General features: G+C 34.1%; 12 protein-coding genes across 15 annotated transcripts in view; 3 read left to right on the top strand and 9 right to left on the bottom strand.

The window, feature by feature from the left end:
* The first annotated feature begins 3,716 nt into the window (after nucleotides 1-3,716).
* LOC125581288 (transducin beta-like protein 3) lies at nucleotides 3,717-8,758 on the top strand. Its single transcript, XM_048746417.1, has 14 exons — nucleotides 3,717-4,152; nucleotides 4,906-5,088; nucleotides 5,175-5,336; nucleotides 5,446-5,663; nucleotides 5,765-6,047; nucleotides 6,147-6,281; nucleotides 6,471-6,589; nucleotides 6,669-6,825; nucleotides 7,002-7,248; nucleotides 7,326-7,402; nucleotides 7,524-7,643; nucleotides 7,750-7,880; nucleotides 7,967-8,141; nucleotides 8,216-8,758. Exons 1-14 carry the CDS (start codon nucleotides 3,856-3,858, stop codon nucleotides 8,525-8,527), a joined length of 2,616 nt encoding a protein of 871 aa, XP_048602374.1. The 5' UTR covers nucleotides 3,717-3,855; the 3' UTR covers nucleotides 8,528-8,758.
* A 3,381-nt stretch (nucleotides 8,759-12,139) lies between these two features.
* On the top strand, nucleotides 12,140-14,816 carry LOC106406916 (amino acid transporter AVT1H-like). Its single transcript, XM_048746416.1, has 3 exons — nucleotides 12,140-12,858; nucleotides 13,097-13,701; nucleotides 14,199-14,816. The coding sequence occupies exons 1-3, from the start codon at nucleotides 12,702-12,704 to the stop codon at nucleotides 14,736-14,738; spliced, it is 1,302 nt and encodes a 433-aa protein (XP_048602373.1). The 5' UTR covers nucleotides 12,140-12,701; the 3' UTR covers nucleotides 14,739-14,816.
* A 1,224-nt stretch (nucleotides 14,817-16,040) lies between these two features.
* LOC106416697 (glycosyl hydrolase 5 family protein-like) lies at nucleotides 16,041-18,315 on the bottom strand. Its single transcript, XM_048746415.1, has 4 exons — nucleotides 17,675-18,315; nucleotides 17,300-17,547; nucleotides 16,634-17,157; nucleotides 16,041-16,542 (listed from the first exon to the last, which is right to left on the bottom strand). Exons 1-4 carry the CDS (start codon nucleotides 18,071-18,073, stop codon nucleotides 16,142-16,144), a joined length of 1,572 nt encoding a protein of 523 aa, XP_048602372.1. The 5' UTR covers nucleotides 18,074-18,315; the 3' UTR covers nucleotides 16,041-16,141.
* A 1,342-nt stretch (nucleotides 18,316-19,657) lies between these two features.
* LOC106357292 (glutathione S-transferase DHAR3, chloroplastic) lies at nucleotides 19,658-21,699 on the bottom strand. 3 transcript variants are annotated; one of them, XM_013796975.3, is made up of 6 exons: nucleotides 21,459-21,699; nucleotides 20,717-20,807; nucleotides 20,475-20,618; nucleotides 20,191-20,308; nucleotides 19,942-20,082; nucleotides 19,658-19,867 (listed from the first exon to the last, which is right to left on the bottom strand). In XM_013796975.3, the coding sequence occupies exons 1-6, from the start codon at nucleotides 21,649-21,651 to the stop codon at nucleotides 19,802-19,804; spliced, it is 753 nt and encodes a 250-aa protein (XP_013652429.1). In that variant the 5' UTR covers nucleotides 21,652-21,699; the 3' UTR covers nucleotides 19,658-19,801. The 3 variants fall into 3 exon arrangements, with proteins under 3 accessions (XP_013652429.1, XP_013652428.1, XP_013652427.1); XM_013796974.3 differs by having other exon boundaries at nucleotides 19,658-19,856; nucleotides 21,465-21,697; XM_013796973.3 differs by having other exon boundaries at nucleotides 19,658-19,856; nucleotides 21,459-21,696.
* A 330-nt stretch (nucleotides 21,700-22,029) lies between these two features.
* LOC106357293 (glycosyl hydrolase 5 family protein-like) lies at nucleotides 22,030-24,898 on the bottom strand. Its single transcript, XM_048746414.1, has 5 exons — nucleotides 24,548-24,898; nucleotides 23,581-23,888; nucleotides 23,193-23,440; nucleotides 22,527-23,050; nucleotides 22,030-22,430 (listed from the first exon to the last, which is right to left on the bottom strand). Exons 1-5 carry the CDS (start codon nucleotides 24,636-24,638, stop codon nucleotides 22,030-22,032), a joined length of 1,572 nt encoding a protein of 523 aa, XP_048602371.1. The 5' UTR covers nucleotides 24,639-24,898.
* Nucleotides 24,899-25,306: 408 nt separating this feature from the next.
* On the bottom strand, nucleotides 25,307-26,113 carry LOC106355981 (probably inactive leucine-rich repeat receptor-like protein kinase At5g48380). The gene has a single exon (XM_013795834.2). The coding sequence runs from the start codon at nucleotides 26,111-26,113 to the stop codon at nucleotides 25,307-25,309; it is 807 nt and encodes a 268-aa protein (XP_013651288.2).
* A 7,123-nt stretch (nucleotides 26,114-33,236) lies between these two features.
* On the bottom strand, nucleotides 33,237-36,322 carry LOC106354446 (serine carboxypeptidase-like 11). The gene is made up of 13 exons (XM_013794376.3): nucleotides 36,092-36,322; nucleotides 35,856-36,001; nucleotides 35,651-35,733; nucleotides 35,444-35,566; nucleotides 34,983-35,085; nucleotides 34,865-34,902; nucleotides 34,673-34,774; nucleotides 34,471-34,557; nucleotides 34,274-34,393; nucleotides 34,058-34,129; nucleotides 33,853-33,971; nucleotides 33,583-33,742; nucleotides 33,237-33,479 (listed from the first exon to the last, which is right to left on the bottom strand). Exons 1-13 carry the CDS (start codon nucleotides 36,211-36,213, stop codon nucleotides 33,399-33,401), a joined length of 1,356 nt encoding a protein of 451 aa, XP_013649830.2. The 5' UTR covers nucleotides 36,214-36,322; the 3' UTR covers nucleotides 33,237-33,398.
* A 475-nt stretch (nucleotides 36,323-36,797) lies between these two features.
* On the bottom strand, nucleotides 36,798-41,239 carry LOC106423638 (DNA repair protein RAD4-like). 2 transcript variants are annotated; one of them, XM_048746412.1, is made up of 12 exons: nucleotides 41,007-41,239; nucleotides 40,756-40,919; nucleotides 40,443-40,688; nucleotides 40,278-40,370; nucleotides 40,113-40,205; nucleotides 39,915-40,016; nucleotides 39,588-39,637; nucleotides 38,552-39,395; nucleotides 38,291-38,485; nucleotides 38,060-38,212; nucleotides 37,431-37,640; nucleotides 36,798-37,348 (listed from the first exon to the last, which is right to left on the bottom strand). In XM_048746412.1, exons 2-12 carry the CDS (start codon nucleotides 40,891-40,893, stop codon nucleotides 36,932-36,934), a joined length of 2,541 nt encoding a protein of 846 aa, XP_048602369.1. In that variant the 5' UTR covers nucleotides 40,894-40,919; nucleotides 41,007-41,239; the 3' UTR covers nucleotides 36,798-36,931. The 2 variants fall into 2 exon arrangements, with proteins under 2 accessions (XP_048602369.1, XP_048602370.1); XM_048746413.1 differs by having other exon boundaries at nucleotides 40,756-41,239.
* Nucleotides 41,240-41,467: 228 nt separating this feature from the next.
* On the bottom strand, nucleotides 41,468-44,967 carry LOC125581287 (protein TIC 40, chloroplastic-like). The gene is made up of 14 exons (XM_048746411.1): nucleotides 44,700-44,967; nucleotides 44,332-44,455; nucleotides 44,013-44,070; nucleotides 43,890-43,907; nucleotides 43,215-43,539; nucleotides 43,027-43,133; nucleotides 42,844-42,907; nucleotides 42,671-42,755; nucleotides 42,525-42,565; nucleotides 42,339-42,384; nucleotides 42,151-42,245; nucleotides 41,974-42,077; nucleotides 41,834-41,881; nucleotides 41,468-41,745 (listed from the first exon to the last, which is right to left on the bottom strand). The coding sequence occupies exons 1-14, from the start codon at nucleotides 44,881-44,883 to the stop codon at nucleotides 41,692-41,694; spliced, it is 1,353 nt and encodes a 450-aa protein (XP_048602368.1). The 5' UTR covers nucleotides 44,884-44,967; the 3' UTR covers nucleotides 41,468-41,691.
* A 7,613-nt stretch (nucleotides 44,968-52,580) lies between these two features.
* LOC106354448 (transcription factor MYB20-like) lies at nucleotides 52,581-54,866 on the bottom strand. The gene is made up of 3 exons (XM_013794379.3): nucleotides 54,630-54,866; nucleotides 53,803-53,932; nucleotides 52,581-53,449 (listed from the first exon to the last, which is right to left on the bottom strand). The coding sequence occupies exons 1-3, from the start codon at nucleotides 54,760-54,762 to the stop codon at nucleotides 52,798-52,800; spliced, it is 915 nt and encodes a 304-aa protein (XP_013649833.2). The 5' UTR covers nucleotides 54,763-54,866; the 3' UTR covers nucleotides 52,581-52,797.
* Nucleotides 54,867-55,809: 943 nt separating this feature from the next.
* On the top strand, nucleotides 55,810-58,498 carry LOC106423693 (ABC transporter F family member 1-like). The gene is made up of 5 exons (XM_013864463.3): nucleotides 55,810-56,015; nucleotides 56,100-56,329; nucleotides 56,403-56,687; nucleotides 56,753-56,987; nucleotides 57,183-58,498. Exons 2-5 carry the CDS (start codon nucleotides 56,117-56,119, stop codon nucleotides 58,238-58,240), a joined length of 1,791 nt encoding a protein of 596 aa, XP_013719917.2. The 5' UTR covers nucleotides 55,810-56,015; nucleotides 56,100-56,116; the 3' UTR covers nucleotides 58,241-58,498.
* Nucleotides 58,499-62,617: 4,119 nt separating this feature from the next.
* The window catches only part of LOC106423630 (probable inactive receptor kinase At5g16590), a 2,597-nt gene continuing 1,565 nt past the window's right edge, over nucleotides 62,618-63,649 (bottom strand). Inside the window, exons 3-4 of the mRNA XM_048746410.1 lie at nucleotides 63,131-63,448; nucleotides 62,618-63,056 (exon numbers count right to left, since the gene is read on the bottom strand). Of these exons, the coding sequence (XP_048602367.1) occupies nucleotides 62,782-63,056; nucleotides 63,131-63,448 (593 nt within the window). The 3' untranslated portion in view covers nucleotides 62,618-62,781. The remainder of the gene's footprint in view (nucleotides 63,057-63,130; nucleotides 63,449-63,649) is intronic.

Raw genomic sequence — 63,649 nt, 5'->3', positions numbered from 1 at the left:
ATTATGGAGATAAGCCGTCTTTTTTTAAGTGAAAAATAGTAATCTTACATATGTTTAATGTAGTTTTTCCATTTTTTTATGCTGTATGTTTACATATTTTTTACAATTTTCAAAAATAAGTAATATTAAAATGTAAAACTATATTTTATGCCACGTGTCAGATTTTGGGAGAAATTTTTTCCGCTGATGTGGACGCCCTATGGAACCTCAAAAGCTCCCTTTTATTAGTAGAGATTATACTAAAATATCATCTTATCAAAATGTGTCTCATGAATGCATAATCAAAACGTAACTGATAAATTTAAATACCAAAATTATATTATTCCTTGGTGCCACCAACTTTGCAACATTTCACACTATCATTTTTTTTTATCAAAGGCTTCTGTGTGAATACAACTTCAACTTTTAAATAAATCCAATTATTATTTCTCATTCTGTGTGATATACTTCTCTAATTATTTTTCTTCTTATCATCCAATGTTATTGTTGTTATTCAATAACGTTATATACATCATATTATATTATGCTCAAAGATGGATATATAATATTTAGATATCAATTATTAAAATGAAAACATATATCATACTACAACATTTTATACCATGTCATCTAACATTATATAATTCTAAATATTTTACAAAATCAAATTTGATAAAAACACTTTAGCAAATCATTTGTTTAACCAAAATTATATATATTTACGTTAAATTAAGTTTTATAAAAAATATCTATAATAAAAATTGTTATTCGATATAAGTTTAAAAACTATTAAAAAATCCTGCAAATATATATTATTTAAATTAGCTTAAAATCTGCCAAATAAGTCTTAAGTCTTGCTAAATGAACAACATAAATAAATGAGAGGGGGCATAGGCATTCAGGTTTTCAGATCAGATTAAAGTCGGGTTTTTTCAGGTTGGGTCCTTTGAATCCTAAATATTTGAACTCAACTAGATATCTGAAAATTTTTTACCTGAGTTCGGGTCAGTTCCTTCCAAGGCTAGGTTGGTTCAGATACATAATGCATGTAATTTTTGGATATGAGGTCCGATTTGGTTCAGGTATTTAGGGCCCAAAAGACTCAAAGTACCAAAAATCCCAAAAAATACCCAAAACCCGAAAATGTCAAAAATACCCAAAACAAATACCCTATAATAGTCAAATACCCGAATTTTTTTATCCAAAAACCCGAGAAACCAAAAAATACCCATAGTGTAATCTAGATACCCAAAAAAATATATTTTTAAAAATTTGAAAATTTACCTTAAACCCGAAATTATAACCGAAAACCAGAATCTGAAACTTAAGAGAATATCGTAATATCGAAAATATTTTTGAAATACCCAAAATACCTAATATGCACAAAACATTTTGGGTACTTTATACAATCGGGTCTCTAGTAGGATGTGGACTTAAACCAATACCGCATATCCAATAAATACCCAACATGTACTTTTTTCTATGGATCCGAATCAAACATGTGTTTTCTGATCGATTTTTGGATCCAGATAAATGTCCAGACTTAGGAGAGAGTTGCGTATTAATGTACATACAAAATCTTAAATATTCTAATAATAAATTACATAATTTAAAACAAACTCTCTATTTTGATATAATACAATTTTGTAACAATACTCTTTAAAATTAATTCATATCAAACTTTGTTTACAATTCACAAAAAAATCGTGTTTTCGAAACGCATATCAAAATCTACTATATATTAATTTATAAGCATTACTTCATTTCCATGCTTTGTGTTGTTTTTTTATCCACTAACGAGCATTATTATAGTTTGACTTAGAAACCTTTTATGCGTTGCAATTTCTTTGACTTAAACCTTTAATTTGTTAATACAATAAATTTCTTGCAATTTAGTTGACTTAATCTTCTTAGATAACTCAATCCCAATCGATCGGCTCAACAATATACACATAACAAAAACAATTACGGTCAATGTTCAATATATATTTGAAACATCTACGTTTTTATTTGATTGATCGCTTGATTATATATTTACATATGGTCGCATAACTTTACCGAGAATAACCGTGGGATGGAGAAAACTGATGATATGGTCGTATAATTTAATGTATTCTCCATTTGGGGTTTGAGCCGACCAATTATATATTTATATCTAACCAAAACTTTTGTCTCGTATTCCATTAATTATTTTTGGAGATTAAAGAAGGCGAACCCCTCATAATACATTAATATGAAACCTTATTGTGTGTTTGATAAAACATGTAGCAGATAGAAGTGAAAATTTTGCGTGGGAACTAAAAGAGAGTAGCAGGCGTGGGGCAAGTATTCAAACAACGTTCCATACGAGCTGAGTCAAGGCCCCATTTGTTGCTACAATCTCTGTAGCACGTATCGCTTTTACCTTGTTCTGGCGCCATTACTGCTTCATCCCTTTATTATGTATCAAATATTATTATTTAATACAGTTTTAATCAATAAAAAAAGTTATAAAAGAAGAGATATGAAGTACGTACAATGGAAAAGACGGTGGTGTTAAATGGCACTCTATTTCACACTTCAATTGACATGTGTAATCATCTATGCGGCACTTCTCTAAACAGTTTTTGAAACACACACGATGGTCTTCTTTTTTTTCACTAGTAGTAACCATTCAATACAGTTTTAATATTCAATATGGTTTTAATCAAGAAAAAAAAAGTTTTAAAAAGAGAGAGATAATGTACGTACCCTAAAAGAGCCGGGAGAGCCGGTGGTGTTAAATGACACTCTATTTCACACTTTAACTGACATGTGTAATCATCTATGCGGCACTTCTCTAGGCAGTTTTTGAAACACACACGCTGGTCTTCATTTTTTTCACTAGTAATAATCATTCAATACAATTTTAATATTCAATATCATTTTAATCAAGAAAAAAAGTTTTAAAAAGAGAGATATAATGTATGTACCTTAGAAGAGCCGGTGGTGTTAAATGGCACTCTATTTCACACTTCAACTGACATGTGTAATCATCTATACGGCACTTCTCTAGGCAGTTTTTGAAACACACCCGGTGGTCTTTTGTATCCATTCCATTACCACACTCGATTGTTACCAAAATCATCATCACAACCATTGCAATACGCAAAGTTTGAGCCATTTCTGTCAGAGTTTTTTTTTGTTCTACTGTTATAAAACTGAGAGAGTACGATTTGATGTTTATTATGTTGTTTGATTTGACTTGTGTGGGTATATATATGGGATGGATGAAATATTATGTATTGAATGATTCCTTATTTCTTACCTTTTAGTTGTTTCATCCCATTAATTGAGTAGAGGATTTCATGAGATATCAAATCTCCAATCAATCAATCAAAGATAATCACACTTAACAGAATGATCTTGTCTTAAAAAATGGAAATTGTATCCTTAGTAAATCTTGATTCTCATTAATTGTGATTCTCATTCTCTTAAATGTGTTGTGATTTGCAATCCCGTTAACCTATTCTTTCTTCTTATGCTAGATAATCTTACTGCAAGCAAATTCTCAGTAAAAGAACAATTACAGTAAGAAATTGGGTCCTAAGAAATTCCACAAATTTTTAGATGGACGATTATGAACTTATGATGCTTCCCTTTTTTCGTGGGCCATTTTACTGTTAATGGGCTTATTAGCTTTTTTAGTTTTCGGCAACAATGGGCTTGTTAGCTCTTTGTAGCGAAAGTATTCACGTCGCACAAAAAAAAAGATTAACCAAAACGCAAACGCAGACGCGAAAATGCTAACGACCTATTGAAAAAAAAAGACGAGATATAAAAGCGGGAGGCTTAAACCCTAATTCTTTCTCCGACGTTTCTCTTCACCGGACGGGAAAGAGCGAGTGAGAGATAGAGATGGCTCCTCAGTCGTTGAAGAAGAACTATCGTTGCTCTCGATCTCTAAAGCAGTTCTACAGCGGCGGTCCTTTCGTCGTTTCCTCTGACGGTTCTTTCATCGTCTGCGCATGTGGCGACGCGATTAACATCGTCGACGCGTCGGACTCGTCGGTGAAATCGACAATCGAAGGCGAGTCGGACTCGCTCACTGCTCTGGCTCTTAGCCCTGACGATAAGCTACTCTTCTCCGGTGGACATAGTAGACAGATTCGAGTTTGGGATTTGGAGACGTTGAAATGCATTCGCACTTGGAAGGTAAAAATTGAAGATTAAAAATTATCTAGAAAGGAATGTGCTTTTGGCAAATTTGATTTCTAAATGTTAATACTATGCATGGGCATTTCGGGTATGGGTTCGGTTATTTTGGGTTTTGGATAGTTCGGATAGGAGATAAGGGATAGAGGATACATTTACTACCTATTTTCGGTTCAGTTTGGTTCGGATAGCTTCTGGTTCGGTTCAGTTCGGATAATAAAACTAAGAACCAAAAAATGCCCGGAAAATATTCGGTTCTCGTTTATTCCGGTTTGGGTAATTCAGATAAAATATCAGTTATTTAAGATAAAATATCAAATAATTAGGATGAATTAGATAAGAATTTCAGATATTTCAGATTACTTTAGATATTTCGGATAAAACTATTCGGATAGTTTTGGATACTTTCGGATAGTTCGTATACTTTATAATAATTTAGTTATCCTCAACTATTTTTGGATACTTTTAAGTTAAAAGTTTTAACAGATCTTTAAATTAAAAATATATACATAGTTATATTATATGTATATATAACTAATATTTTTATAAATTCGGGTACTCGTTCGGTTCTTGGTTCAGTTCCGGTTCGGTTATTTCGGATATAGACATATAGAACCGTTCGGGTATTTGAGGGTTTTGGTCCGGTTTCGATTATTTCGGTCCCGGTTCGATTCTTCTGTTCCGGGTTTTTTTTCCCGGGCTTAGTTAATAATGTGTTTGTTTATTTGATGTTTTTGTTGCTAATTTGGGCAGGGACATGAGGGGCCTGTGATGGGCATGGCTTGCCACGCGTCTGGTGGATTGCTAGCTACAGCTGGAGCTGATAGGAAAGTCCTTGTTTGGGATGTTGATGGTGGTTTCTGCACTCATTACTTCAAAGGTCATAAAGGAGTTGTTTCGAGTGTCTTGTTCCATCCTGATGCTAACAAAAACATCGTATGTACCAATTCTGTCTATGGTTTAATTGATCTGGAAGTAAAATTTCTGTTATAAAGGGATATTTTTTTAACGTTTGGGTGTAGCTTATATCGGGAAGTGATGATGCAACCGTTCGTGTCTGGGATCTTATGGCAAAGAACACTGAGAAGAAGTGTCTTGCCATTTTGGATAAGCACTTTTCAGCTGTGAGTTCGATTGCTCTATCAGAGGATGGGTTGACTTTACTCACTGCTGGAAGAGATAAAGTAAGTTCCCAGCAAGCTCTCTCTCTCTACCTTAATTTAGTTGCACACTTCAGGACTAGGATTGTTTTCTGTCGGTGATCTATTAAATGGTAGGATTGGTTAATCACAGGTTGTGAATGTGTGGGACCTTCATGATTATAGCTGCAAGACTACAGTTGCAACGTATGAGGTACTAGAAGCGGTGACAATAGTTTCTTCTGGGTCGCCTTTCGCTTCTTTTATAGCGTCTCTTGATCAGAAGAGTAAGAAGAAGAAAACTTCTTCTCAAGAAACGCATTTTATTACTCTTGGGGAACGTGGTGTAGTGCGCATTTGGAAGTCTGAAGGGTAAGCCATTATATCCTTCGCTGATTAGTTTTTTTTTTTCGTGTGAAATCATTCTAGCGTAAGAAAAATGGATTGAAATCTTTAGCTATTTACTTTGGCAGTTCAGTTTGCCTCTACGAGCAGAAGTCGTCGGATATTACTGTCAGCTCGGATGATGAGGAATCTAAAAGAGGGTTCACTGCAGCTGCCATGCTGCCTTCTGATCGTGGACTGCTTTGTGTGACTGCTGATCAGCAGTTTTTTATCTACTCCGTTGTGGAAAATGTAGAAGAACCAGAGTTAGTGCTAAGGAAGAGGCTTGTTGGATATAATGAGGAAATTTCTGATATGAAGTTCCTAGGTGATGAAGAACAGTTTCTCGCAGTAGCTACAAATCTCGAGGAGGTAATTGAGCATTTTGTAGACTAAGTCATTATCCTGCGAGTATGATCAAGTCTAAGATTTTATACTTTAATGGACTGAGATTTGCAAATCTATATGTAGGTTCGTGTTTATGATGTTGCAACAATGTCATGTTCCTACGTATTAGCTGGCCATAAAGAAGTTGTTCTGTCCCTTGACACATGCGTATCTAGTTCTGGGAATGTTCTAGTCGTGACTGGAAGCAAAGACAAAACTGTAAATCCATCTACTTACCTTGTTGTTCTGGGTAGATTTGTTTGTCTCCGATTTTACAGAGTTGCTAGCTTATGTCAATGTTTTTGATCATGCACATCATTCTCCCAAACATATCCTACGAAACCACTTTTTCGATTAGAGTGATCTGCGGAGTAGATTAACTTATATTTTGTTACTTTACAATTACAGGTAAGGCTATGGAATGCAACAAGCCAATCTTGCATTGGAGTTGGTACAGGTCATAATGGCGATATCTTAGCGGTTGCTTTTGCGAAGAAGTCTTTCAGTTTCTTTGTCAGCGGCAGTGGGTACGTGCTACATAAATAATTTCGTATTCTTTGCATTTTAGTATAAGTTAATCTCATGTCTTGCATTCTACTGGATTAGTGATCGTACACTGAAGGTCTGGAGCCTTGATGGTATCTCAGAGGACTCGGAAGAGCCCATTAATCTGAAAACTAGAAGTGTTGTCGCTGCTCATGATAAAGACATCAATTCCGTGGCTGTTGCTCGTAATGATAGCTTGGTCTGCACTGGCTCTGAGGTAACTAGATATGATGAGCGAACCTAATCTGATTAATTGTAATTATCTCACTCGGTATAACATTTTACAAATACAAACACTTGTATTTATCTCTCTCTCCTATTGAAGAAAATGCACTGGGCTCTGAGAAGACATGCTCGAGGCTCTTATTTGACGTATTTGTGTCTGTCGTACAGGATCGGACAGCTAGCATATGGAGGCTACCAGACTTGGTGCATGTCGTTACACTTAAAGGACATAAGAGGCGGATATTTTCTGTTGAGTTCTCACCTGTTGATCAGTGCGTAATGACAGCATCCGGTGATAAAACAGTAAAAATTTGGGCTATATCTGATGGTTCATGCCTCAAAACATTCGAAGGTCACACCTCAAGTGTCCTTAGGGCCTCATTCATAACTGATGGCACCCAATTTGTCTCATGTGGTAAGTTTCACTAGCTTGGTGTCATACTTTTTTTCTTCCTTTTTAGTCTTAATCTTCTAACAATGTACTTATTATAGGTGCCGATGGTTTATTGAAACTTTGGAATGTGAACACTAGCGAATGCATTGCCACATATGACCAGCACGAGGACAAGGTACCCTTAGCGATACTTGGTGTCTTGATGTCTCCATATATTTGTCTGACATGTTCATAGCAATAACATGCGCACAGACCACTTGCTATTCTATTCTATTCAGACAAATTACATTTTGCAGGTATGGGCTTTAGCTGTTGGAAAGAAAACAGAAATGGTTGCAACTGGTGGAGGCGATGCTGTTATTAATATATGGCATGATTCCACCGCTTCTGATAAAGAAGACGAATTTCGGAAAGAGGTCTGTTAATTGCACTTCTTAACTAGAAAAATATGGTTACCATGGAGCTTTCATGTGTCCTTGATCTTTAGTCTAACCATCATCTTGAACCTCTTCTGTTATACAGGAAAAAACAATCTTGAGAGGTCAGGAGCTGGAAAACGCAGTGTTAGATGCTGAATACACTAAAGCCATAAGATTAGCTTTTGAGCTTCGTAGGCCTCACAAAGTTTACGAACTCTTCGCTGGCCTCTGCAAGTAAAGCCATCCAGAAACACATAGCGTTTACTCTTTCTCGATATTAAGTCTCTTCCTTCGTCTTAACTGCATTTTGGTGTAAACAGGAAAAGAGAATCAGACGACCAGATTGTGAAAGCTCTTCAAGGACTTGAAAAAGAAGAGTTCCGTTTACTTTTTGAATATCTCAGAGAATGGAACACAAAACCAAACCGATGCCACATTGCTCAGTTTGTTCTTTACCAAACCTTCAACATACTTCCTCCCACAGAAATAGTTCAGGTTTGGGTTACATGACAAAACTCAGTGATCAATATCGGGTTCGTTTGCTTGATCTTGGGGTTTTCTTTGGACAGGTTAAAGGAATTGGAGAACTCCTGGAAGGTCTAATCCCATATTCTCAGAGACATTTCAATAGGATGGACAGGTTTGTAAGAAGCAGTTTCTTGTTAGACTACACACTCGGTGAGATGTCTGTGATTGATCCAAAGACCGACACAGAGTATCCTAAAGACAAGAAAATTGAAGAAGAGACTCGTGAAATGGAACAGGAGCCAGAAGCAGACCAAAAGACGCCTTCCAGGAAACGAAAGTCTCAGAAATCAAAAGATAGATCGAGCAAGAAGAGACTCGTTGCCGAAGCTCAGGGAAATGTAATCGCAGTTTGAGTCTTGATACACTGCTTCAGTAGCATGCTGCAATAACATGGTTATAGTATTGTTGATGAAATTTAAGGTGCGGTGGAATCCTAATTTTTGGCAGTTCTCGTTTTTTGTGTAATTGGTTCGTTGTAAGTGCTGTTGTTTCTCTCAACTTACAAGCACTGGATTTAAAAGAGTGCTAAGTTTTTTCCTCAAAAAGTTGCTCCATCAGTTTTCAGTAAACTTGTTTTTCAATAACTTATCCCCAAAATTAACAAACACAGAACAAAAACATCGTTGTTCCAGCCGGTTTAACAATTGGGTTGTAAGTTGTAACCCATGATCCATCTAGTCTAATAAATAAATGTTTTAATGGTTATTTTTTTTTTGTCAACTACCATATGTTTAAACCAAGTTTTGATCGATATTTCCAACTTTCTGGAGTACGCAAATTGTTTAATTGGATGTTCCTTGACAATTTTCTTGCCGGGTTTTGTGATATCGGAAGCTATGCCACAACCGAGACTGAAAGCTTAGCCGGGGGATGACACGCATGACCACGAAATTGGCATATACAAAATCAGCAAAGAAATGGTTCACTAAAAGTAATGTTTTAAGGCCAGTTACAAAAAAAAAAGGGTAATGTTTCATCGTTTTTTATTGTTTTGTTTCAGGTACGACAATGATTTTTTTTGCAGGTTCACTTACAGAAATTTTGTTACGACTTTTCCATCATTTAATGGACTTTTTGCGATGTTTTCACAATGTTGTAAACGGCTAACCACCAATATCACTGTGATCCAAACAGTTCATCGGATCATTCAATCGATAGGAATAATGGATGGTATGTAGAAATCAAGAAATCATCCTCTATCCAAAGAATGGGAAAGCCTTCCTATGATAGTTACGGAGCATAGTTTGCAACTAGATAAGTTAAAATAGGTTTAGCACAGAACATTGCTTTAGCTAAATTAAGTGCTAAAATCACATTTCATTGTACAAAATATTTTTTTATTTGAATAAATTTAATATTTTCTATCGATAAAAAAATTATACATAAAACTATGACTAATGACGTCTGATTTATATAAGAAAACACTACGCCTTTGATTCTAGTCTTCTTTGCTAATGAATGTACAAACATTTATGCTCTTGAGAATCTGGATGAAGCTCACATTCTTAAAATAATTCAGGGGAGGCGAATGCATTATCTCTACTCGATTCCATTTATAATGGTTGATATATAAATCAATTATTTATAAACCCAAAACAAACATGTAAAACGTTTTAAGAAGAAAAGCTACGTTCATTGAGGTGATTACACAAAAGTAAGACAAGATGTATTCGTTGTAGGTGCACCCAAAAAAAAATGTATTCATTGTAATAATTTTTTGGGTCAAAATATTCGTTGTAGTATTATAAGGTGCTTGGATAAAGACAATGTGAACTAGCACTTCTCTTTCTAATATTGTAAAACATTCAAATCAGCATAAGTTCTCATATCAAAATTTTGATCTTCTAAACGTAGCCAATGCCAACTTCCCTTGTTCGGTCTGGAATATCAGCTAGTTCGAAGAGATCTTGTATCAATTAAAACTCAAATCATGTTACAATCTAAATGACAAACACAAATCAGATTATAAAGTATAAACTTACATCTAACATGGCAAAAAAAATTCTTCTTGGTCTATAACACGAGAATCTGACAGAGCTCACAACTTAAATAAAAGGATATTTTTATTTCTTTTTTTTTTTTTGAAAAAGGGCATGGATATTTTCATTTCTATTTTTAAATTTTGTATAAAGGTGATTATTAAGATAATTTTTTTCTCCAGAAATGTAAATGGATCAATCTTTAATAAACACTTCAAAGTTTAAAGTTCATCCTAAGATCCAAGACAGCCTCTATTGCAAAAATAACATTACACTCCTTCCAATATGTATCGAATTTAAATTTCATTTTAGAAACTATTGTTTATGATATCATCAGTGATCTTCAGTTATTCATTTCTAGCAAACATTAAATCTTCCAAATAAATATAAGTTTGAGGTAGAATTTATTTTTCCCTAGCTTTATAGCATATATAACAACACTCTAAAAAGCTTTAAAATCTCATAGACATTGTTAGTTCTTTTATATTCTTCATATGAAGAACAATGTTTGTAGTTTTTATCGATTACTTTATACATGTTAAAAGCTTGTTGATACTTCAAATCCTTCTTAAGCATTAAATATGTCAAATTTACCTATTTTTAATACTAAAGACATCACAATTACATCAACACTTTCTACACATTTTATGAATGTAATTCTTCTAGATGTTACACCTTTAACATACTCTGAGCGATGTAGACACATAAAATGTCCCATATAATTTTTAGCTAGTTTTCTTTACATTTAAAAAGCTAGTTTTCTTTAGCTGATGTGAACACATAGAAATGGCCCATATGGTACTATTTTAAAACTTTGGGTTAATACTTAGATTTTTTTTTTTGTGTAAATGTTAAGAACTTAGATTTTTTTTGGGGGGTTAATACTTATATTAGTACACAAACTATTATCCCTAAATTGGAAACCACTATTTCCCAAGTTAACAAGAAAAATCTCTTCACCTTTTTGTTGTTTCTTTGTCTCACGTAAGCGTATACACACGTCACGAGAACAAAGTTTATTAACTACTTAAAATAACCTAATTAAAATATTCTTCCTCGTACAATTATAGTTTGTGTAATACATGTCATGCATCACATAAAACATAGCATATCATATTGTGATTCACGAGGTTTTCACTTCTTCCTCAGCGTTCTCATTTATTATTCCCTTTTATCACTTATACTCATCATATGCAAGTTTGTAAGTGATACAGTTGAGACATTTCCCATGGACATATTATTATACTATATACATTTGATGCTTCTAATTGATCACGTAAGTATATATTATTTAAAAAATCTTAGGGACATAAAGAGAGATATTCGTGGGGTCTATCTTCTCTTTCGATTGATACTCGACAGGTTTTGAATCAAATTCATGAAGTTGGAACACAATCAGATTCAATCTTAACATCTTTCTGGTACATATTATCATTTTGAAAAAGAATATAGTATAAGGTTTGAAAATAACGTCCTAATATTATATTATAATAGAAAATATATGCCAAAACCACTCATCATCATATACAATTATGAATTAACATGTATTAGGATAGCTCCAACTCTGTTCTATTTTCACTTTAAAATAAAATTTGGAGTAAAATGTTTTAATGATATTCTATCTTCCACTCTATAATAGAGAAAAGATAAGTTTACTTTATATATAAAATAATTCAATTATTTTTTGTTCATCACATTATATTTTTCACTCTTAAGACAAAATACCATTGGAACAAAATACAATTTTATTATAAAATTATTCTATTTATAAGAAAATAGAATAAGCTATTGGAGATGATTATTATAATTCTTCATCTACAGTTTGATTATTTTTAGAATTCTTCATCTACATTAATGGGTCATGGGTTGCTCTCAACGACGATAGTCACTAAACTCTTTTTTTTTTTTTTTTTTTTTTGTAACAAGTCACTAAACTCTTTAAATTACCTTTATAACAATAAATCTTAACCAAGACCTTGTGTACAGTTTGATTATTTTTAATATATAGACTAACCATTAGAAGAATGAAGCAAATATTATAATTCAAAAAATTCAATCATAGTATCATATAGCATCTTTAGTTAGTAAATGTCTTTCATTACTATTGACTATATTACCGATGAAATATATATGATGAAAGCATGTTTCATATCAATATTCTAATAAGGGTGCATACTATTTATTATTTACAGTATATAGTATAGGAGTATTTTCTAGCTATATATGTCCTGATTCACTTAAGAATGTAATGACGTATAGACATTCCTCTCGAATGTGTGGCATGATTTCTCCTAACCAATATGATACAGAATCAAATAAACAGCAAATCCCACTTTCCAATTTCGTTGGAAGCCAAGGAATAGACTCAACACTAAACCCAGCGTATCAAATTGTAATTAATAAAATTTAGAATCCTTCATTGTACAGTGTATCCTCTCTCTCCTTTTTGTGTGTAAATGAAATAGTGTATCCTCCTCTACTACAAATAATAGCACCACCCCCTCTCTTTCTCTAACACATCTAAGAAACAATAACTAATAGTAGAACAATGTCGGGAACGAAGGTCTGTATTGCGTGTGTTGAGGAAAACAAACTGCGTGAATGTCACCACGAAAACCCGGTTAAAGAGTTGGGTTTGAGTCATGAGGCGTCTGAGAATAGTTCATTTCTTCATTCGGTTATCAACATGGTTGGTATGCTCATTGGTACGTACGTAGTTTGACATTATATGGTATGAACGAATATTTAACCATAGATATATAGCCTAAATGGTTTGAACATAAAAAAAAAGATAAATAGTCTAAAATTTTGTTTTAAACACAATACTAAAACATGTAAACATAATTTGTTTTTTGTTAGCCAAAGAGAGATAGTTAAGTAAATACAAAGTTTCCAAAATATATATGAGCCAGAAACTCTGACGTCATCTTTCCCGTGACACAGGACTAGGCCAACTATCAATGCCATACGCCGTGGAAAGTGGTGGTTGGATCTCAATCTTCCTCCTAATATCCCTCGGAGTTCTCACCACTTACACCTCCCACATCCTCGGAAACTGTCTCCGCCGCAACCCCAAGTCCAAATCCTACTCCGACATCGGCTACTCCGCCTTCGGCCGCCACGGCCGCCTCCTTGCCTCACTCTTCATCTACCTCGAAATCTTCATGGCTTTAGTCTCTTACACCATCTCCCTCCACGACAACATCGCTGCAGCTTTTCCCGCCACCTTCACCAACCTCCACAACGGTTCTTTCCCCGCGGCAAAGCTGACGGCGGTGGCCGTGGCTATCGCTTTGCCGAGCCTGTGGATAAGGAATTTGTCTTCGATCTCGTTTCTTTCTACCGGTGGGATTCTTATGTCAGCTGTTATATTTATGTCGGTGGTTTACACGGCCGTGTTTGGAGGCGTTCTTGACGATGGGAGGATTCCGGTGCTCCGGTTAGGGAATATCCCGACGGTTTCGGGAGTTTATTTGTTCGGCTTCGGTGGTCACATCGTATTTCCTAATCTGTATACTTCCATGAAAGATCCCTCCAAATTTACAAAGGTACGTTAGCATATTTTCATATAAACAAGTATGGAAGAAAAAGAAAAAGAAAAAAAAACATGCATGAAAGAACTTGGGAAAAGAAGAGATAACGGGTTCGATTCTTGACTTTGCAACCTTAAATGTTCAAAAAATGAACTTGGTAAACCGTAAATTCGCTGATCCTAGATTCAAGTATTACTACCGATTAAAATACATGAACTAATATTATTTGCATTTTTTTATGGAATATTGTTTGCATCTTTAGATCATCAGGGCGTTTCTTACAAGTTTTTTTAGGATAAAAATGAAAAGTAATTAAAGAATGGAAAAGGTGAGAGTAGGGCTCTCGTAAGATTATAACACAATATATGAGAAACGATTCTACAACTGTCATGCTGTAAGTGACTAATATTTAATCGCAATTGTAATACACCATGTATCTTCTTTAATATTAAAATAGATTTTGAGAAACTCTCTGATGGTTAACGATGTTCTAATAATGTGTTGTTACGCAGGTATCGATTGTAAGCTTTGCTACGGTGACGGCTCTGTACACAGCATTAGCAATCACAGGAGCGAAGATGTTCGGACCAAACATAAATCCCCAAGTTACCCTCAGTCTTCCAAAACATTTACTTGTAACCAAGATAGCTCTTTGGGCCACTGTACTAACCCCGATGACCAAATACGCTCTAGAGTTCGCTCCTTTAGCCATCCAGCTTGAACGCAGCCTTCCTTTGACCATGTCCGATCGCACCAAGCTCGTGACTCGTGGTCTTGTGGGATCCACTCTGCTACTAGTAATTCTCGCGTTGGCTTTAACCGTGCCTTATTTCGGTTATGTTTTGAGCCTCACGGGCTCCTTGGTTAGCGTCACCATCTCCGTTATATTACCATGTGCTTTCTACGTGAAGATATGCTGGGACGGGATGTCGAAGTTCACAAGAGCCGCGAATGTTGTGTTTGTTGTTTCTGGTTGCGTTCTTGGACTTTTGGGATCGTTTGATTCGTCCAAGTTGCTTGTGAATAAGCTCGTTCGCGTTCATGGAAATTGAGTGGGGTTTAATTAAAACGCGGTTTGTTGTTGCTGATAGTTTATAAAAAGCGGAATAAATGATAAATGCAAACCTTTATATAGAAAAGATCGAAAAACATTGTTTTTAAAACTGAAAATAAGAAAAGAATCAAGAACCAACAAACATATAATATATATAAAGAACACTGATGGTATGGATAGAGTATAAAGATATATGTATCTTCTATAAATTAGCTTTATTTTATGTCCGGTTTAGTCAGGGCCGGCTCAAACGCTTTATAGACCCTGGGTAAACTTAAAAAAAACTGACCCTTAATTGATAATCTAATATGCATGTGTAATCATCTTACTTTATGCAAGAATTAAAGAACCAAACAAAAAGAATCAATTTTTGTCTTCCAAGATCAAGTGTTGTGAAAAAGGGATAGTAAACAAAAGAATAAGAATCAATTACATAGAATAGTATTGTTTAAGCCAATTTTCAATTCAAGATGCACATACGCAATATTCCATTGCAACGAACACAAGAGAAAGAGATAGCTCGCCTTTATAGCAACCCCATTATTGTACCGGAACAGTCATACATTCTTGAAGAATCAACTATTCTGTATGTTGAAATTGTATGTCACTGAAAATATGAACAACTTTCAGAAGAGAAAGAAAAAGTTTGATAAATATATTCATGACTAAAAGAAGTTACTTTACGGGTAACTATTTTTAATATCAATTTTAATATTTTATCAGTTAATTATAATTTGGTGAATATTTGTATAGATCATCATAAATATCATTTTGTTTCTGTAAAGTTAGATTTGTATATTTTGTATTTATTAAGTTTGTTTTATTAAAAAAGCAACGTTTACCTTACTAAAATTTATGGACCCCTCTAGACGTGGAGCCCTAGGGCAAGTGCCTTGGTGATGAGCAGGCACTGGGTTTAGTGGAACCACAACGTTTGGTACAGCCTGCCCACCGATAAAATACCGACGCTGCTTGCTTCAATTTTACACCCATTCTATTTTAGAACATTTCCAATCTGTTGCTATTCTTATCTTTGTAATACAATTTAGAAGTAAAATTACTCTAATCAATTTCTATTTTTTCCTCTAGTTATAAAAGAAAAAAAAATATTTTTCTTATTTTTCACTCTATATATAAAATTGTTATTTTAGAAGAATATATTATAGTATAACTAGTTATAAAAGAAAAAATAATATTTTTCTTATTTTTCACTCTATTACGTAATTTCTCTATTTAAAAAAATAAAAAAAAAATATTAGAGATAGTCTTAGTCGTATTAATGTGACTATGTGGAAACAACATCCTTATCCAATCATTAATTTTATTATTAAAGTTTAATGATTAACATGCTTTGAACAGATACATTTTCTTCCGAATAAAAAGTTAGAAACTACATAGAACTTAAAGAACTTTGAACCACTGGCTCGCTGGATCACACGAAGCATCCTTGGTCAAACACTTGCAAGGGTTAGCGACAATGCTGTTGTCACGTTCATCCACATCAAGACATAGCAACAAGCCATTACTTGTCTTAAACGACAAATGCATCTTAGTAGCTGAGATTTGTCCCAACTTAGAGCACTTAGAGCCAACTCCAAGCTTCACCTTTTGTCCAGCAACATCTGGAGTTTCAACGCACATTTTATTGATCCAGAGAATACCTTCCTTGGGATTAAAGGTCGATGGCTCGGATTTAGTGCATAGTTCAAGTCGAAGTGTGGGTACATTGCCTGAGTGGTTGGTGGTGACACATAAGCCAGTATGTGGGTGCAAAACAAGTTTTTTCTCTTGTAAACCGGGTCCTGCATATATATATATATATAATGTTAGAAGATTGAATCCTAAATTTTATGGTATAGTTCTATATCTTATTAAAAAAAAAAAGAATCTGACCTCTAAATGGATGTTGAATTCCGGAGAGTTTCTGCAAGTAAGTAGAGTTTCTGACGTTTTTCCAAGTAGCATCCAAAACGCCATAAGTCTCAACCATATGTTTTGTACCGGTTCTCAAATAATAATCTCCGGTTAATGCCCAAACCGCCCAATCCAAATCCTTCTCAGCAGCCCAAGCCACCAAACAATTCATATACCGGTTTCCGCTGACGTCAACGCCTCTCTCGTCAGTCCCAAACTCACTCAAAATCAAAGGAAAGCCTCTGTCGAGCAAGAATCCTCCATTATGATTGACTTCCCCGATGATTTTGGCGCAAATATCGTTGGAGTTGTGTTTTACCCACGCGCCTCCCTCGTGGGAGAAGCTGTACCAATGCTGCTCGAAGACGAGTTTATCGGTGAAGCTGACGTTGAAGAAGCGGTCACGGAGGAAAGAGAGGTTTGTGTCAAAGTCTATGCCGGAGAGGATGACTAATACTTCAGGGTTTGCGGCGTGCACTGCTTCTGCTCCTTTTGGCATGAACCTTCACGTAAACCGTTAACAGTTTAATATGCATGCATGTACTTAACTGAAATTGCTTGTTTATATTTGAAATGAAATACACATTATTTGGTAATGATTTGAAATGAAATACACATTATTTGGTAATGATTTGAAATGCGTACCTGAACCAGAGGTCAGGGTAATCTCTAGTACCACGTGGCTCGTTCCTAAGGCTCATGCCAATGACATTAGTAACATTGCGGAAAAGAGTAGCCATCTTGCCCAAGCCCTTGGCCCAAATGACGGGATCAAAGTTAGGGTAGCCGAAGAAAGCGTCGAGGTCGTTGTCGCTGCAACACCAGCCTGGATATGTCAAGTGGTTGTCTAGTATCACCATCAACCCGTTTTGTCCTAGGTTCGAAACCACTTCCTGAGATAAAAAAAAAAGTTTAAACAAACATATCTTCATAAGAAGAGAGATAATTCTTTTTGGAATTGTAAATTTTGGTTAGTTTTTGTTATTGGATAAACTAGACCAATGCTCATTAAAATGTTACCTGGAATGCATTGAATATGGGAAGATTAAGGATTTTGGGATTGTGAGTTTGAATCCCAAGAGCATCATCAAACAAGTTCAAGCTTTCAAATGACTGCTTGACCGTGATTTTAAGAGCCAGTGTGTCATTAGTCATCAAATCAAGAGGCCAAGTGAGTCTAACACAGTTAAATCCCATTGAGACAATCTTCTTGGAGATGGAGTCTAATGGTTGTTTGCTTAGCCCTTCAGCCACAGCGGGCTGGAGATGAGCGGGCCAGTTCACGCAGGCTAGCTTCACCCTTTGGCCTTTCTCGTCCACGATCCATCGAGTGTTTGTTGAGAGCGGAAAGCTTGTTGATATAATTGGAATCCAAGTAATGAATAATAAGAAGATACACAAATAGAAAGATCTAGCCATTTTGTTTTTGTGTGTTTCTTTGGTTTTTATTTTGATTATTTTGAATTTGATTCGCAATTTATATAGCAAAGAAGTTGGTTTAATTGGTTTCTGGTTGTTGGCTGATTATACGTGTTATAGTTAGAGTTTTTTTTTTCCAACCAAAAGAAAACAATCAAGATAAAACAACAGCAGTAACTATAAGAAAAAGAAACAGCAATTGACGGATCATGATATTAACAGACTCTGAGCTGTAAATTTCTAGAGAATTTTCAATTACTTTACGAGACCTAAAAGACTTATGTTGCACATAACAGTAAAATTAGGTGTCTCTATTTGTATTATTGTATAAAAAGAAAACAAAATAACCACATCTTTTGATACTGCAAATCTTAATTGATCTGTGTTCTGTTATCAGTTATTTCAAAATCGAGAAATTTCTACTGGGGCGGGTGTTATCCGAGAACAATTAGCCGATTTAGATACTTATCACCAAAAAAGGTAATAACAAATTTAACGTAGTACTGGTTAGCATATTACCCAAAAACTTTTAACATAATACTACAACTATATTATTGTGTATGGGATAATTAAAGTCATGTTGAATTGAGATCAAAGCATGTTACAAATCATGCTTTTCTCAAATATATGATCGTTTATTAATATTGCTGCATATGTACAATAAGGGCCCATATATTAAATTATTAGTTGTAAGCCACAATCCGACTCTCCCAAATTAGGTATGTACACCGTATGTTTCAAACAAGAAATTGATTCATCTAATATCAACATGTTTTTGTATGTTTCATCTAATATCGTAGTATATATATAAAAAAGTATAAATCACATTAAAACTTTTAAAATAACTAAATTTTATTAGTGATTGGTAAACATAATTATCAAATTAATTATATAGTAATATTAATCAGTTTTATCTAAATATTTCTATGTACTCAATATAATTTTAATAAATAATTTGTTTGCAACAATTTTCACATTTTTAAATTATTATATTTAGCAATACACTTATTCAATATATTTATTAGTAAAAGTTCTATAAACAATGATAAAAATTCTTACAAATGTTATACTATTAAAACAATTATAAACTATATTTACATATAAACACTAACAAACTATGAAAAAACTAAAACAAAATGTACTCTTTTAAACTCTATGCCTGATTGGATGGTTTGTCCTCTGGACTGGTGTTGCCAATAAACTGGTTATGATGAAGCCTAAGAATGTTCAGGAAGTTAATATTTGATAAACAAGCTAAGATTTCACCTGAGAATTGATTGTAAGATAGAGAGGTCAAGAGTTGTTAGAAGTAAACCCAAGGAGGCCATGTTGGATGGTAAAGCTCCAGAAAAGTTGTTTATAGAAAAATCCAGACGTACCAAACTAGTAGTACAGTACATAATTCCAGAAGGGAATTCTCAGAGAAAACCTTAGAGATTAGAGCTTAACATGCATTGGTAATATTTAGGAGATGGCGACGGTAATCTTCATTTGCATATAACAATAAAGTTTTCACTGTTCACTGTAATTGTTGCTTTTCTTCTGGTCTAGTGTGCTGGCGGTAAATAGTTTTGCTCACAGTAATAGTTAGCAGAGATATTAATTTATTGGTAACATTTGAAGAAGGTTTTATTTATTACTTGTTTTTACATTTAGTAGAAGAGGCCAACATCTACATCTCTTACTTTCCAACCCATCAGGCCATCACCTTCGGTCTCCAACCAGCAATTACATCCTCTGCTTGAGCTTGTGTTTTCGCGAATGATTCCCTCGAGAAAACATTCTGTAAATCATCTTCATGTGGTTATTAGTTAAACTGAAACAGAGAACGTCATGTAAGGAATTGGCTTGTTCTAAAAGACAGTTACCTCCATGTAGGATTTAAGGAAAGAAAGTGAATCTGGAACAGACCAATCCTTGTAATGCCCCAATGCGATCTTCATGTGGTGTAACTTTGGTCCTAAGGACAAATCCACTGCTGAAATCTTCTCCCCATTTATGAAAGGTCCCTTCAAGAGTAAGGAAGAAATATATACGTATCCATCAAAAGTATTCAAATATGTAAACACATAATCAAAGACTAAGTTATGGAAGAGATCAAGACCGAAAGAGCTTACATTTTCTTTGAGATAATCGTTGAATGTACTAAGCTCATTCAATAAAGCTTGCTCAGTGCCATCTCCTTGATCTTTGCTCTTGAGAAAGCCGATAAATGTGGAGAAGATCTTCGACCCACTGCAGACATAAATAAACGTCCACATGAAAACTTTTTCAACCAAGAACTCTATTAGATTGAGTTACAAAAGGTTAATTGCATAATAAGAAGTACACAACACTATTTAACCAAAACAAAAAGTACACAACACTATAAGACGAGGAAAAAAAACTGAAGAATGCTAACACTGAAGCCTTTTCTGGTGGGGTTGTTAGAGGAGGCTCAGGGTACTTCTCTTCCAAAGATTGTGTTATAACATCCGAATCCAGAACCCATTTCTCATTAAACTTTACCAGAGGGACTTTACCATCTGGACTAATTTTCAAGAACCTATAAACATTAAACAATAACACAACACACTGAGAAAAGGAAGCCACAGCCAGAATCATGTGAACTTCAAAAACATAAAGGAGATCCTAAGCATTCACCACTCTGGCTTGTTAATCAAATCCACCAATTTCATGTCATAAGGTACATGCTTCTCCTCCATAGTCAGCAACACCCTTTGGCAAAAAGGGCCTGTCAACAACATTATGCATATAACAACTCACGAAGTCAAAACAACCCTCAAAACAAGACATGAAAACAGTCCCAAAAAAAAAAGCAATCAAGTTTTTGCATTTTCATATATGTTCTGAATATAGTTTTAGATTTCTAAACAAAGAAACAATCTAAGCAGTAAGCACCAGCTGAGTTAACACGAAAAAGAGCCGCCCTGGACCAAACTCAGTGCAACCCTTGGTCTCAGACCCCCAATTTTGCAGACCTCCACATGAAATAAAAATTAATATATTTTATATAATTAATTTGTTTTCTAGCCCAATTAATAATAACGAATACATATAACAAAATCTAAACATTTTAAAATACAACAAAATAATAAAATACAACTTCTCTTTTGACAAATAGATTTTCCATTTTTTTTCTTTTGACAAATATGTTTCTTTCTATCAACTATTATATTTGCTGTTTAATTGTTCATTATGCAGTGGTAAAATATATATATATATATATATATTTTTTAAATACAATTTCTTAAAAAATAAATAGAGGGCCTGATTTTCTATTTTCTTTCAAAACCCCGTACTTTAAGGACCCTGGCACGCTTTGAATTGTCATTCACTGTTGAAAGTTCATATCAAGAGAAAGAGCGAGGGAGAGAGAGCTAACAGTCACCAAGCTTGTTGGGTGTAGTGACGGAAGCTTTGACGCAAATTTCCAAAGGACTCGCCGCCATCGCCGACGTTCCAAACCCACGAGTCGATCCCGGTTCATTCGTACCGTAACGTCTGGTTAACCAGGCGCGGTTGACTGACGCCGATAAAACACCGACGGTGCTTGGTTGAAACCTCAGTCTTATCATTTTTCTTTTCTCTGTTTTTTTTATATCTTTTCTCTGTTCTTAAATTTAAACCTTATCATATATAGTAATAGTATGCTAACTTAAAAGCATGACTCGTGACTCTCGGTGGCCAAGTTGACTGACATGTGGAGAGAAGAAGTTACCACGTAAACAAACATATTGGGGCTCGGTTTCTTCAGTTTAGGTTTAATAGCAGTAGTACAGATGGATATGACATTTTTTTCCCATCATCATATATAGTAATAGTATGCTAACTTGATTTCTTTGGTTTCCTTATGATTTCTGTCCAATCACGACTTTTTTATTAAATTTAATGATTAACATGTTTGACCGTAAAATTATTACAAATACATTTTATCAGAATAAAATATATAGAATTTAAAGAACTTTGAACCACTGGCTCGCTGGATCACACGAAGCATCCTTAGTCAAACACTTGCAAGGGTTTGCGACAATGCTGTTGTCACGTTCATCCACGTCAAGACATAGTAACAAGCCATTACTTGTCTTAAACGACAAATGCATCTTAGTAGCTGAGATTTGTCCCAACTTAGAGCACTTAGAGCCAACTCCAAGCTTCACCTTTTGTCCAGCAACATCTGGAGTTTCAACGCACATTTTACTGATCCAGAGAATGCCTTCCTTGGGATTAAAGGTCGATGGCTCGGATTTAGTGCATAGTTCAAGTCGAAGTGTGGGTACATTGCCTGAGTGGTTGGTGGTGACACATAAGCCAGTATGTGGGTGCAAAACAAGTTTTTTCTCTTGTAAACCGGGTCCTGCATATATATATATATATATATAATGTTAGAAGATTGAATCCTAAATTTTATGGTATAGTTCTATATCTTATTAAAAAAAAAAAAGAATCTGACCTCTAAATGGATGTTGAATTCCGGAGAGTTTCTGCAAGTAAGTAGAGTTTCTGACGTTTTTCCAAGTAGCATCCAAAACGCCATAAGTCTCAACCATATGTTTTGTACCGGTTCTCAAATAATAATCTCCGGTTAATGCCCAAACCGCCCAATCCAAATCCTTCTCAGCAGCCCAAGCCACCAAACAATTCATATACCGGTTTCCGCTGACGTCAACGCCTCTCTCGTCAGTCCCAAACTCACTCAAAATCAAAGGAAAGCCTCTGTCGAGCAAGAATCCTCCATTATGATTGACTTCCCCGATGATTTTGGCGCAAATATCGTTGGAGTTGTGTTTTACCCACGCGCCTCCCTCGTGGGAGAAGCTGTACCAATGCTGCTCGAAGACGAGTTTATCGGTGAAGCTGACGTTGAAGAAGCGGTCACGGAGGAAAGAGAGGTTTGTGTCAAAGTCTATGCCGGAGAGGATGACTAATACTTCAGGGTTTGCGGCGTGCACTGCTTCTGCTCCTTTTGGCATGAACCTTCACGTAAACCGTTAACAGTTTAATATGCATGCATGTACTTAACTGAAATTGCTTGTTTATATTTGAAATGAAATACACATTATTTGGTAATGATTTGAAATGAAATACACATTATTTGGTAATGATTTGAAATGCGTACCTGAACCAGAGGTCAGGGTAATCTCTAGTACCACGTGGCTCGTTCCTAAGGCTCATGCCAATGACATTAGTAACATTGCGGAAAAGAGTAGCCATCTTGCCCAAGCCCTTGGCCCAAATGACGGGATCAAAGTTAGGGTAGCCGAAGAAAGCGTCGAGGTCGTTGTCGCTGCAACACCAGCCTGGATATGTCAAGTGGTTGTCTAGTATCACCATCAATCCGTTTTGTCCAAGGTTCGATACAACTTCCTGGTTACAGAATAAAATCAACACAAACATATTTATATCGATTAAAATAAGTACATTTCTTTCGTTTGGTCAATTTTGGTTAGTTTTTGTTATTGGATTGACTAGCTAGACCAATGCTAGCTATAGCATTAAAATGTTACCTGGAATGCATTGAATATGGGAAGATTAAGGATTTTGGGATTGTGAGTTTGAATCCCAAGAGCATCATCAAACAACTTCAAGCTTTCAAAAGACTGTTTGACCGTGATTTTAAGAGCCAGTGTGTCATTAGTCATCAAATCAAGAGGCCAAGTGAGCCTAACGCAGTTAAATCCCATCGAGACAATCTTCTTGGAAATGGAGTCTAATGGCTGTTTGCTTAGACCTTCAGCCACAGCAGGCTGGAGATGAGCGGGCCAGTTCACGCAGGCTAGCTTCACCCTTTGGCCTTTCTCGTCTATGATCCATCAAAGTCCCACATTGGATAATTAGACAAGGAGTGTCTAATATATAAAGAGATGTCCAACTCTAATAGTATGAGGCCTTTTGGGAAGGAAACCAAAAGTAAATCCATGCGGGCTAGCCTCCTAGGCCCAAAGTGGACAATATCGTACTAATAAGATAAGATAGAGTTGGACACGGGATTTCGCAATCCCAACAATTGGTATCAGAGCGGTTGACGAGAAATCTGCAAGAAGACCAAAATACCCTTCGAGTAGGAATGGGACCCTTCAAGGTGGAAAGGGAGGTTCGGCAGAAATTAGTCAGAAGATCCTGGAATTGTGGGAAGAACATTCTCAAAGCAACTCAAAGTAACCTTGCGACTAAGGGTGTCGAATGTCGAAGATGCGACAAGGCACCGAGATGATTCGCTAGAGGAAAAAGGGCACAAGGTGTGTGGTCCTTAGCTTGAGGGGGAGAATGAGAGATGTCAATCAAAGTCCCACATTGGATAATTAGACAAGGAGTGTCTAATATATAAAGAGATGTCCAACTCTAATAGTATGAGGCCTTTTGGGAAGGAAACCAAAAGTAAATCCATGCGGGCTAGCCTCCTAGGCCCAAAGTGGACAATATCGTACTAATAAGATAAGATAGAGTTGGACACGGGATTTCGCAATCCCAACAGAGTTTTTGTGGAGAGCGGAAAGCTTGTGGATAGAATTGGAATCCAAGTAATGAATAATAAGAAGGTGCACAAATAGATAGATCTCGCCATTTTGTTTTTGTGTGTTTCTTTGTTTTTGATTATGATTATTTTGAATTTGAATCGCAACTTATATTGCAAAGAAGTTGGTTTAGTTTCTGGTTGTTGGCAGATTATAAGTGTTTATGGTTAGAGGTTATTTTCTTTCCAACCAAAGATAACAATTGAAGATAAAACAATAGCATTAACTGTAAGAAAAAACAGCAATGGACGGATTATGATGTGAACAGATTCTGAGCTGTAAATTTTCTTTTAAAATTTAGACTTTAGTATAGTACATTATTAGAACAATAAATATAACAGAAAAAAATTGTTTCTGTACTTACCTTATTATATAAAATGAAAAGGAAATAATATATATTTTGATCTTGCGTGTTATACTTGATCTTTTTTTTTAATTCATCTTTTTGTCTGCTATAACAAAAAAGGTAAAAACGAATTTAACATAATACTGGTTAACAAAAAACTTTAACATAATACTACAATTATATTACTGTGTATGGCATAAAAGTCATGTTGAAATTGAGATCAAAATATATCAAACCGTGTTATAAATCATAGTTCTCTCAAATGTATATAGGCGTAGATATGCATATGATCATTCATTAATACCTATATACTTTTAAATTATTCGTTGTATAAGATGCATAATGTGATTAAACACTGATGAAAACAGTGTTTCAGTCCCCAATGTGGAAAATCAAGCTGCGGTGTCTTGTATCTCCTTGTTTCTTCTTCCTATTGTTGATGGTGAACCAGTCTAAGAATGCACCTACTGGTGCAAGTAAAGCCGCACCAACTGCTGCACCCATCTTCCCTAACCGGATCATTTCTTCTTCCGGGTCAACACAAGCATCCATAGGCCGACCACACAAACCCTCGTTATTAGCAAAGTTCTCCAGTCCAATACTCATTGTTGTTTCGTTGAAACGAGGGACAGGACCGGCCAGTTGATTTTCTGCTACTGAAAACCTAGTGAGCCGCGGAAGTGACGCTAGCTCGGGAGGAAGTTGACCAGTGAACTGGTTATGCTGGAGCATAAGAGTGTTCAGGAACTTAATATTTGATAAACTGGCTGGGATTTCACCGGAGAATTGATTGTAAGAGAGGTCGAGAGTTGTGAGAAATGGAACCAAAGAGGCCATGTTGGATGGCAAAGCTCCATAGAAGTTGTTTCTAGAAAGATCCAGAGCTACCAAACTAGTACAGTACATAATCCCAGAAGGGAATTCTCCTTCGAGACCAAAACCAGAAAGCTTAATGCTCAGAACCCTATTCTCATCATCATGCCAGCAAGTCACACCACTGAAGTTGCAGATATAACCTGAAGTCTCGTTGCCAAATACCCAACTCGATAAATATTCATTTGGATCCTTGACTTGGGAATATATGTCCCTCAAGCAATATACGTCGGCCTTGTTTGCGCATGTGAGGCTAGACACTAGTAAGAACCAGAGACAAGTTACGATTACGGTCATAATGGACATTGTTTTGTGGTTGGGGCCTTTTCAATAGAAAATAACAAGAGAGAGAGGTTTTAGCAGCAACGGCAAGTGGAGAATATTGTTAAGTAGACAAAAGCTTGAACAAGGGGAAATATAAAGTCTCTTGTCGTGTAAAAGGAGTTGAAGGAAGATACCTGAGTGAGAATATTCACAAACAAAGAAAAAGATTTAGCAGCTGGTCCCATGGGTTTGAATATTCAAATGTGGAAAAGAGTAATCATGGTGTCCATTTCGTGGAAGTAGCGTGTAATATGGGTTGTCTGGTTCAAGAAATACAGGGTATGGGAATCAGTTTTGGGAGCAAAAATCACTAACAAAACTCTCATTAGTTTTAGGTAAAGTTCTAACTTTAGGACAATATTATGGGTAAAATTTGTAACTATGACATGGAAGCTATGAATAGGCCAAGAAATATTAATTATAAAGGTTTCTTTGTGGTAACTGAGTGAAAGCTTTAGGTCATCTCCAACCCATCTCCAACCCACTGTATTTTTCATTTTAAAATAAAATTTAAAATAAAAAATGTTTTAATGGTATTTTATTTTTTATTTTATAATAGAATAAAAATAGGTTTACTCTATATATATTAACTTGTTTATTTTTGTTCTTCACTCTATTTTCTACTATATTATATAGTGTCATTAACGCAACAACCAATTCTATTATATAGTTATTTTTAGGGGTGGCTGTTCGGATACCCGTTCGGGTTCGGATCGAGTATTTCAGATTTTCGGGTATTTCGGAATAGGGATAGAGAATCTGTTCGGGTATTTCTGTACTTCGGGTCGGGTTCGAGTATTTTTAGTTCGGGTTCGTTTATTTTGAATCAGGTTCAGATATTTAGATTTAAAAAAATATTTAAATATATAGATTTCACTTAACTGGTCTTTTTTATTTTTTATAGATTGAATGATTATTAAGTGTAGAGATAATATTTCAAAAACAAATCACCTATATATTAATCCTAGAGCATTACAACATGTTTTCGTAGTCACGTGACATCACGAGAATGATTATTATAATTATTAGAAAAATAAGTTCCATATAAACATATAGTATAATTTTTATTAAACTAACAATCAAATTAATTAGTAACTAGGTAATAACCCGCGCCTTGCGCGGGATGTGATTATTAGTTTCGTTATTTTTAATAAAAAGACATTAAATCTGTTTTATCTGGATATTAGTTTGGTTTTAAGTTTTTTTTTTGATGTTTAATGTTCTAAAATATAACCATTATTTTAAATTAATATTTATTTTAGTTTATTCGGTTAAAATGTTTGATTTTTTGGTTTTTTCCAGTAAAACTAAAAATTAATATTATTGGTTTATTTTCATGTTATGAATTTTAAACAGTCGTCATGTCGAACCAATAGTTTCATGTTATAGTTTCTAAACAGATAAATAGTTTGAAAAAAAAAATTATTAAGACAAATCATTTCACTACAATTTGGTCGGTAGTGAAAGAAGCATTAAAAAAAAATATTTCAACTTTCAAAAAAATTAGATACTTCAGTTACGGTGAATACTTAGTTACAATATGCTCACATCAAGGTGCACATGTATGTGTATGTAAAAAGTATATAAAAATAATTGACAAATATATAAAGATATAGTTAATTAATATTAAATAACATTTTTGTTCAGAATAATACATGAAAGATAAAATTAAAATTAGTTTAAAATAAAAAAGGCCTTGACATTAGTCAACTTTTTCATATAAATAAAATAAAATTGTATCTTTAAGTAGGGGTGGACACAGATCGAATATCTGGATATTTGGAAGCATTCATGTCGATTCGATCTTTAGCCACCTAGATATTCGGTGACTAGGATATCCGAAATGTTTTAGAATTTTAAAGAATATCCGATTTGATCCGTAAATAAAATAAAATTTTAAAAATAATTGAAAATTTTAATAATAACATTTTATTACAAAAATAAAACATTATTTAACTTTTTAAATTCTAGTACCTAATATAATAAATTTAATTCATAAAAAATATTGTAAAACTGATATAAAGTATAATATATATAATGTATATATATAATTCTTTACATATATGTATATATATGCATATAACAGACCGAGTTAGATATATGTTCCTAAACATATTGGTATTTTTGAATTGCTTCTTTTTTTATATTGTATTTTAGTATTTGATTTGTTTCGTAGAGTTTCGGATATCCAGATTTTTTGGTTCAAATCAAAACGGATAACGAATCAAATCAAAATTTATGAATATTTTTTGCTCAACTTTATCCGTAAACAATAAAAATAATATATATATAGTTTGGTTTTTGATTCTTTATCTATTTTTATTTGAACCGAAAAATCAAGAGTTTTATTGGAACCATTATGTGAGTTTTATATTAAAAAACGCAAAATACGTAGTGTGAACACATTTATGAATATAGTGTGAACGCATTAGCATATCTATTATCAAATCATTGTGAAGCTGCCACGTGTCTATTATAGTGTGAATGCATTTCTCACAATGCTTCTCTTTTAATATATAAGGGATGTACAAAAGAATAATTTTTCTTTGCTTAAATAAAAGCTACATAATTACCTAATATGATTAACATATATATGACAATTAATGATTATGAATAATACATATTTGATAACAATTTTTCCAACATCTCTTTTTTTGTTTAATTTTATACTATTAAAATAAATTAAACAATCACATTAGACATATAATAAAAAAATTAGATGTTTCTTATATGTTATATTTTGAATTTTGAAAAACGATTATAAATTACAAAAATGGTAAAAGTCTGAAGTTAATGGTTTAACTTTTTTTTGTTCAAGTAAGATACAAATGATCATATATCGTAGGGGTGGGTGTTCGGACATACGTTCAGGTTCGTATCGGGTATTTCAATATAAAGATATAGAACCCGTTCGGGTATTTCTACACTTTGATTCGGGTTCGGGTATTTTATGTTCGGGTTCAGATATTTCGGGCCGGGTTCGGATATTTAAATTTTGAAGAATAAACAAATAAATTATTCATTGTTTAAGTTTTTTTGTATTTAAAATATATTTTAACTTAACTAGTTTTCTAATTTTTAAATTGATTAAACTATTAATAGGTTTGGAGATAAAACTTTAAAAATAGAAATACACTAAGTTAGTTATTGTTTTAAAAGTTTAGATGCAACTTTTGTTAATGCAAGATAAAAGAGCTTGATATACATTTTAACTGAGTAGCAAATGATTTTGTTCATAATTATATGTATATTATCTAATTTTGAGCAATAAGCATCATTAATATAAATATTTTGAATAAAATGAGAGAAATAAACTAGAAATATAGGGTTAAGTATACTTATGTTTGGTTATCTTCGGATATCCATTCATGTTCGGATATTACCCGTTCGGATACAGATATTACCTGAACTGGTAAAATAAGTAATTTGTTTTGTTGTTTTAAAATTAGATGATTTTTAGACCGAGTTGACCATGAATATTACTAGACAGACATTTATATTTCGATTCCGCACTTATATTCTATAACACTAACCTGTTAATATAGTTTGCCGGTGAATTTTTTTTTCAAAATTTTGATTCTTAGATATGTACCTGGAGTGAAACTAATTTTTACAGATGTCTATTTTTAAAATTGACATTTATGTAATTTACCGAATTCATAAAAGAAGTTAAAGAAAAAAACTTAACTCATATCAATGAAATAAAGACGAGAACGAAAGCATAATTTTATAGAGGTAGAAAATAAAATCACTTATGGAGAGTCAATAGTAAACACATCGAGAGCAGAACACCTAATCCCCTTTCGTCATTATACAATCGATGTTGTCTATTTGGTTTTGGTGATTTGTGTCAACAACAAAACTTAATTTCCTTTTATGCATATGAAGTCTTAAAAACAGTTAAAAAAGAGATGTAATACGTTAACTCTTCAACAACGATAATATATTTAAAAGACCAACATTTGTATTCGTCATTTTATAATCGATAAAAATTATATTTTTGCAAAATATTAAAACCATTTAATAAACAAACATTATTATAAAAACTCAGTCCGCGCACATATAGTAGATATTATTTTGGGCATTGTTTTTAAACTTTGAATGTAGCTTTTGTTAATACATGAGACAAAAAGTTTGACATGTTAGTAGTGTAGTTTCTTGTAGATCTGTTAGTAGGGTAGTCACCTCTTTGTAACCTAGAATTTTCTGTTTCACCGGAGCTCCGGTTGTACTGTTTCCGACACCCTTCGGAGAGAATTTTATATATATATTAAAATAAAAAAATTGACATGCATTTTAAATTAATATCAAATCATTTAGTCCATAATTATATATATACTTATGATCTTAAAGTATGTGTAACATCAATATAAATATTAAAAAAAACGAGAGATGTAAATTAGAAATATAAGAGTAAGTATATATATGTTCGGTTATCTTCGGATATCTATTCGGGTTCGGATATCCAATCTCTCCTAACTTAATACCCATTCGGGTATTTTGCTACTTCGGTTCGGATTTCGGTTCAGATTTTACGGGTCGGGTTCGGGTGCGTCTTCGGATATCGGGTAAAATGCCCACTCCTATCTTATATATTAAAACAGAAGTCACAACCTTGATTCATGTGTGATTTTTTTTATAAATGGACCTATTCATAGAAATTCATACTACATTTTAATTCAGACTAATAATAAATAGAATTTTTAAAATATTTTAATCATAATATGTTTTGATATCTTTTCATTTTAAATATAAATATATTTATTTTAAAAGTCTAACAAATCTGTTTGAAAAGATTTTTACAAAATCTTCATTTTCGAAATTATATTTAAATATTTTCACTAATTTCGAAATTAGTTTAAAATATTATTATACATTAATATATTCAGTTATATAAAATGAAAAATAAAAAAATCTATAATATTTTATTTATTATATAATCATAATCAATCATATTAAAATAAAATTATTATATTGAGCTAAATAAAATTATTATATTGAGCTAAATATAATAAAATTGTATTAAATTTATATATTTATATATTTTATTTTCGTAATTATAAATATTTATGTTCAAAAATAAAATCTAATATGTTGGTAAGATGGGTTAACATTATCAAACTATATAATACATGTATAAAAATTAACATGTATTTCTATAAAGTTAAAAATATAAAATCTTTGTAACTACTTTAATCATAATATATTTTCATTTTAAATATAATATATATTTATCTATTATATTTTAAAAATTCTAATAAATATGTGTAAAAATATTTAAACAATAACTTGATGTATTTTAAGTTATCGTTTAGAAATGAAAATAAATAAATTATATCATATTTTATCTACTTTTATAGTCATGATCATGTTAAAATATAATTATTATACTAAAATAAATATGATAAATTATATTCAATTGATAAATTTATAAATTTTATTTTCATAAATATAAACTATTTATTTAAAATATAATATGATGATAGAACGGCGTAAAATTAACAAACTATATAATACATGTATAAAAATTAACATATCTTACACTTTTATATATACAATAATAAATTATCCAAAATGAATAAGCATAAAAATATTGGTAAAAGGAAATCCAAATTTGATATACGGGTCAGAATTTATCCTAAATTAAATACAAAATATTTTTTAAATATATTTTCTCATGAATATATTAATTTGCTTAATAACTTAATGCAAATACAATAAGATAAATATATAATAAGAATTGGCAAATACATAAGGTTTAAACAATTAATTAATTATAACATGTAAATTATAAAATTATTGTATTTGAAATATATAGTTATATAAATATTTAAGTATATGATTAACATTAAAAATATATACCACTTATGTTCTAAAACAATAATTTATTTATAAAAAAGTGAAAACAAATACCCGTGCGGTTGCACGGGTCAAAATCTAGTTCTGTTTAAAAAAATAAAAAATAGAGTAAACTTTTGTAGAGGGTTTCAGTATAAGAATCTTCAGGTTTGAAAATTCTTGGCCAAACTAATTACTTGTCTAGACTGAGTTCTCATAGATCTTAGGTGAACGCACATAAGAAAAGTAATCGAAAACTCCAAAAACATCCGTCTCGAAAAAAACAACACGTGTTACAAGTGAGCGTAGTCATCTACGTAACCTTGCAAAGGAATTGTATTGAAACTATTCTTATGAACCAACACAAAATCTCGACGTCTTTTTGAAGGCATCCCGCAATCTGAAGCTCCATTACCGCTCTGCAGAATCGAGCTCTGGTGGAAGCAAATGTTAAGGAAAGAAAGTTTTATATAAAATCTTTGGTCGCATGCATTTATTTAAAATGAACCTTTAACAAAGGATGAACATGGCTTTATCACCAATCTTGTTTCCATCTCCTGCACATTTTTCAATAATTATCAGAGATCAGATAGTATTATTTATTCTTCCCTTTCCTCTTTTCAAAGGACATAATCTGAATAAAGGATAATGGATTAAAGATTCAGCAGGTGCTTCTGGTTCTTCGCATCTCTACATCCGTTTCTTAGTTTGTGAGCATGTCTTTGACTTTTGTTTGGATTTGCTACTCCGAGGAATAAGTATCGTTTTGAAAGATTGATACCAGTCATGGAGGTTAATGACATCAGCGTGCTCTTCGGCCAGCGTGTACCTAGATAATCAATTATCACATACCTTTTCGCTGTAATTAACACACATTGGTTATAAACTCTCATTCATTGTTTTCAGAGTTGAGACATGAAAGAGAGTATTAATACATCAATGAATTGAAGCATATATCTTGGAGATGTATTCATAAGCTTGGCAACTGTTTATAACTAATTTAATCTTATGCTATATCTCTGATTTGACAGAAACGTTATGTTATATCCTGTCCTTTTCTCACCTGAAAATTGAAAAAAACAAGAATAGTAATCTACGTGCGTTTGAAATGCAAACGGAGGGGATTCGATATTCACAAATCACAAACTGAGAAATGGTACAAGAACTTTGTAGGAAATTTACAATACAAAAAAGATCTAATACAGGAACTTTGTAATAAAAGTGGTGATGGTAAAAACAAAACACGGACTACTAAACTGGTTTAGGATACTACACCGGAATCTTTATTGGGTTTTTCGGTTTATCAACCAAACCAAATCAAAAGGGAGTTTAAACAACCATACTCAATAGGTAACCACTTAATTATCAAGTCTCAACAACAAATTTACAGATAAAATTATCAGTGACTACCAAAAAAAGAAGAAGGGATTTAGAGTGGTTGACCACTAATCCATCTCTGAAACATGATAAAGCTTTCATTTGGTTTGAATTCAAGTGTATGCCCACCTCCCTGTAAATTAAAATCAGAAGAGAAGTCACCTTTTACTTGTGCTAATTATAAGGGCAAAGATTCATCATATTAATTAAGAAGATCAATGGACAAGAAGACTTGCTTTGACAGTAGCATATGTCATGTTATTGGCATAAGTCCTAGTGTATCCAGCAATTTGATTATGTACCATCCATGGCCTCCACTCATCAATAATGGAATAACCAAGCGATCTTATCCACGCTTGCGTTGAAGGGAAAGGCACCACTAAGTCGTGATCACCGCTATATATATACATTATTTACCCAAAACAATGTCCCATAAGAGTTCAATATAAACTCTTGAAATTAACTTGTATATATAAAAAGGTTAGAAAGTTGTAGATGAATCAGACCTGAATATGAGAGATCTGTATCCTTTGATGCTGTTGTTCATATGGTATGGTACGCTGCTTTTAATGTCGACGTCGTAAGCCTTGCCCGAAGAACACCGTACCCATTTTTCTATACTTCCCTGAAATCATATTCAAAGTGTCTTTACCATCATTAATTGTATAAACCGCCGCATGCAGCCTCGTCAGATATTATGAGTATACGTACCTTAACCACATGAAGTGCTTTACGTACGCTCTCATCATTGGCCCAGAGGGAAGCAATTAAATCAGTATATATCTGCAAATGGGTGCAAAAGCAATTCTTGTGTTACATATTTTTCTCTCAATGGTTTTACATGTTCATTACTTTTTCAATATTGATCCAAATATATGATAGAATCATAGCGCTGGTGAGTTAACATAAAGAAGATGGATTGCTTACATAGCATCCATCTGCACTTAACGGAGCCGAAACGTTTCTAAGGAGAATATATCTTCTTGGGAACAAGGGGGGATCGCACCGTGGCATTAGAATATGAACAACATTTATACTAGAAATACACTGCAAAAGTAACCAAATAACAACAATAAAAATTGAATACACTATTATCTTTCACAACTATAATGATCAGTGTATACCTTTAGATATTTGTCATGATGTTTCAAGCACTCTGTGTTATGTGGATCTATATTTTCATAGTTTCCTCTACAGCTTCTCTTCAATGACTGCAAAATAAAATAAAAAGTTTTTTCTTTTTTTTTTTTGGTGATCAAAAATAAAAAGTTTTGTATATGTTGTTTGTTTTTAACTCCATTCCTGCACGTAATATATTTCGTGTACCTCGTAGAGTTCATCAGAGATTAATGCCATTCCGTGAGCAAATGGAATGCCATGGTTATGGTCAAATTCGAAGTCTGTTACCGGGTTTCCTAGTACATAACCCTATTGTTAAGAGAAAATGAAGAGGATTGTCAATGTCAGTTTGTTGGAGAGATTAAATCTTTTGTAACATAAGAAGCAGCCAAGTACAACCTCAAGATTTACTTGAGGTTTAAACCCAAGATCATTTCCTGCACGAAGAAAAAAAATCAAATAAATGATACACCTAGAGAGAGAAAAAAAAAAGAAAAAAGATGAAACACACATATACCTTTGGAGATTTCTTGAACTGTTGCCGGAATAGTCTTACCAGAATACGAATCTCCAGCGACATAAAAAGGGTTCGAAATAAACTCTGTATGCTTACTTAACCACTGTACAACAATAAAACACTATAAATAAGAGAATGTCTACTCAGAATTGTTAATTTCAAACTCTTTCCTTAGTTTAGTATTTCTACCTATAATTTCTCCATAAGGTTCAGTTCAGTTCAGTTCTAATTGTTCATTTAGTCTTTTTCAGCAACCTAGCTGATTAGATTTAACCAGTGCATTTATAAAGTCATATGGATAATCTAGTTTATGGGTGGTCTCTGTTTATCCAGCTTAGCTCGAGGCCTAGTATGGGATAGTCTCATATTACACACTTTTTTACATTATTGTCACACTGAAGTTTGAGTTCAAAAAAAGGAAAAAATGGTCACACTTAAGTTTGTCTTCTCTATTTTAAAACCTTGCGAATAAATTCATGGATCTGCTTAGCTTCTCCTGAGTCACTAGGTGTATCAAGAAGTTGAGTTGTTGCATAGGAGAAGCCAGTACCAAGAGGCTGGTCTAAAAAGATAATGTTTGCCACCTACGAACAATGATTCCATATACTATAAACAGACATCATGAAGATTAATAAAAGAGAACCATAACAAGCATTTGCTAATGTTACCTTTGTCCATGAATGTGTTGTAGAAAGTAAGGCGGGTCCACTACCTTCATTGTAACCCTCCTCAACGTTAAATGTCACAGGACCTGTTTTTTTTTTTTTGTCAATTCAAACCATAATCAATAACCAGTTGAACCGCAGATCCCCAATCGGTGAATTTTGAGATTTACAAAAACATAATTGATATAGTCTTTCGAGTTTTACCTACCGTTCTCGAAAAACAGACCAGTGGCAGAAGAGCAGCCAGGTCCTCCACTTAACCAGATAAGAAGAGGATCTTCTTTTGGATTCTTCTCAGATTTAATGAAGTAGTAAAACAATTGCACTTGCTCTTCTTCACCAACACCAATATACCTTCATACAAAAGCAATTGAAATAACTTATTTCACTCTTTTAGAGAAACCACAAAATGAAGACTATATGGAAAAAAAAAGAGACACAAACCCGGTCTCAAGCTCGAAAGGAAGAGGACCTTCAAAACCAGGAAGAAACTTGACAACAGAGCCAGAACATGCATGTAGGCTTAAGATAATAAGTAAAAGAAGCAGAAGCAACTTCTTAGCCATAATGTGATTTTTTTTACAGAAGGATAAGAAAGTGGAGGGAAAGCACTATTTTGTTTTAGCGAGATGATTCTTAAAATGTTATTCTAAGTGGAGGGTAGGTACTGTATTTTACAAGAGATAATATATCATTATCACTCTTCAATAATATCGTCTCACATTTTTTTCACACGTGACATTTTTTATCATCCACACGAAATAAGTTAGCTACCTCTGTCGACGTATTTTTTTCTAAAACGAAATTTTGGTACCTACCCGTAATTCTTGTCATTATTATGAAACTTTTAATTGACTTTGACAATAACTACACCAGTACCATTTAAGAATTACAAACCACTGCTCCCAAATCCTTTTTTTTTTTGAAACCCATAATTAATTGATTAGAAGTGTTTAGTTGGGGCCATTAAAGGCACCCTCAACAAACAAAAGGCCAGATGCATTAAGAGCGTTTTTGGCCAGCAAATCAACAATGGTGTTCCTCTCTCGAGGGATCCACACGTTTTTTTATGTTTAGATGAAATAAAATGAATAATAAGTAAAAGAACAATAATTTGAAACTTTAATCAAAGCTAAATGTAAAACTTTAATAAGCCAAAAATCACTTTTCAGACTTTTTATAAAAAAAAATTACGTTTCTGATAATGAATCCTTGTTTTTGAAACTGAAACATACCTAAATGGTTAGTTCTTGTCTCCACAAACCATACATTAAAAGCAAGAGTCTACATTTGTTCAACTTGGACTGAAAAGCCACATTTGCAGCGTTTAGTTTTTACTGAGGTTTTCTCATCAAAGGTTTCTTCCTCATCAAGAAACACATGCTCATGTTCATCTCCTTCTCCATCTCCATGCTCACGGTTTTCATCTTCACTACGACTCTTTCTTCCTCCTGACCTTCCTCTCTTAACCCCTCCTTGCTTTTTAGGTGTTTTTACATTCTCCTCCCTAACAACCGTCTCTGGTTTCGTTTCCAAACTCCTCGTTTTGACAACATCATCCTCTGAGTTATTAGCGTAACGGTTCTTCAACCTCTCACGGGTTAAGATAGACGAAAGAAGCTGATACCATCGCGAAGCTGCTTGTGCTTCGTTTCGCTTTCTCTCCTCTTCTTCTCTCATTTCTCTTTCTTCTGCATATGCCTAAACACAAAACCAAAAAAAAAGGGAGATAAATCCAAAGATCCACATTCATATTTAAACCATACAATTATGTGATTTTTACCTCGAGGATTGTGTCTTTGAACTCGGTACAGACCACAATACCTTCGAAAACAGGAGTAGCACGTCCACTTTTGTATTCGAAACCAACCATTGCAGGAGCATAATCTATTCCAAATCTCTTAGCAATTGAAAATATTCGAGGAAACCTTAAGTGGACTGTTCCAGGTGGGAGACATTTCTCAGACCAGACATCAACTTGACCACGCTCGTTCTGTAACCATAAACACACGCATAAAAAAAGATTTTACAATATTTCTGTCTACAGATTCTAGGCCTGCGGGTTCAGATAGTTCAGTTCTACTAAAATCTCGACGAATTGAACCATAAAAAAGTTCGGGTTCGGTATCCGGTTAAAATTTTGGGTAAAATCGGTTAAATAAGAGTAATTTTGGTTAGTTTGGATAATTCCTTTCAAAGTTCTGGTTAATTCGGTTGAAAATTTAGGATAATTTCGGTTACTTTGGTTACCAAAGTTTTTTTATAAACAAGCCGAATCGAACCGAACCGAACTTTTCACCGGACTAACCAAAATTTCGGTTCGGTTCGGCAGGTTTGGTTTGGTTAAAAATCTCAGCCCTAACAGATTTCCATTGAAGAGAATAAACAAGACCGAGATGAAGATGCTTTTACCTTAGGCACAATCCCATTAACAGCATGAGGGAGACACAACGGTTCCATTTGCCACTTCCCGTATAGCTCCATGCACCGAGAACCATCTTCACTGTCCTTGTTCCCATCTCCAAAATCTTTTACTTTTTTGACCTTTGCGTTACGCTTGAGAATCTATAAGGTGATAGTGGACATCAAGAGTTGATTACAAAACCGGAAAAAAAAGGGAATGAATAAAGATAATACATGTACCTTTAAGGGAACTTCATTGGCCTTAAGCTGAAGCCCATCACGAAGCCAACTCTCTTTAGTTCTAAGAGTCTGCACACAGGTTCGAGGATAAACGGAATGACCAGCGCAGAACCCGAGAACCGGACCTTTTGGGTGAAGTATCTGGTTCTTATGAAGCCATTTCTCAATAGCATAGAGTTCGTGACTCTTATAAGCCTACAAGATTAAAGAAAAGGTCTCAGAACACTCTCAAATGAAAGCATGAGCTATATAAACTCTTACCTGCTGGTTAGTGGGAAGAGGCTCAGTAAGTGCCCTAGTAGCTAACTCAATATCTTCAACAGCAGTCCTCACACCAAAGGACGAGCTACTTGCACGGTTAGCAAGACGGATTAAGCTTGAGGCTGCCTCTAGCTCTCGTAACGGTGCTAACACCATATCCCACCACGATGAGTTCACCCGTTTTGATGAGATCGTGTGCCACTTTGTGCAGTACCTGCGAGTGACATCTTTGGCTCCACCACCGGAGAAGGCAACAACGTATCTAAGAAACATCTTGCAAGCAGAAGCTGCAGCTTCTACGTTTTGTTCTGCATCTATCGTTCCGTTAAGAGCGTCTACGTGGACCCATCTCCCATCCATGTTTTCTCCATTGCAGTACACCTCAGCCCAACAGAGAGGTGAGTCCACTTTCTTGGAACCGAAGGCTGTGGACATTACTTGGTCAGGAATCGACAAGCCATCACTTGCTTTCGTTGTTTTCTTTTTCTCGGTTGCTTCCGTTCTCTGTTGGTTGTTGTTTACAGTTGCAGTTGCAGCCAAAGCCATGGCTAATTGCATCTCGAACTCTACATCTCCTCTCCTCCTTGTCCCGTCTGATTTGCTCGACGTTCCTGCTTCACAGGATGAGTTGGCCTTAGTGTCTTGCAACTGATCAGAGCCCAGAGGGTTCTCATGCTGAGGCTCAGAAGATTTGTTTGGGTGTGATGAGATGGCTTGATGTTTTGGTACCATAAGAGTTGAGTTCCTGAATATCCCATGCTTAGTTTTAGCTTTTTTTGGACCTGGAGACTCATCCTTGTCGGCCCCAGGTTTTAACGAGGCAACATCAAGAATAGATACAAACCTGTGAAACTCAAATTAGTACAGAAACTCAAAACAAGCTTGGCTTACTAAACTGTAAATGTGCAATATTAATATGGAGCTAACTATCAAGCCAAATAGGAGTGGAGAATAGAGCCCTCATGAGCCACTTAAGATATGGTGTCAAACCAATTACGAATACTATCTTGTGGCGAAAGTAACAAATATCACATACCGAGTTGTAAGCTTTAATGCTCTAAGCAAAGCAACAGACAGTGCTCCAAGCTGGAAACAAAAAAAAAAGATCCCATGAGTTTCCTTAGAACAGCATTGATCAATATTGGACCACAACTTCCTTAAAGAAGGATCAGCTATTGAAAAAAACAAACAAACAGAGTAATCTTCATATAGAGAGATTCAAGGAACTTTGGAAAAAAATAAAGCAACTTCTTTGTAAATTTCTAATCCACAGATAAAGAATGAAACTATAGTCTGAAAGTGAAAATTGATGTTTCAAGTAACCAAATAATAAATAAGTTAATTGATATAATCACAAGCTTACCTCTTCAGACGTGCCTCTACGAGATTCAAGAGCAAATGCTAGAGAAGTACGAAAAGACTTCTCAGAGCTAGGAGTACACCTAACAGCAAAGTTTCCACGAACCTACAATTTGAGAGCCAGGAGAAGCTGCTCTTCAATTTCCCATCAGAAAAAAAAAAACACAAAAGAAAAAAGCTACAGACCACTAAAAAGACATACCCAACGGAGAAGAGGAGCTACATCCCTAACAGTAACTTTCCCTAGATTTGGTATTTTTGTTAAGTATGACGGTAGAAGTGAAAGCAAGGAAGCCTGCACATCAAAATTTACACAGTTATGCACAAAGATAAGCCTAACAACAGCAGTCAAAAGGGATATATATACCTGAATCAAGGGATCGTTACAAGCGTTGTCAACTATCCTCCCTCTTGCAAGCAGACATAGCAAGTGAACCTTGTGGACAAGTTCCGCCCGTTCCTTTACGAGAAACACACAATTTTCTTTAAGTAACCATTCATTATTTTAGGATAAAAAGAAGTAACCATATACCTTGTCTTGTCCTGTTGCCCGGTAAGTGTTCTTCTGCCTCTTATCATCAGGAGGCAAATCATCAAGCTCAATGGTTAAATCTTTGTTATCATCAACCTCCACATCAACAGATTTGGCAGGACTAGGAATAGGACAGTCTTCCCAGTCTGAATCATTCATCTCCTCATCATCATCACAGTAACCAAACTGACCACGTTCCCTGTCCTGTAGATCGTTGTCAGTTACGGTTTGCTTCCCTTTATCCAGCTGCAATGATTAGAACTCTATAAGTTAAATATTCTTCCACCATGAATGAATAGAAAACACTACTAACCTTTGCGGAGTCACAGTTCTGAGCAGTATCATCACTCTTCTTGTTGCCACGAGCATTGATTCTGTCAAGAACTTTATTCACTGCTGCTCTGGAGGCTGCTGAGAGTTTACTATCCTTAGTTTTAATTAGAGGCTTCATCTTTCTTCTTCTCAAGTAAAAAAACCCTAAAAAAATTTAAACCAATAATTCAAATTAAAAAAAAAAAAAGAAAAAGAGCTAAACTTTCTTCAAAAAGCGATAAAGGAGTAAACTTTTTTCTCTTCGAAGAGTATCTCAAGAGACGAGGAGGTTAATGCAAATTCCGAGTGAAAAGATAATACTCAGACGCGAATCGAACACGCGACTCTTTCACTCGTGGCTGGCGGAGACAGAGAAAGTATTCGACGGAGCGAAGGTGATTCAGTTACACGCGCCAATCTCTCCTCCCGCGCGATTAACAACAACGACCGACGTACGGGACAAAACTTCTCCGAGAAACTATTAAGACAAACGAGAAAGTGGGAACGCTGTTTTTGACCGCAAAAGTCAGGGACCCACCAAGTCATTAAACGGTCTCGATATTGCCACGTCACCTCTATTTTCTCGGGATCTTATTCGTAATTTAACTATTACTTTTAGGTTAAAATTAAGTACAGTAATTAATTTCTCTCCTCTTCGTGCTCTCTCTCGGTGACGTCAGCCCACCCAAATTCACCAATAAGGTTCTTACACGAATCAAATTCGTTATTTTGATAGATGAATAAGTTTGGAGGTTATACAACTACACATCGCAATCTATGTGTCTCTGTTCTGAGCAAAACTTAAGCATCTCTTTGATGACAAAAAAAAAAAACATGTTTTTGTTTTTATGTTTTTTGCGTTCCTAGAAAGCTAAAGAAAGACAGGAGACTTGATCCTACGGAGATGAGATCAAACCATAAGACCGTGAGCTTAGTCTCAACCCGTCATTCCTGGGAAGAGCTGCGAAATCTTGTTGAACACATCCATTACCTGCACTCCAACAAAATAAAAAAAACCACTCAAGTGATTTGCCTTTGAGATGTTTTCAGTGCAGAACTTTAAGTAGCAGAAGATTTACCTCTTTGTCGTTTTGGTACTTCATGATGTTCATTGGGTTCTCTGAACACTGCAACAACAATAACAACCACAATCAAATTGAGCTAGGACATATCAAAAAGATATTTTTTTTTTTGATTCAAGTGAAGGAAGAAAACGTACTTCCATTAACGCTGCTTGGACTCTAGGATTCTGGAATGCCATTGCAACGTCAGGGTTCTGCATTATCTTAGAGATGACTTCTTCTGGTGTCAGTCCTATTTGATCTGAAAACATCGTTTCAATCATTCAGTACTGAGCCTAAGTCACAACCATACTTATTAGGGACTATTTGCTTACCAAACTGTTGCTTCACTTCAGGACTGTTCAGGTCGAAGTTCTTTAAGGTCTCCGTCATTCTCTTGTCCCATTCACCACTCCCACTCATATTATTCCTAAATCCATCAAAAAGGAAAACTAAGGCTAAATAGAAACAATACAGTTTTAGAGATTTTTAATAAAGGAATCAATGTGCAACTGGAGCTTACAACATGTCCTGTAGCTGTTGACGGTATTGAGGATTTTGAAGCATCCCTACAAAAATTACAATCCATAGAAACAACCTCATATGACTAGTTCAAGCTTTCCATTCAAAAATGGTCAACGGTTAAACCTTCAGAAGCAATACTGAGAACAAGGATAATAATAACAGGATTAAGCATTAAGAGACTTACATTTGAAAGTTTCTGGATTCCTCATCTCCTCAGGCAAATGTCTGAACCCGTACATGAAAAGTTACAAAATGTCTACTTACTTAGAAACCAGATTTGAAAATAAACTTAAGAGAAGGATTGAAATGTGGTAGGGAAGATGGAGTTACGGGTAAACCATCTTCTGAACTGTTGGATCTTCCATCATTTTCTCTAAAGCTTCTACAGACAAACCAGCCCCTCCTTTCCCAGCGCCTGTTTTAAACAATGCACAGACAAAGGATTTAACTCACATCCTTCCTTGCCTAACAAAAATGATGAAAACTGATATTTATTAACTCACCCAAAGATTGAAAAACCTCTGAAGCAGTAGAACCATTAGCCGGAGCAGATCCATTTTGCAAAACCTTTACCCAAAGACCAAATGAGGAGAGCATAGAAACCTCCCACGTTAGTCAAATTAAGTTCATTTTTTAAGAGCACCACTCGGTGTATAGTGCAGATACATAAGAAAAAGAAAACTTACATCCTCAAATAAGCGAGCTTCCTTGGGAGCACTGGTTTCAGAAACTTCTGCATAGTTGCTAAATGGACTTTCCTTAGCAGTTTCCTCCGGGGAAACATCCTCAAAGGCTGCATCATAAAGTTTATAGCAACATCCAAATCAGAAGCTTAGAAAATAAGAAAGCAATAATGTAACAGAAAAGAATCTACCGTAATTCTTTTCTTCTTTCTTGGGTTTGTTTTCCTCTAAAACAACACTTGGCTTATCCACTTCTATGTTCTTTACAGGCGTAGGTTGCGGCTTAGTCGAAGGAGGTGTATCTACTTTTGTTGCTGTCACATCAACGGTAGCACTTGAAGACTGGGATTGAGATTGGAACGGCGAGGGAGTAGGAGTTGTCTGAGGAGGAAATGGAAACGGAAAAGGTGATCCTGCTGATCCTGGTCCTGTCGGGAATCCAGGATTGTTAAACTGGCTGTTCTGCGTGTTCATCTGGTTCATCATTGTCTTCATAGCTGTTTGCATTGCATATTTCTGAAACCAAAGCAATATTATCCACATAGAGCAACAACCAGTCAAAGAACAATGAGAGAAAGTATTAAGAATGTGAAATATATTTGCAAATCAAATAGTTATGAAAATGATTATAGGTGTATATATCTGAATTGCACCACTAAAACCTTAGCGGTATGTAGGTTATGATTCCATGCTTAAATTGTAGTCCAAAAAGTGTGATTAAACAGTTAACCTTGCTACGATAGTCAATCTAATGAATACTATTTCAGATACATAAGCAATATACACTAGAGAATATAGAGATAACATAATACACCATGGTTCTATAAGAGATTAGAGAGCAAAACAAAGGGACTAGTAACTGGTACCTTTAAGTTTGAAGTAGCCTGTAAATCCACCCGAAAGAAAGTCAGATATATATTCTTTAATACTGAAGCAATAAGGAACATGAACAGAGAAACAAAGAAACTAAAGTTAAACATCATACTCACCCATGAGAACAAAGCTGATAGGCCAACACCAACACCAATCCAGAAAAGTGGTGATCCTCTACGATAAACACATAAGAAATGCTTTTAGCTACAAAGAATCAAACATATATAAACAGGGGCGGTCTTGAGCATAGTCAAGTGAAACATTGGCCTATACCCTCCAAAATTTAAGAAATCATTTAGTCCCCCAAATTTGGTTTTGAAAAAAAATTGTAAAAATACTTAAATAAATTGTTTATAGCCCAAAAATCTCAGGGCAGCCCCTGTATATAAACTAAGCACATTGCTCAAAACAAGCTGAAATGGTTAGCAACACTACATGGTTGATGATGAAGATGGTGGTGGCACTGCTGCGCTAGGATAAGCAACAGAGGGTGTCTGCTGATCACGGCTCGTAGAAAAAATACTCGCAAAAGCTTTGCTCCTCCTGTGCTTCACAACCACTGCAAAAGATACAAAATTTAAAATCAGACAATTAATGATTTTTTTTACAAGAATTCGAATTGCAAATTCACAAAAGCTTTCCCATTCTCAATCACAGATAATAAAAAAATGATTTTTTAGAAGAATTCGAATTGCAAATACAAATTCACAAGCTTTGGAGTTCAGAGATAACGCAAAGTCACAAGCTTTCGCATTCTCAATCACAAACAACACAATGGGTATCGAGTGGAAGTGCGAACTAACCAGTTTCTCCAGCTTTCTCCGGAGATTGAGATTGCGCGGAGGCAGAGGTTTTTGAGCAGCGGAGGGTGATTTTAGGAGTCCGGCGGGAGAACCCTACTGGGGTTTTAAGCGAGGAAGTGAAATTGCATCCGATTGAGAGCTTTGGGGAAGAAGATGAAGAGGAAAGTAGGGTTAGGTTCTCCATGTTTATTGCCTGTTTGCAGTTCTGGTGGAGAAGACGGAAGAGGAAGAAGATGAAGGTTGAGAGACTGTTTGGTCTAAAGCTTACTGTATCCTTCAGACACGAGGTTTAGTAGCGATTATTATTATTTTACCTGTCACACCCCTTAAGCTTTTCGTAAATCACAATTTAGCCCCTTTATTATTATTTTACCATTCACCCCCCCTAAACTCTTCAACATAATGTATGTATTCTCGTTAATCTTGCACAGATTAACGAACATACACCATTTATCTTGAGTTTTTGGACATGTGATTTTATGTTGATATTTTTAAATTCTCTTAAAAATATGATTTACAGATTATCATCTACTGATTTGCTGTAAATACCTCTAATTCAGGAATCTTCTTAGTTTCTTAACTTTTTGTCGATAAAAAAAAAAAAAAAAAACCTCTAGTCAAGTACTCTACTCTCCAGTGTAACAAATATCCATGAATATACTTTTTTGTTATGTTCTTTTCAGATAGAGGAAATTTTCATTTGCATGATGGATCACATGGTTCAGATTCATGAGGAAGTCCATCAAGCTCGGTGGGATATGAAAAATACATGGGGAGAAGCTCATTGTGGATTCTCAGATGACGAGTGCAGTGGAAGATGGAAGCTGAGAAACGTGCAAAATCTATGAGGAGCTATTAATAGCTCTTCTTCTGTGTAAGCTTTGGGCCATTGACTATGAACCTAAGAAAACCTCTTAAATGATGCTCGTAACAAGTTCTATTATATAACTAGTTAAATACATAACAACCGTGACATAGTTTAACCAGTTGTGTGCCATTTGGAAACCGTTAACAAAGGAGTGGAACACAGTGGAGCATCTAATCTTACATCAATCCGGCATCAAGCAAATCCCAAAAACTCCAGGCTGTTATTTTTTCTTCGATTCAAAAACAAAGGGAATGCAATCTCATGTGTGGTGGTTTAAAACCATCATTGTGCACCCGAAAAAACAAGATCAGCGATGGAATGGTAGTATCATCAAATAACAAAGATTTTTGAAGATTACAAAGCTGCTTCTCAGATAATGTGCCAAAAGCTTCCACATATGAGAGCTTGAGAAGATGTCAAGGTTTTTCAAGGTTTAAACTAAGAAAATGTCAATAAAGCTCAACAGTTCTCTCTTCCTTGATCTAAAACACTAAGCATTTTAGATCAAAGTGTCACCAACCAATGCCGACCTCAAAAAACTATTTTCTTTGGGCCTAAATCAAGAAGTCCCGAATCAAGTTCTCAGCCCTTTTCAATGTGGTTAAAGCAATAGAATCATCACAGAGCAGCAGCACAAGAAATAAATTAAAAACATAACTCACAGAAACTAAAAATTAGAAAGAAAAATATTGTCCCTAGCTAGACCCGTGTCTTCGGTCAATAATAATGGAACCATTGTCTCAACTTTCATTACTCAGCCCTTAATTCTTTCGAAACTTCTTGTTGATGGCAATAATAGTGGAACCATTGTCTCAACTTTCATTACTCATCCTGATGATGATGATGATGGATTGATGATGATGCGGGACTTGACTTGGGAGATGTTAACCTTGAGCCTTATTGAAACTGTGAATCTCTTTTGTGGCAGTTAGTTGGTGTGGAGTTTTCAACTGTGGATATGAAACCTTCGATTGTTTATTCTTTTATCAACTAAATTTTGTGTAATTAGTAAAAGCTTAATCAATAAATGAATTTGCTTACTCTATGTAGTTTGTTATTTATTTATTTTCTTTAATAAAAAATCACGTCCATTTTGAAGTACGTAATGCTCAAAATTTTGTTGACGACAGTGCCAAGGAGAAAGCCTAAGGCCATGTTATCAGTATGTAAAAGTATAATCGTGGTCGTGTGGGCCTATTGATTTTCAGGAATAAGTGCATAACCTGATAACCATGTGGACTTAGCGCGTTACATAAAGATGCCGAGATGCGGGCAGCGTTAGACGATAGAGTCCGCGTGAAACGAGAAAGTGTCTTCTCACCACATTGATAGAGATTTTGTGTAACCCTAATATAAACTAGATCTTGATCCGCACTCCTGCGCGGATGTTGGATTTAACTTGCTTTCAATGTAAATTTATAAACCATTGATTTTATAAAATATTTATTTATATTTTTATGTTTTGTAAAATATATTTAGAGTAGAATATATTATATTATAATATAGATGTTTGATAATAATTTTTTATATGTACGTAATATTATATTTATAATTTTATAACTTGATGAAATTGATGTAATTGTAATATTCATATATTATCTTATTGATTTTTGGTTTATTTATTTAAAAATGATTTAACGTTTTACAGTAGGTTTTTATGAATTATTATTAATTTTATGATATTTGGTTTTCGTGAAAATTGTATTGTAGCAGATTAATATATACTATATATTACAGTTTGTGTTTTTATTTTCAGCAAAAAGAAATAACAATTTATTGTAATTAATTTAATTTTTTTATTTTAAGTGAAGTGGCAAATTTATAAATAAAAAAGAAATGCAATGGCTAAATGTGTAAATAAAAATAAATATTTAATATGCTATTCGTGTTTCCAAACGATTCTCATTTAATTTTCTATCCAAGTTTCCAAACGACAGAATCTGTAAATGAGAAATAAATACAATGACTAAATATGTAAATAAAAAAAAATTAATTTGATATTTTTGTTTCCAAACAATTTTCATTTAATCTACTATCTAAGTTTCCAAACAGTACTAAAATGTACTTCGGTTTTAATAATGTAGATGAAAACTTATCACATTTTGACACTTTTTGCCAACCATGTTTAAAGGTTAATATAATATTGTCTGATAATATTTGAGAGTATATAAATGACGATTTATCACAAGAATGGAAATTTTGTATATTCATATTGATCAAAAATCATAGACGATATTGTGATTTTATGGGAATATATAAGTATACATATAGTTATTACTGACTAACTTTGCTAAAGGAAATGGACTTTTTAAAAAGGTGTGAAGTTTAACCAATGTGTCACAATAAGCAGGAGAACGAAACTATACTCATTCACAAACTTCATATGTATTATAATAATTGTTGTCTTTACCAAATTTTCTTTATTTAATTTATTAAAAAAGTTATCCACCAACCTAATTATTTATTATTAAAAATTCTTTGAAAATTTAATAGTTCCCTTATCTTCCTCCTTTCTCTTCTTTTTAATCCATCATTCACAGTTCCACTATCACTCCTTTTGCTCTTCTTTGTGACAAGTCATGTTTAAGCAATGATCATATTTGTTATGAGAAAGGTTCATATACATTCTTTTTCAAAAAAAAAAAAGGTTCATATACATGCACTCCTTTTCCACTTTCTTTGTATTTTATAATTCTGAAGACAGCATATTGTAAACTTTAAGGCATTCGTGTTTCTTATTCAACACAACTAAGAAACAAATCGGGATATTCTCAATTATATATAGCATGAAGGCTTTTCATTTGACAAGCACTTATCTTCTACATTTTCCTCCCAAAATAATATTAATTTAAGCCATGTTAACACGCATGATTTTGTTAATTAGGATAGCAAAGCAGTCATGAGCTTAATTTTACAAAAAAAAATGAGCTTAATTTTACGTAAGGTTTGATAGATTTTATACTGTATTCGATGTTTAATTGGCTTGTTATTAATGTTTGATCTCAATCACAAAATTTGATCCATAGATATTCCCATCAGAATATACATAAACAAGTGAAATACTAGTATGCAAAGAAGATAGTTTGTTATCTTACATGTTAAATCGTTTGATTATTAGACTACCGTATTTCTTTGACGAAAGAGTGATGTTATAATGTGACAATCAAAAGTACATAATACCGATCTTTCTTTTTGGCAAAGTGGTTTGGTGAAGGTAGTTAGTACTTGTCTATCAATCTCATTCGTGTGTGTCCCATTAATTGTCTTAAAATTTTATTCACATACAAATTACATAATACACGACAGGACCAGTCATATTGGCACAGCCTTATGAAGCCACCGGTGGCTGCCCTCAATTCATGGGGTCCTACTATATATGCTGCATTTTCTTAGTAATGAAAGTAAGATAAGTAAAAAAAGGGAGTATTAATTACTTCCGTTTCATTTTAAATAATGTTTAAAACTAATTGTTTCAGAATAAGTGATATTTTTAAAAATATATATACATACAAAAAATTAATGTTATTTACTTTTTATAACAATTTGTATCTACTTTTTAAGTTGGATTCGTATACGAAATTGTGGTAAGTCAAAATTATTTTATATCTTTAGATGTGTTACAAACTCAATGATCGAGTTATTTACCAGCTATACCTATTCAAGGAGATTGATCAAATTTCAGTTTTATATCATATTTAATTTTATACAAATAGATAAAGTTACAGCCAGATTTCATTTTAGATGACAAATATGAACCCACTTACAAACTTTGGCATTAAAATAAAGAAAATATATGATACGTGTCAAGACAGCAAACACTGCTAAATTAAAACATGTTTAAGATATCGATCTATGCTGGAACAGACAAGACAGTACTAAACTTTCTTAAAACATTGTTTAATTATAGAAAGCAATATGATATATATACAATAAAAATGTCATCGGTTACGTCACGATCAATCATCATATAGATAATTATTTTAACATGTGTATTTCATATATAAGTTTACTAGGTAAAGTGAGTGTCTTAAATAATTTTAATTACTTTGAATTTTTGTGTATAGTTTACATTATGTAACACATATATAATGACTTAAATTATATAATGTACATTATATTTTGGTAACACAAATTAGAATTATTAACATATACAAAAATCCGTACCAACTAAAGCTTAAATTTTTGAAGTGCCATAGTTAATTACTCAGCAATAAATCCTTTGCATTTTTGTGTATAGTTTACATTATGTAACACATATATAATGACTTAAATTATATAAATTATATTTTGTTAACAAAAATTAGAACAATTAACATATACAAAAATCTGTACCAATTAGAGCTTAAATTATATAGGGTGGTTTATCCATTTTGACATCCATACGTAGACGGCTGCAGATTTAAAGGTTAGCATCAGACTTTCTAAGTTGTTGTTTAATTGTTTTGGGACAGATTCGAGCATACTTACTATAGTTTGTCTCAAAAATCACTCATTAAACTTAAAAGCATATATACAATTACGTTCACAAAATGTATATTACTGAAAGTATGTAGACTATCATATAAAAAAAATATAACACAAACTCTATAATGAATCTTCTCATTTTTTGTATAAGAAGCTGGAGTGTTTCTTCAAACCTTGTTCAATATCTTCAATAATACGTAGATATAGGTAGTCAGTGTGATAAATTAGAATATTGACATAATCAAATCACATCATTAAAATTACCGAGCAAGAGATTTAATTCAAATTGATGCGCTCAATCATATCCTACCAAAACTGTAAGTTATATATATTAAGTTTATATATTTTGATTTGTCATGCACACATATTATTCACATTAATAAGATTTCATATTTGCTTTCTTAGCATATATTCAAAAATAATGGCATAATTAACTGATGCATTACGCATATACTGAGGAGAGATTAACTCTGCACATAAAACATAACTCAAGGTCACGTGACTCACGTCAATACTATGAACATATGAATTAAAACGTACAAATAAGATATGGAACGATATAATGGAATATTACAAATCATAATTTCGAATATGTGTTGTTTTTTTTTTTGTTTCTATTATATGAGTTTCTTTTGATTTTTTTTTTCCAAAAATTTGAAACAGTAACATGAGATGTGCACAAGTGTGTTAATTCAATGGTAGTAAGCTTGAGTTGAGTTCGTGAGTATTGTCATGAACGAACATAACTACTATATAATGTCACTTTGCTTGACTTTTGTGCATGACACTAAGCTTTAGTTGGGATACGTTTTGTTTATATCGTAAGGTAAGAATAAGAAGAAGTCAAGTTTTTTTTGCTGGAGTGGGTTCCACTGTAAAACATCTCAAGCTTTTGAAATTATATATGAAATTGTGTTGGAGAAAACTGGTACAGAGTAACTTACCAGAAGGCTTGACGATAGAGTTGGATTATTAACTTATTTTACGAACCATGTAATATCGTATGTTAAGAAAAAATATATAATATGTACCAAAGGCAATAATTGTAAATATTCTAGTAATTAAAGACCTATTAACTAAGGTGGCTGAGGAGGGCTGTGAGCTTGCCACGTCAGCAAAAATGGCAAAGTTGTTATTAATTTACTTAAGCATGGTTAGTTATTCAAAATGCTTCTTGATTAATAAAAAAGGGATCAAATAGACAAAAATTTATTTATTTTTATTTTTTGACAAACTTTATTGTTTTGTTTGCACGCCTAATCCAAAATATATATTGGCAGCATAATAAACTTCAAAAAATGCATCTACTTTCGAATAATAAATTTATGATTGTTAATAATGAGTTTATAATTTTATAAACTATTATTTCAAAGGAATTTAAAATTGTTTATTTTATATATTATTAAATTAGTATTCGTTTGCTATACAAGAGAAAACAAGGGGAAAAAGAAATTCATTATTAAATTATTTATTTTGGATAACCAAAATATTTAACTTTTTTTTTTGAATATATTCTTCAATTTAAAGCATGAGAAAAAAAACAACAACAAAGGCCTTAGTGTTTTGCTAGCTTAGATGTATAACTATAACTTGTTCAAGCTGGAGACGAGGGCATATGAATCAATCTTTTATCACCACTGAATTAGCGCTATCTGAAAACTCTCATCTTTTGAAAGATCAGCACTTGTATTTGTGTATGTTACTTTTTTTTAGCATTCATATTATTTATTAGATTAAAAGATGGTTACAAAGCTATGAACTTATAAGTGACTTTATTCTACATTATTCTTTTTAAATACGTAATTTTATTTTTCCAGGGACCTGCATATGTCAGCATCGAGACATACATATAGGTTGACGAAAAATGACGTACACATGTGTCATCATCGCTCATCGCCACTGTATACATATAACATATGTAATATGCAAGTATGCATGCGAATTGTAATGCAGGTAGATACATGCGTGAGTATTTTTCGTACGTTTTGAATGCGTGGGTATTTTTCGTCATTGATCGATTAAATAAAAATGGAGGGTTCGTTCATTTAAATTTGTTGAAATAATTAAGAAGTGAGTGTAGAGGTCGATGGTCCACCATAAATGTTTTGATGTTTGAACGTGAGAATGAGAATATTTGGTACGTGTTATTTATTAATAAATCCTGAAATTCAATCATTATGAGTGTGACGTTGATTTGGTGAAGTCTATCGGCAATGGATTTCATCACCATGATGCCATCATTATATCATCGTTTAGTTTTCCAATTCTTATGTGAAAAGTTTTAAGTGAATAAAAATGGAAAACGAATTTTTTTTCTTTTTGGCTACGAATGGAAAACGAATTTCATTGAGAGACATCAGAGAACTTGACCCACAAACCTATATAGCGACGGATTTGTTTCCCAATGCATTAGAAGTATGGTTTGACGTGTATGTTGAATTTTAAGAAATTGTATCATGAAAACTATTTTGCTCTGTCATAAAATTACGAGATTATCAAGATATGAGGTTCAGTATCAAGTGGTATATACGAGGTTAAACAGAGAAAGGTATGTTCACAATTGCAATCTTTAATTACATATGTACTTTTACACCTAATCATCCACTAAACTGCAACACCAAGGCCAAACCCAAACAAACAAACAAAAACAATTAAAAACAACAAGAGAAGAAAAAAAAAAACTAAAAGTTAAAGAAGATCAAATGTCCATGAATCATGATCTAAAACCATTCTTGAACATCCGCTTCAACCACACTATCATCATGATCATTCATAAAACAATTCCAAGCTGCTCAAATCATTGATGTCCCACAAGCTCATCGTATCAACATTGTTGTTGAACTTGCCGTCGTTGTAATTAATGTCACCCCCTGATGAATCATCGGATGAGAGCCACTTGAGATCAACAATCTCCATTTCATCAAGAAACTTTGAGAACTCATCACCCGGTAGTGATGATATGCATGACGAAGTAGAAGAGGAAGACGAAGAAGGTGAAGTGGAGTTACTAATGTTAATGTTGGCATTATCATCACTAGTATGATGGTGAGCAGAAGAGATGTCCACAAATATCTCATGTGGACTGAGTAATGGGATATCATCAATGCAAAACCCATCATCAGTAGAAATGGGTGTGTTGTTCTTCTCCAAATCTTTCCCTAGTTGATGTTGTTGATCTTCTTCTTTTCTAGTTTGTTGTTGATCTTCTTGGCCTTGGTTTGTGTTCTTCTCATCACGAGACACTAAGCTTTTCTTTATCCCCTGAGCTTGTTGTTGCGCACCGTCTTGTTCAGAGAGAGGCTTATGGGTCATAGGGTCAATACCCATCTTCCTTAGTTTTTTCTTTATGTGTGTGTTCCAATGGTTCTTAATTTCATTATCAGTTCTTCCTGGTAGATGAGAGGCAATCTTTGACCATCTGCACAAAAATAAAAATAAAATATTTGAAAATTTTATAAGTGATAATTTCACTAATGATTTCGACTGTTCAAACATTTTCATCACACCGACTTAATTAAACTATTGAGTTTGAAAGAAAATATGAGTAATTAAAAATGTGGATTAGCCAATCTCTTTCATGCAAAAAAAGTGATAAAGTTTGCGTCATATAATGACGTTTGTGCTTCTCCAATACCTTTAATATTGAAATCTAATGTCCATAATCTTTAAACATTTCATTATATTATGAGTTAGTTACAATGTCAAATTAAGGTAAGTAAATTATGTTTATAATATGAAATAACAATTATTTTGAAGAAAAAGAGGATAAACCTATTGCCAAGTTGGGCATGAAGATCAATGACCATCTGCTCTTCATTTTCAGATAAAAGACCTCTTTTTAAATCAGGTCTCAAATAATTTATCCATCTTAATCTGCAGCTTTTACCACACCTCAATAGTCCTGCATTTAGTTAATTAACCAAAGTAATTAAATTAACAATCAGATTGATTGAAAGTTAAAACCATACGAAATATATTTTGGCAGGAAGCACTAAACAAAAAGCCAAAAACAAAACAATTTTTTTTATCAAGATCAACTAATAACGTGTGAGGACCACGAATATCAAGCACTATATTTCTTTTCGGGCCAGCCACTATGATTAATAGTCTAATTATATGTTTTGAGACTTTTGTTTTTAGGTCCAACCGATATTAAAATATATATTCTATTTCAAAAAGGAAAGTTAAGAATTCATATGATTCTCCTGCATCAAAATTGTTTCTTGAAACTAATTTCTAAAGGTATATTTGATTGTTGGTGAACATCTATACTAGCATGCATATACCAAAATAACTCATGCAAATTAATTTTCACAAAAGTAGAGAAAATATTACTATAAAAACTGCTGACAAGAAGAAAGTAGAGAAATATAAATTACAAGTAATAAAATTGGACGTTTTAAGGAAGTGAACTTTTAAAATACGAGTATCTAAATATCATAGCATCAGTTTCGTCGGTGTAGAGAAATAGCACAAAAAAAAAAGCGTCAGTTGGTGTAGAGAAAGGCTAAACACACAAGAAGCAAGAAAGTGAACTTTTACACATGAGAAATCCCAAAAGATGTCGTTTAAGGAGGAAATAAAGAGAGAAAATCGACCAGAAAGCTTGGGAAGAGCTCTCCAACAGCATTGGCCATTGGTGAGGATGAAGTTGATGAGCTTCTTGTCTTCTTCAACAGTCCATGGCCCTTTCTTCAAGCCTACTTTGTCACAACATGGTTGCCTCCCCATCTCTCTCCTCTCTCTCTCTCTATATATTTTTCTTTCTTTATATAGTCTAGAGATGTGCTCGAATAGATATCTAATATACTGACAATGTTGTATTTCCAAGACTCAAGAAGAAACACAACAACCTATATATAAAGACTAGAGTAGAGGTTTCAAAAGCATGTTTGTGACTCTGTGGACCTACATTTCTTCTCGTATATTCTATCAATTATAGATTTTTTCCAACCTTATAATGTTATTAATCCGTATTTTCCGTATGGCCAATAAGTGTTTATTAATCAGTTTATCGATATTTAATCATAGGCATATCGGTTTAGTGGCTATCTGATTTGTACCAACGTGACATACAATTATTATCTAACAAAAACCACCTGACTAAAAAAAATGACGAGTTGCATTCAGGTCCGGTCCAGTATATTTTAATGCTTAAAGCAAAAATTTATTTGGTGTTCAAATCCAGTACCGGTGACCACTTTCACCGAGACTATAAACAAACTATGTCAATTGTGACGTCCCTAAATATTAATCTAATTTGGTGTCCAAAACACCGGCTTCCCCAGCTTTATGTCAGGGCCGGTACTGATTGCACTATTGAGGGAAATGAAACTTTGGGATCTATTATGTTATGTATATACGTCATTTGGTAAATGTATCAGACTATCAGTGAACAAATTACGCATATTTATTTCCAATTCCCTGTTTTTCTTGAAACGTAAATAAAGTCAGTATTATTCCTCTGAATCGCATCTTCTTCAAGAGCGTCAAGAATCAGGTTAATGGCTCTTGATGATTGATAAGTTATATCGGGAATTGATAAATCTTTTTCTCTATCGGGGGTAAATTTACGAGACGGGACGAAACCATTTCTAGAGAAAATTGTGGTCGTGTTCGAGGACGAGAACTTTCCTTGTTTGGAAATATCACATCAAACATATACATAATGGGGCTAGTACAAAGACATTTGGGCTTCTTCACCAACAAAATTTTCGCCTTCAATTTAATAAGCCCATATAAAAGCCCATATAAAAACGCACTAAGATGTTAGATTCCGATTCCGATACGCAAACTGAAAGACTTGAGGCTAAACAAAAGTCTGGACGTACACGTGGCACTCATCTCCTATATAAATAAAAAAAAACACGATTCTTCCTTCCGCCTCCCTCAACAGAAACCACTTCTCTCATTAACCCTAAAGCATCTGCGAAACTCGATCTACAGCAGATCTCTCTCTCCCAGCTCCTCCCAATCTCCAACAGGTAAACAAAAAAAAAATTCAATTAATCACAATCCCTAACTCCCCCGATCTAAATCCTCAATCGATTTTGATTTTTTGATTCCAGGGGAGATTCGATCGAAGATGGTGTCCGACGCTAGCAAGAAGAAGGCTCTCCAGAAGAAAGCAGCCGCCGCCGCCAAAAGAGGCGGTAAAGCCGCCGCCGCAGCCTCAAAATCCGCCGCCACTTCCTCAAACGGAGTTGACGCCTTGTCGAGCGGCGTCGATGCTATCCATATATCGGACCGGACCTGTACCGGAATCCTCTGCTCTCATCCACAGTCTAGAGATATTCGTGTAAGTCCTCAGAGACTCTCTTGGTGTGAATCAGAAAAAAAAATGTAATTAGATTTTGATTGATTGATTGCAGATTGAATCTTTGTCTGTTACGTTTCATGGTTACGACCTGATTGTTGATTCGATGCTGGAGCTTAACTACGGGAGACGCTACGGTCTCCTCGGGCTGAACGGATGTGGGAAGTCTACTCTTTTAACTTCGATTGGACTCAGGGAGCTCCCGATTCCTGATCACATGGACATCTACCATCTCTCCCACGAGATTGAGGCCACTGACATGACTTCCCTTGAGGCTGTGATGAGCTGTGACGAGGAGAGGTTGAAGTTGGAGAAGGAGATTGAGACTCTTGTTGAACAGGTTTGTTGAAAGAACGATTAGACTTGGTGTGTGTTGGATGCTGATTTAATAGGGTTTTGGTATAGGATGATGGAGGCGGAGAGAGGCTTGACGCTATCTATGAGAGGTTGGAGGCCATGGATGCTTCAACCGCGGAGAAGCGTGCTGCTGAGATTCTGTTTGGGCTTGGATTCGATAAGGAGATGCAGGCTAAGAAGACTAAGGATTTTTCTGGTGGGTGGAGGATGAGAATTGCGTTGGCGAGAGCTCTCTTCATTATGCCGACTATCCTTTTGCTTGATGAGCCCACTAATCATTTAGGTTTGTCTTCTTCTTACTTGGTTTCTGTTTTGTGTTTCATTAGTATATACTCATAAGTGTTCTATATTTTCAATTCATATGTTTTGTATTTTTTTTACTTAATTAGTAAGCGTGAAGAAACCTTAATGAAGGGAGAGTATTATTATTATATTATTTTTGATATTTGTGCTGAGTTTTATTTTTCTGTTGCAACAGATTTGGAAGCTTGTGTCTGGTTAGAAGAGAGCCTGAAGAACTTTGACCGTATCCTCGTGGTGGTATCCCACTCGCAGGATTTTTTGAACGGAGTGTGTACCAACATCATCCACATGCAGAGCAAGCAGCTTAAGTACTACACTGGTAACTTCGACCAGTACTGCCAGACCCGTTCCGAGCTAGAAGAGAATCAGATGAAACAGTACAGGTGGGAGCAGGAGCAGATCTCCCACATGAAGGAGTACATTGCTCGGTTCGGTCACGGTTCAGCCAAACTAGCTCGCCAAGCACAGAGTAAGGAGAAGACTTTGGCAAAAATGGAGAGAGGTGGGCTCACGGAGAAGGTGGCAAGAGACAGTGTTCTCGTTTTCCGTTTTGCTGACGTCGGGAAGCTTCCACCGCCAGTGCTTCAGTTTGTGGAAGTCTCTTTTGGGTACACTCCGGACTACCTTATATACAAGAACATCGACTTTGGTGTTGACTTGGACTCGAGGGTGGCCCTTGTTGGTCCCAATGGAGCTGGGAAGAGTACTCTTTTGAAGCTCATGACTGGTGAGCTGCACCCGACTGAAGGAATGGTGAGGCGTCACAACCACTTGAAGATTGCTCAGTACCATCAGCATCTAGCTGAGAAGCTAGACCTGGAAGTCCCTGCACTCATCTACATGATGAACGAGTTTCCTGGTAACGAAGAGGAGAAGATGAGAGCTGCTATTGGTAGGTTTGGTCTAACTGGTAAGGCACAAGTGATGCCGATGAAGAATCTGTCTGATGGACAGAGGAGCCGTGTGATATTCGCGTGGTTGGCGTACAAGCAGCCTAACATGCTTCTGTTGGATGAGCCGACTAATCATTTGGACATTGAGACAATTGATTCTCTTGCCGAGGCGTTGAACGAGTGGGATGGTGGTCTGGTTCTGGTGAGTCACGACTTCAGGTTGATTAACCAAGTGGCTCATGAGATATGGGTGTGTGAGAAGCAGTGCATCACTAAATGGAATGGTGACATTATGGACTTCAAGAAGCATCTCAAGGCTAAAGCTGGGATTGAAGATTGAAGATAAAAAGTCAAGTCAGAGGACTTGATTGGGTCAGGGCTAGAGAGTGAGAGGGATTTTGTTTGGTGATGGTTATTAACGACACCACACACTCGTGATCTCTGCACTTCTTGCTCATGAAGAGGTCAGTGATTCTTCTATATTAGTATTATTATCATCAATCTGCACTTTTATTTTTATTGTTTTTGACTTTTTTGAAGGAGAAACAGAGATGTATTTTTTTTTCAATTATTAAAAGACTTCAGATGTTTACGATTATGGTATTGTTTAATATTATTAAAGTTAGAAAAACATCCATCAGTTCCATGAACACAAAACCATTCCAAAAGCTATGCAATAACATCGAAGAAAGGGAGACACAGAGGTGTGATTGTGGTGTTTATCAAATAGTATTGATCAGGGTTTAGCCTATGCAGAGACCAAAGCTTGAAATAGGTTCAATCCAAAAAAAACTTTCAAAATATAAAACGTACTTTAAATAAAAAGAAATAAATTGAAACCCTTACTTGACATTGGAACAGATTGGTGGAGGACCTCTTCCTTGAAAGTGTCAAGCATTGTGCCCATGACTCTCTTAACGGTTTCTTCAATACAACAGACCTTCGCATAAACTTCTTTCGGAGATGCAGTTACATATGCTATGTTTCCGTCTAGCCTAGCAACTTCAGGATTTAGTTGTTTCATGACAATAGATGCTACAAAGGAGGGATCCATTGGGGATGGAATTGTAGTGCTTTGATACTCTTCTTCCCTTTCGTCTGAACCTTAGAATTTTCTCGCATCTTTTCAACATCTTCGTCGTACCGCCTTTAAACATCGAAGTTGTGAAAACATGGTGGTTATATTTATCAAAGTAACAAGATTATCAACTTTTTCGTCATCCTCCTCGTCAGACCCATATGAGAGTATCCTCGTCTATTGGTCTTGAGGAATCTTGGGGTATAATGGACCTGACTTCCACCTACAAACAAATAACAACGACATTATCAAATAACTATGACGAAAGCTTTTACATCAATAGACTTCTGAGATAACCTCGTCTATCTCCTTTATGCTAGACATTAATATATCAAATGCCAACCTAGCCCATGGAAAGGAAAAGAAATCGTCTAAATCTTCAATAGCCTCTGCATGCTCTTTCATAATCTTCATTTCAAGATTCTTAGAGAGAAGAACAAATAACAAAAGTGCAAGACATGCATACTTAATCCAGATTTCCTTGTTTTTAACAGTCTTTTTTCGCAACATTTTCATAGTGGATTTGACTCTAACTACATCTACTTTGCCAAATAGCAACGGCCAGTAAGGTTTCTCAGTGAAGTTTTTCTTCATCTTCTTAAATTTTGTAGGATTCTTACCACAAGGAAGTCATGTTATGATCGCAAACTCACGCAACGAAAACCTGATTGGATTACCAGCAAACCGAAACCACACCTCATGCTTCTTATTCACTTTTAGCTGTCTAGATTCTTATTCACTTTTAGCTGTCTAGAGAGTAAATACCTAGCAAATCTTCCGGGAAAACGCATGGTTCTCTGTAATCTTTACAAAAGTTAAAATATACATTAAGTTTCTATTAGTTTTTACCAACTATGTTTTAGCTTTATTTTTAAAGTTATAGCAAAAAAATAAAACAAACTTTTTTATGTATTTTAGATAAAAAAAACTTACATCTTTTTTAATAAGCCGTAGAATCTGTAAAATAAAAAAACTATCTATAATATCAAATAAATTAGATAATCATAATTAAAAACATCTATAAATATTTTAATTTAATTTTTGGTGTATTTTAAATTATTGAAATATTTTAAATAGCATAAATATTATTTGCATATCACATTTTAAATACTAATAAGCTTTGATAATTTATAAAAATATTAATATAAATTGTTTTAATTGACAAACAACAATTATTTATATATACATCACATATTTTATTTTAAAACATCTAAACTCTATAACTTAGAACTACATCAAATTTAACTAAACAAAAATCTATGCAAAAAAAATCTACAATAACAATTTTACATATACAACCAACTTACTTACAACTTAATTTTTACAGGTAAGTTTTTACAGCCGCGTTCAAACCAATCATCACTAATATTTCTTTTTATTCTATAGGTATGTATTGCAAATTCCCTTAAATATAGGACTAATACATACCATTATACCAGTTAATTCACCGAGTTAGATTGGTTTACTTCTTTTGTTTCGCCAACAATGTTTTTACTTTTAATCGTTGGCATAATTATTGACATTTGGAGAGAAACCGCGTCCAATCCTGTCTCGATGAGGTGGCCATGTTGTGTACCATGTCGGTCCCAAACAAACTTTACAATATCTCTCTTGGAAATCTCACGATAATTTTCTTTTTCAAACATCACAAGTATGTGTAATTGTTTAACATTTCTATAAGTTGACGCAATAAACTAATTAATTTTTTATATATCTTCTTTAAATCAGTACTGAATTTCTTTTTGGATTATGTGTTTATCATTTTTCGAGCATTTGATGGAACCTCCATTAATTTATTCTCCAGCTCACGAATTATTAGTATGCATAATCTTTGAAAATATATTGTCATGGTTGTTAATTATTTTCATAGACGATAAGAAAAAGTTATCATGTTTGGCAACCATGTTCAAACAAACTTTGTATTATAAATACAAAGAATAAATGGTTATATTGATGATTTTTATGAGCTGGCAAAAGTTATACTAGTTCTTAACTACATGAAAATGAATCACAAGTTGTAAAGGCTTGGATATTTTAATATGGATTTGACAGAGTAAGGTATTTTCTTGGGCTAAGGTATTTCCCACAATTAAATGAAATAAGTACACTTAGTTATATATACATGTGCATGTGAACCCACGTGGATATGAGCTAGAACAAGAGAACAAAACGGTGTGTCCATGACTAGGTGTAGCATGATTAATGCCACCTAAAAACTGATCAACAAGTAATACAGAAATCATAATGCTAATGAATTTTCTTCAGAAAAACAAAATTTAATAATTTATTTAGAAAGCAAAAACATATAAATACTAAAAGCTACCATTCTAGCATCTACAACATAATTAACTTCTACAATAAATGCTACTTAGTAGACACTTAGAGTTATAAACTTATAAATTGTTTTTGATGTCCATGAATTCAATTCGGAACATAAAATGATTTTGACTTATTTTGTCAGTCTGTCATCTCTAGGTCTATCATAGGCATATGACTCTTATTCTCGTACAACAGTCACTTAGCTAGTCTTAAGACTATTATTTTTTTAACATAAAATTTCATGATTTATTGATAAAAAGTTATTATTCAACAGGTTATACACCGTCATAAACCTTCACTAATTTATAATTTAAACACGTTGAAGTGTAGAATTCTAAGGAAAAAAATTTCAAAAAGCAAATTATATCTGGATGATATAGAAAATGAAACCAAATGCTTTTATTTTATTTTTCCGATAAAGAATTTTGTTTCCCTTGTATTCGGTTGCAGTTATACTGTCGATCTCATGTACTATTAGTATATGATCAGTACATGAGACGTTATAACTTAAATTTATTTTTAAGATATACTTCCCTGGTAAGAAGTCACAAACACAAACAAGTAAGGTTAGTCATTATGTTAAACAAGTTTTTCTTTTTAAAGTTAGTTACGCTAGTTGATCATGATATAGTTGATGAAACTTTAATGATATGCAATCAAACAAAATGGACCAAACATTTGAGGTGTAGATGTGGGGTATCATCACAATTCCCATTGATTTCGCTTAAACTTCCAAACTAGACCATAATCAACAACAAATTCTTAGCAAACAACATTTTTTACATACCAATACATTTATCAAAAGATAGTATATTCTAGGTTATATATAAAATGAAGCACTCAACTAATGTTTCCATACATTAGGTCCTTAAATGTTTTCTGAAACAAATGTACATCTTGATAGATACAATCTATAAATATATTAATTCTTAAAGAGTCTCATTCTAAAATTACTTTAAAAGGCTAAAAGAAAGATGAAGAAACTTTGTTTTAATAGCCTTACCAAATCATCTGAACTTGAATTTGAAATGTGTGGGGGATGGGGGATAACTTAGCAGATCCAACTAAGAAACTTGAATAGACCCGTTACCTAAAGTAATATTATTTCATAACATTTGTAATATTTTGTATTTAGATACTTAGTCTTAGTCACCTTTTAAATATAAATCTTGAAGTTGAAGAAATGTAGAAATACTTTGTCGGTAACTTTTTATGATTCCTGCCGTTTTATTGCATAGTTGGTTAGAAAAAAGAGTCAACCAATAGCTGGCGGCCTATAATATAGAAAACGAGACAATTTTTCCATTCCACACAATGATATATTTCAACAATTGATAAACTCGACACTAAAAAAATAAATCTTCAACGTATTTCACAACTGAGCTCAAGAATCATCGAACAAACTATTAAACAAATTCAAATTTAGACCAAACAATTTTGAAATCGATCAATTTAGACCCCACATTGAAAAGAAGAAAAAAGAATCAACCAGACAAAGGACTATGTGAACCAGATGAACGAGAGACCTCCTCAATGAGCCTGGTGACTTCAGCCATCGACGGACGACTATCTGGATACTGAGCAGTACAACTTATACCGATCTTCAAAAGCCTGATCATGTTCTCATTACCCTCAGCTTGATACCTAGTTAGCTCTGGATCAAACACATCCGAAGGTGATTGTTGTTCGGTGATAGATGAAACCCATCTCGGTAAATCTACTCCCTCTTCGTTTAGCTGCTGATGCGTTGGAGATTTCCCTGCAAAACAAAAGCCAAATTTAGAACCACATTTTGACCTAAAATGAAGTTTCCAAGAACTCTCTTTTTAGTACCTGTGAGAAGTTCAAGAATGAGAACACCGAAGCTGTAAACATCAGCCTTTTGGGAGATTCTACGCGCATCGGTTACTTCAGGAGCACGGTAACCATCAATGCGGTTCGGTGTAGATGTAGGGCTGATCATAGGCGCAAGACAGTAGTCAGAGACCTTAGCCTCATAGGATTCAGACAAGAGAATGTTACAAGACTTAATGTTTCCATGAGATGTTGTAGCGTCACGTGAATGAAGGTAACTAATGGCTCTTGCTGCTCCTAGAGCTATACCAGCTCTTGTTTCCCAACTCAATGGACTTCTACCACTCCCTTTGTTCCCTGTGAATCACAAAGTATCTAACATTTAACTAAGAATCAATACTAAACTAATATTCGAAAAATCGCTAAGCGGTAATTAAACGTTTTATATATGATTATTGATTAGACGGACACTTTATGAGCGCATGTACCAATTTTTTTGAAAAATCATTATAGAAAAATTGTGTTGTTTAGATCCGATTTTGAAAACTCTACTAAACA

Source organism: Brassica napus, chromosome C2, assembly GCF_020379485.1.
Source record: "Brassica napus cultivar Da-Ae chromosome C2, Da-Ae, whole genome shotgun sequence".
NCBI classification, from domain to species: domain Eukaryota; kingdom Viridiplantae; phylum Streptophyta; class Magnoliopsida; order Brassicales; family Brassicaceae; genus Brassica; species Brassica napus.
Note: the sequence above shows the minus strand (reverse complement) of the source record. Positions and strands in the feature narration are given on the sequence as shown.

Coding starts and splice junctions, on each gene's coding strand:
- LOC125581288 (XM_048746417.1), top strand. CDS start 3,856: ATGGCTCCTCAGTCGTTGAAGAAGAACTATCGTTGCTCTCGATCTCTA. Junction 5,664..5,764: donor CGCATTTGGAAGTCTGAAGG/GTAAGCCATTAT, acceptor TTACTTTGGCAG/TTCAGTTTGCCTCTACGAGC. Junction 7,249..7,325: donor CACCCAATTTGTCTCATGTG/GTAAGTTTCACT, acceptor TACTTATTATAG/GTGCCGATGGTTTATTGAAA.
- LOC106406916 (XM_048746416.1), top strand. CDS start 12,702: ATGTCGGGAACGAAGGTCTGTATTGCGTGTGTTGAGGAAAACAAACTG. Junction 12,859..13,096: donor CATGGTTGGTATGCTCATTG/GTACGTACGTAG, acceptor CCCGTGACACAG/GACTAGGCCAACTATCAATG. Junction 13,702..14,198: donor ATCCCTCCAAATTTACAAAG/GTACGTTAGCAT, acceptor GTTGTTACGCAG/GTATCGATTGTAAGCTTTGC.
- LOC106416697 (XM_048746415.1), bottom strand. CDS start 18,073: ATGGCTAGATCTTTCTATTTGTGTATCTTCTTATTATTCATTACTTGG. Junction 17,158..17,299: donor TACCCTGACCTCTGGTTCAG/GTACGCATTTCA, acceptor GTTTACGTGAAG/GTTCATGCCAAAAGGAGCAG. Junction 16,543..16,633: donor AATTCAACATCCATTTAGAG/GTCAGATTCTTT, acceptor ATATATATGCAG/GACCCGGTTTACAAGAGAAA.
- LOC106357292 (XM_013796973.3), bottom strand. CDS start 21,651: ATGATAAGACTGAGGTTTCAACCAAGCACCGTCGGTGTTTTATCGGCG. Junction 20,808..21,458: donor ACCCAACAAGCTTGGTGACT/GTTAGCTCTCTC, acceptor TGTTGTTGACAG/GCCCTTTTTGCCAAAGGGTG. Junction 20,309..20,474: donor CCACCAGAAAAGGCTTCAGT/GTTAGCATTCTT, acceptor TTATGTCTGCAG/TGGGTCGAAGATCTTCTCCA.
- LOC106357293 (XM_048746414.1), bottom strand. CDS start 24,638: ATGGCGAGATCTATCTATTTGTGCACCTTCTTATTATTCATTACTTGG. Junction 23,889..24,547: donor TCCGCTCTCCACAAAAACTC/TGTTGGGATTGC, acceptor ATGTGGGACTTT/GATGGATCATAGACGAGAAA. Junction 23,051..23,192: donor TACCCTGACCTCTGGTTCAG/GTACGCATTTCA, acceptor GTTTACGTGAAG/GTTCATGCCAAAAGGAGCAG.
- LOC106355981 (XM_013795834.2), bottom strand. CDS start 26,113: ATGTCCATTATGACCGTAATCGTAACTTGTCTCTGGTTCTTACTAGTG.
- LOC106354446 (XM_013794376.3), bottom strand. CDS start 36,213: ATGGCTAAGAAGTTGCTTCTGCTTCTTTTACTTATTATCTTAAGCCTA. Junction 34,903..34,982: donor AGTTCAAGAAATCTCCAAAG/GTATATGTGTGT, acceptor TTCTTCGTGCAG/GAAATGATCTTGGGTTTAAA. Junction 34,558..34,672: donor TCTCTGATGAACTCTACGAG/GTACACGAAATA, acceptor TTTATTTTGCAG/TCATTGAAGAGAAGCTGTAG.
- LOC106423638 (XM_048746413.1), bottom strand. CDS start 40,893: ATGAAGCCTCTAATTAAAACTAAGGATAGTAAACTCTCAGCAGCCTCC. Junction 40,017..40,112: donor TAGCTCCTCTTCTCCGTTGG/GTATGTCTTTTT, acceptor CTCAAATTGTAG/GTTCGTGGAAACTTTGCTGT. Junction 37,641..38,059: donor TTAATGGGATTGTGCCTAAG/GTAAAAGCATCT, acceptor TTATGGTTACAG/AACGAGCGTGGTCAAGTTGA.
- LOC125581287 (XM_048746411.1), bottom strand. CDS start 44,883: ATGGAGAACCTAACCCTACTTTCCTCTTCATCTTCTTCCCCAAAGCTC. Junction 42,756..42,843: donor AGAGGTTTTTCAATCTTTGG/GTGAGTTAATAA, acceptor TGTTTAAAACAG/GCGCTGGGAAAGGAGGGGCT. Junction 42,566..42,670: donor GTTCAGAAGATGGTTTACCC/GTAACTCCATCT, acceptor GTACGGGTTCAG/ACATTTGCCTGAGGAGATGA.
- LOC106354448 (XM_013794379.3), bottom strand. CDS start 54,762: ATGGGGAGGCAACCATGTTGTGACAAAGTAGGCTTGAAGAAAGGGCCA. Junction 53,933..54,629: donor AGCTCTTCCCAAGCTTTCTG/GTCGATTTTCTC, acceptor AACTAAATGCAG/GACTATTGAGGTGTGGTAAA. Junction 53,450..53,802: donor CATGCCCAACTTGGCAATAG/GTTTATCCTCTT, acceptor ATTTTTGTGCAG/ATGGTCAAAGATTGCCTCTC.
- LOC106423693 (XM_013864463.3), top strand. CDS start 56,117: ATGGTGTCCGACGCTAGCAAGAAGAAGGCTCTCCAGAAGAAAGCAGCC. Junction 56,688..56,752: donor TTGAGACTCTTGTTGAACAG/GTTTGTTGAAAG, acceptor GTTTTGGTATAG/GATGATGGAGGCGGAGAGAG. Junction 56,988..57,182: donor TGAGCCCACTAATCATTTAG/GTTTGTCTTCTT, acceptor CTGTTGCAACAG/ATTTGGAAGCTTGTGTCTGG.